The 72,089-nt window shown below is 44.1% G+C and overlaps 1 long non-coding RNA gene across 1 annotated transcript; it reads right to left on the reverse strand.

The window, feature by feature from the left end:
- Positions 1 to 22,535: 22,535 nt before the first annotated feature.
- On the reverse strand, positions 22,536 to 41,181 carry LOC118502312. The gene is made up of 3 exons (XR_004905022.1): positions 41,171 to 41,181; positions 22,968 to 22,971; positions 22,536 to 22,632 (listed from the first exon to the last, which is right to left on the reverse strand). It is a non-coding gene; the product is annotated as an uncharacterized LOC118502312 (long non-coding RNA).
- Positions 41,182 to 72,089: the final 30,908 nt, after the last annotated feature.

The raw sequence follows: 72,089 nt of genomic DNA on the forward strand, positions 1-72,089 counted from the left end.
AATGGAGGTATGGACGGGCATAAGTCCCCACTTGGTCTTTTCAGAGGCAACTGTTCTCCATGCAGTTTAGTGCAGGTCGCGTGTTTCACTGAGTGACTGTGCGTGTGGATTGTTCTCCACCCCATTCTTTGACGTGGCTGCACAGCATTCCACTGATTTAATCAGTCCCTTATGGCTAGTCAGGTGGTTTCTAATCTTCTGCCATTACCACTGAACATTTTTGTACACATGTCCCTGCCAAAGTCTGTGAGTATACCCATCAGATGGATTTCTAGAAGCAGCACAGCAGGTCACAGGGTATATATATTTAAAAATTGGAGAGACATCAACAACTTTCATTCTAATGAGGTTGAGCTAACTCTCATGCCCACCAGCAGTAGTGTCTGAGAGAGAATGTTTCTCTACGTTCCTGCCAAAACTGCACATTATTAATCTCCTAGAGCTTTGGCAATTTTGTAGGTGAAAATGGTATCTTGCTAACAACTTTAGTTTGTGAGTGAGAGACATGTTTTTACATATTTATAAGCCATATGTATTTGTTTTTTGCGATATACTACCTCACTACCGATGTGTCCTTGACCCATTTTTAATTCTCTTATTTATTTGTAAATATTTGGTTTGTTTCAGCTATGCTGTGAAATTTATGTGTACATAGTTGTTTGTTGTGTTCCCTTATTGTTCTCTCAATGTCTGCATGTTCATTTGTGGCTGCTCTATTTTTTGTCAATGTTCCTACAGATTTGTCAATTTAACTGACTTTTTCAAAGAATCAGCTGTTTGTTTCATTGGTTTTCTCTGTTGTTTTTCTGTTTTGAATTCATTGATTTGTATGTATTCCTTCCTCCTACTTGATTTGGGTTTATTTTACTCTTCCTTTTCTTGATTCAGGGTGGAGGCTTAGATTATTCATTTGAGATGCCCACTCCCACTTAGTGGTATAACTTGCCCACTCAGCCCTTCTTAAACTGTGTCCCACAAAATTTGATGTATTGTATTTTTTTCTTCACTCGGGTAAATATATATTTTTATTTCCCTTGAGCTTCTTCTTTAACCATCAGTTACTTAAAAGTGTGTTGTTTAGCTTCCTAGGGTTTAGAGATTTGCCTGTTCCTATGTTATTGATTTCTAGTTTGATTTCATTGTAGTCAGAGAACACACTGTATGAGATCTCAATTCTTTTAAATTTGTTGAGGTCTGTTCACTGACTCAGGATGTAAGCTATCTTGGTGTATGTTCTGGAGGCACTTGAAAGGCATGTTGTTGTTTGGAGGTGGAGTGTTTTATAAACGTTGATTAAATCTTACTGGTTGATGTCCTCTATTGTTCCTGATTTTTCTGTGTAATTGTTCCATCAGTTGTTGAAAGAACAGTGTTCAGGTCTCCAAATACTTGTACTTGTCTATTTCTTCTTTCAGTTTAGCAGTTTTTGCTTCACATATTTTGCAGCTCTAATGTTTGGTGCTTACCTATTTGTGATTGACCTTTTTACCATTAAATAGTATTTATCTCTCTCATAATTTTCTTTGCTCTGAAGTCTCTTTATGTGATATTATATAGTCACTCTTGCTTTACATTGATTACTGTTTGCATAACATACCTTTTTCCATCTTTTCACTTTCAACCTGCCTAAATTATTATGTTTGAAGTGAGTTTCTTGTAGATAGCATAGAGTTAAGTTATGTGTTAAAATCTGCTTTGCCAATCTCTGTCTTGTAATTGGTGTGCCTAGACTATCTACAGTTAATATAATTAATATATTAGGGCTTAAGTCTGTCCCTTGTTTTTTGTTCTTTCTGTCTTTCATTTATCTGTTCTTTACCTTTCTTCCCATGGATTATCTGAACACTTTTTAAAATTCCAGTTTTATTTATCTAGGCTGTTTTGAGTATATCTATCTCTTTGTATAGTTCTATTGTAGTTCTCTAGGTATTACATTATATATATTTCTTATTGCAGGAAATTATGTTAATATTTTTGCTAGTGTTGAGCAATCCTTGTATTGCTAAAATAAACCCTAATTGTACATGCTGAAGTTTTCTTTTAATACAACATGAAATTTAATTTGCTAACATTTTATTTAGAATCACTGCATCTGTATTCATATGTGAATTTATTTGTAGACTCTTGAAGTGCGTGTGAGCAGGCATTCATGGTATGTTGTGTGCTGTCATTTTCAGGATTTTGCTCACCTTCTTGAATGACCTGAGAGACTTTCCATTTTTCCTTACATCGCAGAGCAGTTTAAATGACACGTGATGCCTTCGTTCCTTGACATTCCCTAGAAAGCCTTGGGTGCCTGTTTTGATGGTGGTTTCTTGATAATCTGATCAGTTTCTTCTTGGCTTGCTGATCTCAGATTCTTCACTCACCCTGAGTCAAGTTTGAAATTTTTATTTCCTAAGAAAATCATTATTTCAAATTTATTGACAACATGGTATCTGGTATTTTCTATTAATCTTAAATCTCCCTTATATCTCTATTCACTTTTACAAAATATTGAGTATTTGTGTTTTCTCTTTTTCATTCTCTGCAGGCTTGCCGAATGTTTTACCATTTGGTCAGAATTCTAAAATAACCAGCCTTTAGTGTGTTCAGTTCCATAGAATTTTTTCTTTCTAAGTCATTTTTTATTTTGGTTTAAACTGCAAAGATTAAATCCTTCATTCTACTTTTTACAATCCTATATAGCTTATCAGCTGATTGAATTGAAAGCTGTTTTATTTCCATTTTTTCTTGTTTTGTAATAAATGTGTGTTGGTGATCAGTGCTCCTTGGAGTCAAGTGCGGGTGCCCATGCCCTGGGTCTCACACACAGTGACCTTCCTACCTCTGCATTTAGATGGTCTGTAATACTGATTTTTGTTTACCTTTGAATGGTGCTGTTGGAACTTTTTGTGATTAGTTTTTAATATTTTTTGTTAAATGTTTTTTGTTTGATTTATTATATTGCAATCAGAGAATATACTGTTATTGTACTATTTTTTAGAATTTACTAAATTTTTCTTTGTAATCTAGGCCTGGCCTGTGTTTGTAAGTATACAATGCTTTGTAGGTTGTGAAGTCTTACACTTATCTTTGGAATCATATTTGTTCATTGTAATTATAATTGAGTTCTCTGTCTTTTTTAGCATGCTTGACGAAATAATTTATGAGGTATACATTACTGTACTCCACTACGCTGGACGTTTTGCATTCTTGTTTCACTAAAGGCTTTTTTTTCTTTATATAGTTTGACTTTTTAGTTTATGAGGTTGTAACTATTAATCTTTTATTGGGGGTATTTTTTGTTTTCCAGTGCAGCCATGAATTTATTCTAATACTTCTCTTCTGTCATTTGAGTGAAATGGGACAGGGAGGAGGAAAGGTACATGTGTATATATAACTGGTCACCTTGAGCCTGAATCAGATGGTTTTTAAAAAGTACAATAAATCCAAATCACAGCCTCGTCTTTGAAGTTTAAGTTTCTTCATGAGAAGGCTGATGCTGCCGCTTGGGGTTCAGAGAGCTTTCCGTCTGTGATCACCCATTGAAAGAGTGTTTTGGGTGCTCTCTGTGGGAGAGAGTGGAAGATCCATGTCACAAAATGTGCCATCACAACCCAAGACTAGAAAGATGTCCCCAAGGTTGGTTTTTTGAATTATGTATCTTCTTCTGCATCTACCCCCACCCCTACAATCCATCCTCTGTGCTGATGCAAGTGGGCTCTTCCTAAAAGACCAGATTGTGCGGCTCTCCTGCTCAAGAGTCTGTATGGCTCCCTGATACCTGGAGAAAAATGCTCCAAGTCCTTGGAGGAGCCTTCAAGGTGCCTGCTCTTAGAGAGTCATTCTTAGTTTCATCTCTCACTATTGCTCGTCCTTGTCCCCTTGAACTTTTGGTTCCTCTTCCTCAGACATTCTGTTCTTTGAAGGTGTTTTGCCTGCCCTGCCTCCCCTCTGCCCTCCTCCACTTCCCAGGGCTGCCTCTTCTCTTCCCCATCCCTGCCTGGCTTATATCCTACTCATCCTTCAAGGCTGGATGCCATGCTAAGTTCTCTCTGAAACCTTCCAGGACTAACCACGAGGGATTAGTCATCCACTTCTCTAGAGACCCTTGCTGTAACTATTCCCTTGGCCACTGTCCGACTTCTGCTGGGGATAGGAGTGCATGTGACTGTCTCTCCCATTGGCCTATGAATTACTTCTGCAAGCAGGGCTGTGCTGGATTCATCTCTATGTTCCGAGGGTCTCAAACACCAGTCTACCCCATAGAAAAGGCCAGAAAATATGTGCCTAAATCAAATCAGGTCCCAGGACAGGGAAGGGAAGGAGCATCCAGTACAGGCCAAAAACAGGGGCACTGGGGAGTATTAGCTAATTGCACACCAGAATTTCTAGTTCTGAGCTAGAGCTAAGAGCTGCTAGCTCTTTTGTACTTCGAAGAAATGGTCTTGAAGTAGAAAACAGACTGACAAGCTTTGCTTCCCTCCTGCCTAGGTCCAGCAAAAATTTACTGCCCCAGTGGTGAGTAAAGGGTCCCAGCCTCTAATTCGTCCTGTGAGACCCACAGATACATGGGAAGGGCAGGGGAGGGGGACACTGGCAGCCTGCAATCAGTGAACTAGTGGGGTTTCCTCTCCAGCCAGGCAGGACAGCAATGCTGCTTGGAGATCATGGCGAGGCCATGGTGCCAGCAGAGCTGCCCCAGAGGGCTGGGCCTGGGACGCACTCTAGCTCTTCCTGAGAACAGCCAGGCAGCCTTCGGCAGGGCTGTTTTTCCGTAAGGAGCCCAGCAGTTCTTTTCAATTGTATTTCTTTTCTACTTCAGGCAGCACATTTGCTTCTAACTTCAAATAGCTGTGTTATAATCTAGTTGCATCAGGCTGTTTTATATTTAAGGCTGATACATTTCATCTCATTTGGAGGACAGTCTGCTAGCAAATGGGGAAATACCTGGTTACAAAGGAGAGAACTTAGGGCACTTGGATGCCACAAAAGGATATTTTCCTAGAGACTTCCACCAACACATGGCTCCACCAGTTCCTAACCATGTGGTCTCAGTAACTTCATCTGAAGCTGATTTTCTCTTCTTTAACCTGAGGATGGTAATAGTGTTGACTTCATGACTTATAGTGAAGATTAACCTCAATAATGCAAGCAAAGCACTAAGTGTCGTGCCTGACACATAGCAAGCGCTCGGTAAATATTAGCAGTGAGTGCTAATATTTTGCACCGTGCCGAGCAGCGTCACTGTGGTTGTGCGGTGGGACCTGGGGGCCGGGACCAGTGCAGAAAGCAGCCACTTGAAATTCAGCAGCCTTGTTTGTTGATGTAGTGTTAAATTAAGGCCCATTAATTCATTGTGAAAACAAGCTTTCAAAAGGGCCTGGAATTTGCAGCTTCTTCTCCTAAATTAATGCTGCATGGCACCACTTTATTTCAAGAATAATAAATGCTAACTCAAAGTTGGAGAAACCTCGTGCTGCTGTGTTCATGGGTGGCCAAGTCAGGGTGGGGGCTGCTGTCACCAGCTCCCTGGCTGGAAGCTGCTGAGTGTTTTCCCGGTAGGGGACTCAGCCTGAGGCCACGTCCCCTGCAACACTGCGGATGTGAAGTGTGTACAAACGCATTAGTGGTGGTGGAGACAAGGCTGCAGGCATGGTGCCTGACCCAGCTGGTTCTGCACCACCTCAAGGAACACACACACAGCAGTCCTGTGAAGATGCACAGGGGGTGGGGCTCCGAGACTCCCAGGCAGGGGCGGAGCTGCCCTTGACCAGCCAGAGTCAGGGATCCCTCTAGGGTGGGGGTCGGGCTTGAGTCTGAGCAGAGCAGGTCTGTCTCCATCTCCTTAGCCCCACACATTATCACAGAATCACATGACCCAGGCGAGGAAATGCCAAAATGGACTCAAACTAAGTGCGCAGCAGGGAGGACAATCTGATCTATTTGTTGACTTATGGGAATCCTTTCACCATTGACAAGAGATGCCAACAGATCTCCAAGTTCAAGAAAGGTGCCTATTGTGATTCCTAAAAAGATAACTTCAAGTCCCAGACTGTTATAGCCGAAAATGACTTCAGAAATCCTTTTGCTCAATTGCCCAAGTTAAAAAGTGTATAATTTTTAAAAATCCTTACCAAAGTTACACATAATTTAAAGAGCCCATTGCCTGTATGAACCTTATTGCTAGAAACAGTCCTCGTCTCTTTTCTTCCATCCCCAGAGGCAACCGTTTTCCGCCCTTCAGTCCAGTATTTTGGTATTTATCTCATCTTTCAATAGAGAGCTTGTAGCTGAGTCTTGATTTTTCTGCTTTGGGCACCACCTACTGGTTTCTCAGCATGGATGATAAGAATTTAGACCTGTCACCTTCCCCACTGCAGCCCCCTTCTCTTTCTCCCCAAGAGATGGTGTGACTTGGGGGAAATCTGCATCGTGTTCCCTTTGTGACCTCCGTTGGTACCTGCACTGCAGATTTATGAAAAGTCCTGTGCTTACTTCTCCTTTCTCACCCAACCTTTCATCTTCCACACTGTTAATAATTATCTTGAGTTTTTCATTCCATTGGTTTTCTATGGACTTTTCAGCAACCCAATGGCAAACTCTCTGCTCATTGTCTAAATCTCTCTCAGGGTGTTCAGGCACATCCGGTATTCTCAGCTATGTGTTCTCTCGGTCGGCCCGCTGCGAAGTTGATGTCCTGGGGATTCCCTCCACCTCTCTCCTGTGTCCTCTGTCTCAGGTTCCTCTTTCTCTGTTTTACTCCCCTCATTGTCTGGAGCACACCTCTTGTGTCTTCATGAGAAACAGTGCCTGGCAGGTAGATTTTTTTGACATCTTGCATGTCTAAAAATATCTCTATCTAATTTGTATACATAATTGATAGCATGGCTGGATAGAGACTTACAAGTTGGTAATAATTTTCCCTCAGGATATTAATGGCCTTGCTTCATTGTTCTCTAGTGTTTCTGCCAAGTTTTAAGCCATTCTGCTTCTTGGTCCTGCATAGGACACCCAGAGCCTCATGGAGACTTCCTTTGTTCCCAGTGTTCTGATGCATTGGGGGCATGTGATTTTGCATGGGGTTCTTTATGTTCACTGTGCTGGGCCCCTGGTGGCCCCTTTCAGCTTGAGCTGTCAGTTTCAAGAACTTTCATTTCAATGTTTTTCTTTCATGATTTCCTCTTCTAGTTTTCTCAGTTTTGTCATTTGGAAACTCCAATTGTTTGTGTGTTGGACCTTCTGGACTGTCCCTCTAATATCTTACATATTTTTTCTCCTTTTAACCCATCTCTCTCAACTTTATTTTTGTCTACCTATTGATTTTATAATTTCTGTATAATTTTGGTTTTCAAGAGCTCTTTGATAATTTTGTTTTTCCATTCCTGTTTGGACAACAATCCTCTCCTCCCTGCTGTGATTGATAGGTCTTTCCTTTTCATAAAATGTTTTCTTTTTCCTGCATGTTTCTGCTTCCTCCAAGTTGCTCCCCCCACCCCACATTTAAATTTTTGTCTTTCACTTTTTGTTTTCCTCAGGTGTCTGACAAGGTTTGGTTGTGCTCACATTTAGAAGCTGACTAGAAGCTGTGCTTATGGGGGTAGTTGGTTGCTTGTGGCTTCTCTGCAGGTGGTCTTTGGAAATCCCCCCCCACCCCGTATCTTTAGGTTTTTCCTAATGGGATCATCAGATGGCCTAGAGAAGTTGTTCCCATGTCCCAGTTGGCATCCTGAGAGCTGATGGAGGGAAGAAGGCTGGAGGTGGGTTGAGCATTGAGTGTATGAACTTTTCTGATCCCTCTGCTCTCAGCTGCTCCTGGTGTTCTGCAGTCCCTGAGTTTTTTGTTCCCCTGAGAACAGACCTTCCAGAGGCTAAGGCTTCAGCCCTCTATGGGAGTGAAGAAAGGGTCTTGGAATCTAGCTACTACTCAAATAGGCTTTCGGCCAGTGGCATTGGTTTGGTGATGCTTTAACCTCCATTTCCAGTAGCAGTGGCAGGTGGTCTGAGATGGGAACCAGGCGCATCTCAGTTTACCTTACTTTTGATTGAGAATTTAGATCTCCTAGTTACAATTCCTCCAACTGCTTCTCCAACTAGCTTCTGCCAGCTTCTGAAATTTTGTTGCAATTACAATTTTTCACTTAAAAAAATCACCTTGTGTGCCACTCCTTAAAAGAAATAATTTTATTGTTGTGTTAGTGGGCTGTGATAGAGATCAGAACAAAGCATATGTGTGTTTAAATCCACCATTTTTAATTGCAAGTCTTTTTTAAAGTCAAAATAATATGCATTCACCACAAAAAACTAGAAAACATAATTAAGAAAAAAAGAAGAAACTATAATCAGAGTAACAATGCTCTTATCCCAGGAAAATCATTATTAATATTATGGTGGTAGATCTTTCCATTATTTCATATATATAAAGTATATATAAACACATATTATATACTATATATGTATACAATAATTGGGAACAATTAACATATTATTTTAATCTATTTCCTCACTTAACACTATACTGTGAACATCTATCCAAGTCAGTAAATATATTTTAAATATTACTTTAATGGTTCATATTATTTCATATACTATTTCATAATGTAGTATATTTTTATCCACTTCTCTATTATCGGACATTTGGGTTTTATCTACCAATTTTTTTAGTATCACAATCAAAACTCTGATGAACAATCCCATTCCCAAAGTGTTCTGTAACACTAGATTGTTTCCCTAGGATAAATCCCTCAGGCTGTCACACTGGAAGCTCACAGCAGGCCCTCGAATGGCATGGTTTTCTTCGATGTGGTTTCAGTACAGCATTGATGAGATGCCATAGGAATTTAACTCTTGTTTATGTCAATTAGCTTATGGTAAAATTTTTTTCATTTTCCTTTGTTTTATTAAAAGTTACAGAACCTATATGATGACATTGAGAGAGGACTTACTGTACTTACATTATAATTATCTTAATTCTCATTACCCAGATATCCCTCTGAAAGATGACATGCATTTCATCATCAGTATAGCAGAGGCTGATTTCTTTGCTTTGGCTGATATGGGTATTAGATTTTAAGACACTTCCCATTGGGCTGAAATGGTGTATTACTGGTGTTTTGATTTGTGTTTTTTGGATTACTGCTGAGAATGAGTGTCTCTTCCTATCATTGGTGTTATCTATTTCTTCTTTTCTGAATAGACTTCCCATTGGGTTTAAGATTATAGTAATACTGTGATGTGCAGAAATGTAACTTTCTTAATTTTTTATAACTGAGCTTAACTTGTTCCTGAGCTCTCCCATTTCCATTCAGCAGAAACAAATCAACTTTTGATTTAAAGTAGCTTACTGCTCAGTCACTTCCAGGCGAAGACATTTTGCTTCCCACTTCCCCTCCCATTCCTTTGTGAGAAGGGTGGCTGTTCTCTTTACTGGACTTAGGCACCTTGGTCTTTGAGTGACAGCTTCTGCACCTGCTCCTGGCATTTCCTGCAGTCCAGACCCCACCCCAGCTGGCACAGAAGCTACAGGAGCCCATGAGGTCTGCGTGCAATAATAGTCTTCAGATTCCAGACCTGGACCAGGTCTCTGAGCCACACAGGGGGTGAGAACAACTGCGGAGGAGGGCTCTCTCTGCACCACTTCTATTCCATTGCCATTGTCCCCTCACTCCTCCAGGTGGTTGCCAAGCTTCCAGGTGGGAAACATACAAAAGACCCCGCCATAGCTAAGGGTGGGGTGTCCCTCACTTGATCGCCTTTCGATTGCTTTCATCTCCTAAGGGAATTTATTTTCCTCTGGAGAGGAAAAACTGCTCACATCTCCTGTCCAGCATACTTCTAATTCTGCGATCTTGGCCTTTCAGGCTTTGGGGGTTTGTTTTTTTTTGTTTTTTGTTTTTTGTTTTTTTGTGGCACTTTAAAAACTGTTTCTCCTGCAAATAAAAACACTCTGACTATTATTACATTGAGTCTTTAAAAGCTTGTTTTGAAAGTTAAATCTGGGCACAAACTTTTTTCTAAACCAGTGGTTCTCACCCTTGGAAGCTCATCAGGATCACCTGGGGAGCTTTTAAAACTCCTGACATAGGATTTTTAAGAATCTTTAAGGATTTAAAAATCCTAACAGCTCCCAAGAATTCAGACCTCCCAAAGGATGTCCCAGGCATCTGTATATTTTTAAAGCCCCCCAAGTGGTTCTAATGTGTAACCAGGGCAGAGAACTACTGTCCCAGGTGGTAACTGCCCTCCCCCTCCCTGAGCAATGGACTTACCCTCCTCGTCCTTGAAGGAAAAAGGGCACCGAGTGCCTAGAAGACAAAGCTGGGCTTTGCCACTGGATATGAGGGGCTGTCAACACCTGGGTCTCACACCTATATCTCAGGGGACCTTGGAGAAAAAGGAGCCTCTTGGCTGGGTCAGAGTTTTCCTCTGCTGGTTTGGCAAGCCTAAGATTGAAGCTCTGCAGATGAGCCCCGAAGAGAGCAGGGGACGATGCAGGGGACGGTGACTTTGCCTCACAGGCAGGAGGCAGAGCGGGTCCTCGGTAACTTGGCTCAGCCAGTGCCTTAGAGAAAGGGTTTCCTCAGCTGTTGGAGCCTGGCAAGGACCAATATGTTACAACATGTTTTACAGCTTCCTGGAGTCTCTGATAAATCTCTCGAGATCCCTTTATTTGTCTTCCTTACCAACACCCACCCACCGCCAAGGTTATGAAGCCAGCTGTTTCCTTCTGATTACAGATGTGCTGAGGCAGGGAGCTCGTCTCCATCAAAATGTGACCTCAGAGGAGGGATGCTTCTGGTGGGACCCAGGACTCCTCTCACAGGACGAGGTTATTGGGGCGGGGCAGGCAGTGACTGGGACCTCTCCTTGGCCAGATTTTTCTGCATAAAAGCTCAGAACCCAAGGGAGCAGGATCCCCCTAAACAGGCACCCGAATAGAAATTACTTTTTCTTTTTTTCAGTTTTTTGTATGCAAGGCATTTTAAAGGAGGCATTGGGCATGTCCCCTGCCTCAGGACACTGACGAGGTAGCACAGGAGAAAACATGTAGTGATAGTAGCCACCATTATTTCCAGCACCTGCTGCATGCCAAGCACTGGTGACAGAGATAAGGATAGTATTAATGTAGCCCCCCACTTGTTGAGCTCCTAATGTGGGCCAGCCCTTTAGAATAGTCTCTGTATCCCTCACAGGAATCAAATACATTATGTCTCGCTCCTGGAAGGATGGTCCTGGACCAGTAGCATCACCTGAGACCTTGTTAGAGACACAGAATATCAGCACCCTCCCCCCGGACCCGCTGAATCTGAATCTGTGTTCTAATCAGATCCCCATGGGGATCCTAGGAGATTGTTATCCCTGTTTTACAGACAAAGAAACAGAAGCTAAGCAGGAACTGAGTAACTTGCAAGAGACCACAAAATAACCAGAAGTAAGGGGGGATATGAACTTACAACTCAGTTCCCAAACCTGCTTGTTTTCCACTCGGCAGTACTGCTTCACAGGGCTCAGTGATGTTGGGAAAGGCTAGACTGCAGCACGGCCAGAGACCTGATTGCTGGAGAAAGAGTGGTCCCTAGATTTCAGGTGGGTGGACAACCAGGAAGGCTTCCTGGAAGAAGAAACATTTGAATCAGTCTTAGAAGGGTGAACAAGACTTGCAGGGAAGGGAGCAAGTGTACCTGAAGTGGAGGAAGCAGTATAAGCACAGACCAGGAGGTGGAAGAATGAGTATCATTCTCCAGAACCTTCCACTGGTGGCTACTGTTAAACTAATTAAACAAATGTTCATTAGACTGAGGAGTTCCCAAAGCCTTGGCAGCGTAGGTAAGCAAACCAGAACATGAACCTGTAATGCTTCAAGGTTAAGAAATGGAAGCCTAAGGACAAGCAATCACAAATAACCGTCCAAGCTTTCCCAAACGAGGCAACTGCTTAAGCGATACCCAGTCAAATAATGTCCCTGCCTTGCTCCACGTCTTCTCTGTACGAGTTTTTCCCCTAGCGCCTGTCAGTGGAGTGTTCCTAACCATTCCTGGTTTAGTGCTGCCTAATTTGAATAGATTTTTGCTCAAATAAACTCTTAAAGTTTAGATATCTTTTAACACTGTGGTCTTCTACATTCAGAAGCAACAAAGGATCTGAGGCAGGAAGGTGGCAATTCAGGAAATTTTACCCTTGACCTGTGGCTGCCAGAGGAAGTGTCCACATAGCTTCCATTGAAGCTGCAGGATGCTGAGATGGACCCGCCTGGGGAGGTTGCAGGCCCTCAGCCCCTGCTTTTCTGAGTCTGGTGACCTCTCCCCTCCCTTGATTTCCCTCTGTACCACACCCCTTCAACTGTCCATGCTCAGAGAAGGGCTCACATAGCCCCTGACCCTTGGACAAAGAAACCTCGCCCTGGGCGATAACCAGTGTTCCAACTGAAAGCCATGTTGTTGCCTTGTCTCCAGTACCTGTTCTGACTTTGGCAGTCAGTCAGCTCCCCAGGTCTCAGATACTAGCAGTGCTGGTGCCTGTCAAAGACCAAACCAAATATGTAAGGAGACTGATTTTTACCTATGCCATAGGCGGAGCTCCCCAGTGTGAAGACCAGACGGTGTCTGTCACCACCAGTATGTTAGACTTTGGCAGAGAGGAGTAGCCAAGCTATGGGCCGGGATGTTGCAGTTGGGATTGTTTTTGTAGTCGGGGGAGTCTCAGCCAGGTAGCTGAACAGGAAGCGCTTATCTCCGTGTCTAACAAGTTTCAGGAAGACAAACATTTCAGCTAAGTATTTGTGAGAAAAAGAACGACAATTCAGAGGGTCTGTTTGTGACCTTATCATAAGTAAACAAGGGAGTCGTCCACAAGCCTCACCCACATCACAGGGGAAAGGGTGGGCACTTGCAGTGGGTGCTTTGTGTTCCTGAACACGGGGTTGGGGGGTGGGGTTCTTACCCACACCGTTTCCCAGAGCACAAGGCTCAGGTACGTTTCAGTGTCAACATGCCACAATTTCTGTAAACAAGTGGCTTAAGGGGAACAACCTGATTTCAAGGGGTGAGGGCCAATGTATTCCCTTGACGTTGCAATTCCTTAGAAAGCGCATCGTTTTTACTTGGATGGAATATTAAAGATAAGTAAAAATAACAGTTTTCTAAGGATGCTCTATTTATATTCTATATAAGGTTACAAAAGCATGAATTTTCCACATCAAAAATTATTATCACAATCAACACATGGTATTATGTCAATAATTGGCTTGTACGTCAATAGTGGAGCTGAGAATGTGGAGAGTGGAGGGTGCAGTTAAGGCCTCCACGGCCGCCCTTTGGTGTCATCATGTGTTACTTAGTGGCTGAGCTTTCCTGCTGGGTGGGGCAGCATGGGGCAGCGCAAGGTTTCTCAGACCTTGGTCTATGGAGTATGTTGTAAACCTCCTGGCATGTTTGCAGATTCTTGGTCCCCCAAGAGCTGTTGAGCCAGAATCTGAGCATGAGGTGGAGCTTAGAGGGTCTGTGTATTTCACCAGCTCTCTAGTCCTTATTCCAGTGGGGGTGGGGAAGGTTTCCCTGTGAAGGAGATGAAGAAAGTGACACCTGAAGACTGAGTTAGGGAAAGAATGAGAGAAAGAGCATTTCAGAGATGGGGAACAGAATGTGCAAGGGCCCTGAGGTAGGAAGGAGCCTGGGACACTTGCAGATCAGACAGGAGTCTTTGTGCCTGGAAAGCATTGGTGAGAACGAGAGTACACAGGATTTAGCTACAGGGAGAGTCCTGGCTGGGTCAAGTGTGCCCGAGGGCTGTCCTGAGCACTTTGGACTTTATCCTAAGACAGGTGGGAAGTCATTACAGGTATAGTTGGGGCTGGGTGGGTGGCAGAGGGATGTGATAAGATCACTGGCCCATAGTGCTCACTGAGTCCAAAACCAAACTCGGAATCTCACACAGGAGGGAAGATCAGGCTGGCCCTGAACCTGACCTCCCCCTGTGTTCCCCAGTGCAGTGAGTGCTATTGCCATTTACTCAAACACCTAAACAGGAAGCCTGGCTGCCACTCTTCTGTCTTGTCTCAGACATGTCCTGAGTCCTCCCACTTCTCTCCATCCTCCTCTCCCTGCCATGCCTGTGACTGGGCAGACCTTTCTCTCACCCGGACATCAACCACCTGGACTTCCTGCCTCCTGCCCCACCCCTCTCCAGCCCATTCTCCCACCAAATAGCTAGACTTTCCCCAAATGATCATTGCCTACCGCCCTCAGAAACTCTTAGCACTGCGTGGCTCGAGATCGGGTCCTTACAACCCTGCTCAGGCCCCTGGTCTAACCTCTCTCAACTGCCCCGCCCCCTTGACTCTGCTGCCTGCTCTCACCAAGCCCGGCAGCTCTCACCTCCAGGCCTCTCCACTCAGCCTGGACTCACTCTTGACTTTCTTCTGACTATCTCCATCACTTCTTCTCATCCCAGCCCAAAGTCACCATCTTGGGAAGCATCCCTTAACCTCCCCAGCTGGGCTAGGAGTTCCTGCAGCCCCTATCTGCCGATTGAGTTCAGTGGTGCTCACCACATCTTATTGCAAATATCTGCTCTCCATCTCCCCATGAGACCTAGACCCTCCCAAATGGCAGGGGTGGGGTCTTTTTTCTTGTGTTCCCAACACCCAGCAGAGCAACTGACACAGGAAGTGCAGGGTGAGTAACTATTGCATAGGCAAGGGTGGGTTTCTCTGCTTCCCTAGAACTTCCCAGAACGGAGAGCTGCTGGGAACATCAACATGGTGGTTCCATCCCGGCGGCTGATACTTTTTGGAAATTCTCTTCCTGGCTCCTCACTGCCCACAACCCCCTCCCAGCCTCTTCACCATCTACCCTTTGACTGTAATGCTTGTGAGACCATCAGGATAATTAAGAGAGAAGTTTTATGTTGTTTATGGGGCTTTGATGAAAGATTTTAATTAACCTACCTTGCTTTAAGCCTTTTAAAGTTCATTCCCCAGGGCTGACCATTTGAAAATGGAATTAATGCTTCCAGGCAGAGTGGGGGAAGGGGGTACTTGATAGGAAGGCCTAGTGATTGCCTCATTAACTCTTCCCAAGAAGGATAGATTTCAGCTCAACACAAAGGGCTTGTCTCAACCTGAGCTGTTCACCAATGGAACAAGGTATTTGGAATGGTGGCGAGCAGGCTTGTGGCTGGAGGTGGGCTGGCAGATGTTACAAAAGCCTTAGGTGGGACCTTAAAGCCATCACTGACCAGACAAAGTCACCTTTAGGGACCTACCATTCAATCTCCCCTCCCTATGCCGTGTTGGAACAGTACAGGGCAGCCTCAGCCTGACTCACAGAGACATGAGCTTGGAGCTCTCATTTGAGGCCAATCCTGCAATCCTGATAAGAAGGCATGGATGATAGGCTGCAAACCCACAGAGCCAAAACCCCCGCAAAACCACCCTTGCAAGCAGCCTCCACTGAGCAGGCACAAAGCAAATGTTCACAGGTGCAGGTACCAGCTCAGGGTCTTAACACGACCAGTGGACACCTGTGCAGCCTTCTTTTTGAAGATTCAAACTACTTGTCCCTCAAGAGGCAGTTGTGCTGCAGGTGGGGTCCTCAGCAGGTACACACAAGGCACCCCTCCAAACAGCACTTCAGGAGCACAGGCCCCGGCTGTTCTCAGGTGCCAGCTCCTCCCAGACACCAGCATTTCCTTGAATGCAGATGAGGAACTTGGAGGCCATGTCTTAAACTTGGAGGGGAAAGAGCATGCAGTTGGGAATGACTGAGATGGGCAGGAGCCTGGGGTGGGAGGTGGGTAGAGGGTTATCATTAGCTAAGATCTGCGGACCTTACTGCTTTCCAGGCACTGTGCTAAGCGCTGCACAGGCATTGTATCACCTCATGTAGGTTGGAGCAGTACTAGTCATTCCTCACCCTACAGATGAGGAAACCAAGGCCCCTGGAAATATGGCTTCCTGGGGCCCGAGTGACAAAGGCCATGAGATTTCTGGTTCTTTCTGGTCTGGACTCCCCATGTTTGTCCTCAATATCCAGCAATTTCCCACCTGCATGAATTTGCTCACTTCTTCCCCTGTTATTTTTCCAGGTCTGGCTGAAATATAGGTGCCCCCCAACTCTACCCCCCCTTTCCCGCCCCCATCTCTCACGGTGGGGCCCTGGTTGGACTTTTTCCTGGGCTTTTTTCTAAGATGGTCAATCACATTGTTATTTTGCCAGTTATTTCCTTCTTTCTGGTATTATAAACCCTGGTTTTAACCACCATCCCCCCACCCGCTAGACAGAGACTATTTCAAGGTGGGAGCGTGTTTGATGGATCTTGTCCAGGCTGTGAGTGCCCAGCAGTGAGCACCCCACCTAATGGGTGGGGGCTGGATAAAGGGAGTGAGGGAGAGTGCTCGTCTCCACCCATTGGGTTCTGGGAAGACAGAGACATGACAGTCTTAACCAACGTGACTGTCCGGAGTCTCCTCCATGTGCCTGAAAGGTGGGCAGGGGGCGGGGGAGCTTCTCATAGTAAGCCCGTCTGAGTCGCTTTAGATTTTTAAGAATGTGTATATATTAACTTGACTTTAAAATATATATGTTTAATTGTCCTGACTGGTGTGGCTCAGTGGATTGAGTGCCAGCCTGCGAACTGAGAGGTCACCTGGTTCAGCCCCCAGTCACATGCCTGGGCTGTAGGCTAGGTCCCTAGTTGTGGGTGTACGAGAGGCAACCAACTGATGTTATCTCTGACACACTGGTGTTTCTGTCCCCCTCTCTTTCTCCTCTCCTTCCTCTCTCTCTAAAAGTTAATAAATCTTTATATACTTTATATATATAACATATGAACAATGACATTTCCTTCCCTCTTCAGAAACCCCTCTTCAGAGGGCAGAAAGCCAGATTCCAACTGTCTGCTCATGAACTTTGTAGGGGTGACCTAAGCTACCCATCTGGGTGGCCTAGGTTTTGAGACAAACCCCTGTGTACCCCAATTATGTCCAAATGCCTTCCATTGCTCAGAGGGGGGGAAAAGCAACATTTCCTCAGGGAGCCATTTCTGGGTGAGATGTGTGATGGGTATAAAATGCCACATCAGACAAGAAGGTCCCTACAGGCCCATACTTGGGGAGTGAGAGGATGGCCGGGGGCCTCGTGTGTATTCCTTCCCGGTCCTGCCACTGGTGAGGCGTGTCAAGAGAGCAGGGTGCTCCAGGTGGGGAGACAGCAGCCATCAGAGATGTGTGAGGAAAGGCACTCAGGCATCTATCTCAAGACTGAGTTTTCTCACACCTCTGAGAAATTCAGATAAAGAAAAGGCATGGCTTTTCCTTTACAAAGGTGGGACACTATAAGAGAAAACAACTGCCAGAGTTATTTGGGATAGTACTTCTTATAATGTGCATTTTAGTAAGTCACATTGTAGGGACCAATATTACAGGCTGTTTGCTATGGCCTAGAGCATCATGAGTAAGAGGGTGTGTTCAGGAATCAGACTGTCTGGGCTCAGGCCTGGCTCTGCCTTTCTGTAACTATGTGGCCCCGGTCAGGTTTCTGAGCCTCTCTGGGCCTCAGTGTCCTCATCTGTGAAATGGGAACAACGATAATACCAACTTCGAAGGCTGTTGTGGGGAATTAAATGAGTTCACACACATAGTTTTATATTACCAAGTGCCTGGCACACAGTACATGCTCCATAAATGTGAGCTGCTGCCATTGTTATTGCTATAACTGTCACGGAGGGTCTGTTGTCCTGTCTGTGACTGGGAAAGCCAGCCAAGAATGTACACAGTCAGATCCTAAGGCACCACTGTTCCCTATCACCTAAGCAGGATGGAGCCAACTTCTGCAGCACATCTCCAGTTCCAAGGCCTCGTGAGGGCTGCACCTGCCACAGCCTGGAGGTCTTAGTGTGGAAGGGACCAGGATTGCATGCAGATGCCCAGGCTGTGAGGAATGTGGCTTTGGTGAGCTCCTGGAAGGAAAACCTTGGGGTATCCAAAACAGAGAGTCTCAGAGTTCAGTCTGCATCAGAACTGCCTGGGAGGACCCCGTGAAATGCAGCTTCCCAGGTTCAGTGGATTATTGGGTGGGGCTGCTGCATTTGCATGTTAACCGAACATCCCAAAGTTTCCTTAGATGGAGCTCACCTGGGAGATAGGGCACGTGTAGGTTTTAAGAGGTATGTACCTAAGCTCCCTCACAGCACTGACAGCCTCCTTGGCTGAGGGAACTTCAGAGGTGCCAGGTTTCTCATTGGGGTCCCCAGTACCTTGCTCTGATCGCAGCTAATCCCCAACAAGGAACATAAACTGAGTTTTTATTCTGGTCACAGAATGAGTCACAGGCTCAGCCCTGGTCCTTGCCGTATACTTATCTTTAATCCTTACGACCTATTGACCTTGGCCCATGACCTCAGCCTAAATCCCAACTGCAGTCACTGATTAAGCCCTGACCTCAAACACAGATGAACCCTTGCCTTTGACCCTTCTTCAAGCATAGCCCCAGACAGAAACCCAGCTCAGTCAGCTGACTCTCACGTCAAGGGGCATGAGCCAGGGAATGTGATGGCCCTGTGCAGAGACCATGTCTCCCGCCACCGGAGACCTGGATGAAAGTCATATCTCCCCTTGGTGGCTCCTGGATGGGGGCAGGGAGGGGGCTCAGGAACTTAGGGACTGTGTGTAGCTTTCTGGCCCTGCTCTGGCTTCACATGCAAGGCTGATAAACCATGCATCGTGCTTCTCTCCTTCCCCAGGTGCCTCTCCAGATCATTGCCTCTCTGATTAATCCTTGAGAACAAAGCGCTGGCACTTCTGTGGAGAAAGAGTGGAAGATCCCAAATGCCCTTCCCAGCACTGCCCGTGCACTTGTCCTGACTGTTTGCTCTGGCCAAGTGTCTGAGGCACCAGGAGCCGATGGCCAGACCCTGGCCAGAGAGTAGCTGGCATTCTGCCTCCGGGATACTGGGCATGCTGGTTCTTGGGAGACAGTTTTACACTAGAGATAGCTTACGTGAGTGACATCTGACACCCTGACTTCAGAATTACTGATGTATTGGGTTAAAATCTGTCAGTAGGTAAAAGTGGTTCTCCTTTCCAAAGACCAGGTAAAGGTAGAATTTATCATCTCTCTCCATGTGCACTATGAGAAAGTCTTTACCTGAATCATTTCATTTAATCTTTAAATACCAGGAGTGTCTTTGTGCCCCTGAGTACCACTACTGACAGGAGAGGCCACACACTCCACTGAGTTCAGGACCAGGAAAGCAAATTCCTCGATGAACTTGCAGTTGTCCACTTCTGGCCTCTGATGCACATGAAATTCATGTAATTTCCCTTGTTTCCTTGGCTGCAAGGAAGTTCCAGAATATCTTTCAATTGCTGTAGCTCTCCTCAGCTGGAGGTTTCTCAACATACCTTTCCTCTACCCACCTGACTTTATTTATTGGTTTCCAATTAGTTATTAAAAATCTTGTTTTATGGTATTTGAGTCTGTACTACAAGTATGTATATGAACAAAATGGTATTTTCGATATTAGTCTAAAGCCAGTATGTAAATGTGTTTGGGTTTCTCTTCCATTTGGGAGGAATAAACGCCTAACAGAATGCCCCTTCTTCAGGTGATAACTACAAATTCTAAATAAAATATAAAAGCACTGAGGGCTCTGGGGAGCAACCAAAAGCAGGCAGATTTTGTAGGGTATTTGAAATTTGAAGAAACCGAAGCCATGATAGAGCATAGCACAGCGAAAACTTTGAGAGAAAACCTCCAGAAGAGAGGAGGGAATACTGGAAAGGAGACAATCAGAGAGGGGTGACCCAAATTCTATGGATGAAATCCGCCCAAGTCGCAGAACCAGAACCACGCATACATGCTTCAGACTCAAAGCAACTTGCAGCTGAGGACAAAAGCTGGAAGGGAATTAGATCTGCTGTCCACTGCAGATGAGCTTTTTGCAGTTTGAGTCAAAGCAAGTTGAATGCCTGTTGAATAAAAACATGAACTCCAGGGTCTCCACAACATAACCCACAAACTTTAGGTGTGATGCAAAGTGTTTTGGACTACAAAGAACAGGGAAAATGGGACTAGTTCTCAAGGGAAAAGACAATCAGTGGAGGCTAAATTGCAGATCACCTAGATATTGGAATTATTAAACACAGGAGCAACTATTACAATAATGGGAAACACACTTAAAGTGAATGGAAAAAAGAAACTATCAACAGAGATATGGAAGCTATAAAAAAGAACCAAATGCAAATTCTAGAACCAGAAAAATAAACATCTAAAATAAAAAATGTACTGTGTAGACTTAATAGTCAGTAGAGGTAACAGGAGAGGCAGTGAACTTGAAGATAGACCAATGCAAATGACTAAATCTGAAGAATAGAGAGAACAAAGATTGGACAAACTCCCAGAGCTTCAGGGACTGATGGGGGGCAGTGTCATAATCTCTAACAAATGAATAATTGGAGTCCCAGAAGTGGAAATGGGAGAAAATGGAACAAAGACTACTTAAAGAAATAGTGGCCCAAACCTTCCAAAATTTGGTGCAAAGGCGTAGATTTACAGATTCATTTATTTCAGTAAATTCAATGCAGAATGCATTAAGAAAAAACCATGCCTAGACATATAAGAATTTAATGATTAAAAGCAATGTGTTAACCAGAAGGGTTCTTATTGCAAAGAAGTGTATTTTTTATTCAATGAATATTTATTGGGCACTGTTTGAGTGCTGTGAACATAACCTCCCCAGTGCTGGGAGCTAAGGGAGGTACTGAGTTGGTTTAAGATTGAATTTTGTTCAGTAAAACTAAATTTATATGAGGAATACAGAAGAATAACACTAGAGTCCAGGACATAGAAATAACTCAAGAGCACCAGACAGCCTTGAACTGAGCATTTCTGAAAAAGATCAAAGAACTTCAGGGAAACCAACTGAAGTCCCATGGGGGGAAAGACTTTGAAATACCAAGAACTCAGAAGATAAGGACCAGAGAATGGGAGAATGATCTAGTGTTACTCACACGTAATTTTTTCCCCTTAAAAAGGCTTGAGGTTATTTGGTGGGAAACATGGCCCCTGGACGGGGAGGCCTCCTGGAAACTGTAACACTTAGATGAAAACTAAGAGCTGGTTTCCAGACCTGAGTGTTACCTGATTAGATGGATGTCCAGTTCTGCAGAGCCCGGGAAATGCTGGCACACGTGTGTGTGCACATGTGTATGCAGAGGCAGCATGCTGACGTGTATGTGAACAGCCATCTTAGCCAGTCCATCATCTGCTTGCCATGTTTTGAGCACTGAGGATGCGCACACACTGACAACACTATGACAGACACGATAAACCTGGCCCCCAGCCCACTTTACAGTCTGGTGGGGAGATAAGGAAGACACACAAGGAAACACATCTCTGTTTGTGAGAGCATTCTAGTTGGGCTCTACAGCAAGGGTTCAGGCACTGGTAGATCAGAGGTGACCTCAAGAAGCAAACTTAGCAGGCAGGGACACTGAGACAGGAGAGGGAAAAAGCCAAAAATGTGTGTGTTTCTGAAAGGGTGTCTCTGTAGGGACCTGGAGCTCAGTCCAATGGGGACACTAAGAAACAGTGATAGAGATAGGACCTAGGGACTCATCCGTTCCCACCCATCTCCCATTGGCTGGGGGCTGTCTCCAGGGCCACTAACTTCTCCAGGCCCCTGGGTTGGATCATGCCTGATGGCAATGGGCATGTTCTCTGGGGTGGAGAAGCTCTTAGGTGGAGTAGCAGAGACCCAGACACTGTGAGGACTTTGGATATTCTTCTAAGTGAGAGGGAAGTTGCAGGAGCTCTTAAGCAGAGGAGTGAAATGAGCAAACCCCTGGAGAAGGGGAGGGAGAATGGAAGCCAAGGGCACATCTTCACTGAGACAGGAATGAGTGTCCTGCTGTGGGCACCTGGCAGGTTTGGCTCCAGGAAGAGGAGAAAGTTTCTGTTGATGGTTTTCTTTTATTCCTCCAAGAAGAATGAGGTGCCCTCATGGACCATAATGGGGGTAGGAGGGGAGAAAATGTAGCAAACAATTTTCTGCAGGGCCCTCCTCCCCCCTCCCTCTCCTGTTTGGATTTCCCCTGGGGGTGAATTTCAAGTGCAACCAGTATGTTTATTTAGAGTGATTTTCTCTGGCAACATTTAGCTGCCCTGATGCTGGTGGGTAGACGTGAAATACCAACTGGGTTCAACCAGGCTGGGGTTTTGTTACGAGGGCGCAGCCCAGACAGGGGGTCAAAGCTGCTAGGGTTCCTACAAGGGAAACACAGTCTGAGGGTGGTGGAGTCAGAGCGGTGGTGGAGGCCCAGGGCAGTGTGGCATCTGTGTTACAGGGTGAACTTGGCCTTGGTGATGGCCCTCTTCTTTTTTGGGTTAACAATGCACAACTGAAAATTATTTTATTTCCATGCCATCCTCTTTTCATCTTACTTCCTTCCATCCATTAGAAGAGCAGTGAAAACACGTGAACCAGCCCAGAATACCTTTCTGAATGCTGGAGACTTTTTTTAGTGTCCAATAAAAAAGTATAATTCAATTTTATCAGTATGAAATATTTTAAAATAATTTATTATTTGTGAACCAAGTGTATGATTCTCAAATATGAAAGGGCTTTAACATAATCATACAATCATTAGGAAAACTTCAGGGGCCCATCACATCAAAATGTTTTCAGAACTTCCAGATGAGTTGCTCAATATCCACCAATTGAGAAGATACCTAAAAAGAAGCTATACTTTGGGGACATTGATTTATATAATTATATGTTTCATGGGTATTATGTTAACATGCTCTCTCTTTTATAAGATTTAAACAGTGCAGAGCAAACCACAGTGAACTGAAACTTCCAGGCACAAGTCAAGGCTGCTGCTTATCTGTGAAGGACCAAGTGCAGCCCTCAAAGGGAGTGAGCCAGTCCAAACGCCCTGGGATGCGGCTTTGGGATGGGACGCAGACCTCTTTCCCACCTCAGGCCACCTGCCTTGGTGTAGGTGCTGTTTGACCTCACGGGGCTATTAAAGAAATCATATTCCTCTCAGTCACAGGTTAGGTAGGCTCCAGAAAAGAGCAGGGTCATGTGGCATAGATAATTTGGAGCCATCACCAGATATGACTCATTACTCACAAGTATCAAGTCATATGTCTGACAAGTAGAGGATAACACATCGATCTGGGGCTATTAATTGGATGTTCCAAGCAACAGGGCTTCAACCCTGACAAGGGGCCCAGTGACCCCGGGGTGGCAGCTCTCCGTGGCCCCTGGCCCTCCCATTCCTCAGCCTCTCAGAAACTGTCTCTGGCGTGCCTTCGAGATGCTGAACACACAGTTTGCTTCAATCTCGGTTTGGGGCAAAATTTCTTTCATACGTGGAAGTCACCCTCCCTTTGCTCATTACTCATGCCCTCTTCCCTGCAGATGACCAGTGTCAACAGCTTGCTGTCCATTCTCCTAATGTCCTTGTCCTTCGTGTGTGTGTGTGTGTGTGTGTGTATAAAGATAAGGGGTATCACACTATATAAATCATTTTTCATTTGATTGTACTTGATGATGTGTCTTAGGCCCTTCTGAGTCAGGACATGGAAGCCTACCACATTATTTTAATTATGTGGAGAAGTCCATTGTTCCATAATTTATCCAGGTTTTCTCTGACTGAGGTACATGGACGAACTCCCCAGCCCCCTGCAGTTTGCTGTTACAAACCAGGCTACAGCTGTCACAGCATGCGTGTGTTTGTGCACATATCGCCCGTATTTCTTTAGGACTGAGTTTCCAGATGTAAAATTGTGGGGATGAAGGGAATGCACATTCCGGTGTGGGTGGCTGATACCTGGTGGCTTCCAAATGACCTCTCAAGTTCACGGTGATTCCAGCAGGTATCTGAAAGCACTTGTTTCCCCTCATTCAGCTAATATGTTTTTGTTATCAATCTTCTTGACTTTTGGCAATATAATGAGTGCAAAATCATATCTCATTATTGTTCTAGTTTCCATTTCCCTGGTGACTAGTGGAAGCTGTGCATTTTCTTACACGATTATTGGCATTTGTATTTCTCTTCTGCGAATTGCCTATTCATATAATTTGTCCCATTTTTATTGTGTTGTATGTCTTTTTATTGATTTGTATAAGATCTTGATATATACTGGCTATTAATTCTTTGTGTGTAAAATGTGTTCATATAATGTTTTCTAATTTGCTGCTTGTAATTTAGCTTTGTAATTGTGTCATTTGTCAACAAAGCATTTTAAAATTTTATGAGATTAAATGTGTTAATCTTTTATTATGTGGCTTCTGGGTTTTGTGCCTTGTTTTAGGCAAAATTTTCAACACCAAATTATAAGAATTATGTTATAGTTTTATTCCAGCTCTCTTATAGTTTCTTTCTTTTTTTCACATTTAGCTTTTTAACCTAACTGAAATTTATTTTTTGTATAGTACAAGTTATGCATCTAACTTAATTTTTCATATAAATATATAGTTTCCTTTAAACTATTTCTTGAATAGTCCTTTCTGTTCTAGGGATTTAAAATGTTTTCTTTATAGAAAATAATATTTTATCACTTATAATAAATGTATGTATTAAATATTTCAAGTAGAACATTTTGTGAGCAGTTCCTACTTCCTATATTATTACTTTCCATCATAGATAATATTGCCATATATACACAAAACTATTTTGCTCCTGTAATGTATTTGTTCATCTGTTTTAGTCAGTTTGTGATGCTAGAACAGAATACCAAAGACTGGATAGCTTAAAAATAGAAGTCTACTGCTCACAGTTCTGGAGCTGGGAAGTCAGAGGCCAGGATGCCATGTGGCTGGGTTCCAGCGAGTGCCCTCTTTCTGGTTCACAGATTGTCTTCTTGCTGTGTCCTCACATGGAGGAGAACAGAGAGAAAGGAAGCAAAGGAAGCAATTTCTCTCCCGAGTCTTCTGAAAATGGCACTAATCCCACCACAAGGGCACCACCTTCCTGGCCTAGTCACTGCCCAAAGGCCCCATTTCCAAGGACTGTAACACTGGGAATTACTGTTTCAACATACGAATATTGAGGAGGGGAAGAACACAAATTTTAGACCATAGCACTATTCCTGTTTATACCACATCATTTCAGTAAACATAGCTTTAATATTTTTCTCACCTGTTTGTACAGATCTCCCCTCATTTTATTTTTCAGAATTTTCTTAGATATATTCACATATACATTATTTCACCTTTATTCTTCTGTTGGTTGGAAGACACATGCTGCCCTATTAATCATTAATGATCCCTTTAGATAACAACATGCTCCATTGACTTATCAAAGGCTAATATTGATTGGTATTTTTTTTCTTTCTGTCCCATGCAAGACCTTAGAACAGTTTCACCCATTTACCGCTGTCCTGACTCATGCACTGCTGTGCACATTAATTCTACACACATTTCACACCTCCCTGGACAACCACGTTAGTGTTCTACACAATCAATGGTTCTTTACATTTACCTACATATTTACCTTTTTACTGGTCTTCATTCTTCTTTTTGTCTCTGCTCTTGCATCTGGGATCATTTTTCCTTTAGTATTTCCTTTAGCACATATTGGTCAGTGGTGAAGTCTTGGTTTTTTGCTATTCCGAAAGTGTCTTTCTTTCAACTTTGTTCTTGAAAGGCATTTTCCCTGGGTTTAGAATTCTAGATTGGTAGTTATTTCCTTTTGGTACACTGTAAATATCATTCCTGTGTCTTTGTCTTCCATAATTGCTGTTGAGAAGTCAGCTGCAGATCTGTTGTTTCTTAGAAGTAATCTGTTTTTGCTCTCACCCTTATTAAGTTTTTTCTTTCTCTCATTGGTTTTCTGCAGTTTCACTATATGTCTGGATCCGTATTTATTTTGCCAAAGAGTCATTGGGTCTTAAATCCATGGATTGATTTTTTCATTAGTTTTGGAGATTTTAAAGCCATTTTATTTATTTAAATATTACTTCTGACTCACTGTCTCTCTACTCTCCTTCTGGGACTCCATTTAAACATGGTTAGAGTAAACATGTGGTTAGAGTAATTTTTATCTTTCTGTGCTTCGTTCTAGATATTTTCTTCTGATATACATTTTAGTTCCACAATTCTCTCTTCAGCTGTGTCTTGAGCTCTAAATTTCAATCATTATATTTTTCAGCCTAGAATTTATAGGTGGTTCTTCTTCAAATCTGCTCTGACATGTTATATATTGTCAGTTTCTTTTCATTTGGTTCTGCCAGGTGCCAGCAATCTTGAATCACCTGAACCCAATTTTAGAGTTTGAAATATTCCAGAACACCTAGTGACTTGAAACTGAGAGGCAGTCTGTGTGAGGGTTGGTTTATTTCTGGTTCAGTCTTACTCTTGAAATGGAGCTCTCATCCTTTAGTGTGAGTGGTTCTTTAGGGTCCCTGCCCGAGACCTGGCCTCCAACTTTTCCCCTTGTTTTGTGAAGCTTTCAGACATACTCCTTGGCTCACAAACCACTTCATTTATATTTGTAATTGAGGTGACCTCCAATACTGGGCTCATCTCTCTGGATTTTTGTCTTCTTTCAGGTCTTGGTGTGATCATTTCTCACTATCTCATTAACCTTTTGATGCATTTAGAAAGCTGCTGTTAAACATTAGGTTCAGATTGTTTCATCTTTGAAGTACGTAGGAAATGTGGGTTTGAATCAAAACGGTTTGCTATTGTTGGAAGTACAAGGTCTAAATTTTCTCTTTTATTTACATTTTGGAAGCAGTTTGTCAAATCCTAACAAACAGCCATTGGGATTTTGAATGGGATTCCTTTGTATTTACATATTCACTGGAGAATAATTAACTTTACAAGAGTAAGTGTTTTCATTCAGGAATGTAGTATGTATGTTAAATTTTCTCTTGTGCCTTAGAAAAGTTTTATACCTTTGTTAATAGATAAGCTCCCCATTTATTCATAAATTAATTTCTAAATATTTCATGGATTTTATTGTTAATGAGAATACAATGCCCTATTCCATGGCGTGACAATCTTTGTCTGTAACAAGCTACATAGTAAATACTTTAGATTTTGTAGTGAAATAGTCTCTGTTTAAATAATCAACTCTGTCTTTGTAGAGTGAAAGCAGCCACAGATAATATATAAACAAATTGGCATAGCTGCTTTACAATAAAGCTTTATTTATAAAAATGGGTGTGGGTGAATTTGGTCCATGTGCCAACTCCTGCTCTATTCCATCACATTTAAAATAGTTTATTGTTAAAGTTATTGATTTAAATTTTTCATCTTATAGTTATCAAACTCAAATTCTTTAATTAGTTCTAATGCTTTCTCATTTGATTTTCTGGATTTTCTAGAGAGCCAATTATACAGTCTGCAAATGCTGACAAGTCCCCTTCTGCCTTCCCAATAATTACACTCGTCATTTAATTTTCTTGTCTCATTACACTGGCTAGAGCGTCCAGTATAATGTTGTGTAATTATGGTGAGAGCAATCATCTTTGTATCTTAAATTTATTTTTTGAAGAAAATATTTCAGATGTCTTCATCATTAATTGTAATGTTTTCTCTAGGTTACCAACACATGGACTCTGTGAGATTAGGAAAGTTTTCTTCCATTTTGAGCTTACTGAGGGCTTTAAAATATTGAATAAATGAAATAGGTGACATGATCAAAAGGTATAGACCCTCAGCTACAAAATTAGTAAGTCATGGGATGTAATCTACAGCGTGGTGACTGTAATTAACACTACTGTATTATGTATTGGAATGTTGCTAAGAAAGTAGATCTTTTTAAAAAGATTTTATTTATTTATTTTTTAGAGTGGGGAAGGGAGGGAGAGAGAGGAAAAGAAATGTCAATGTGCAAGAGAAACATTGACCAGTTGCCTCTTGCACACCCTCAACCTGGGATCTGGCCCACAATTCAGGCATGTGCCCTGATGGGGGATCAAACTGGTGACCTTCTGATTTGCTGGAGGATGCCCAACCCACTGAGCCACACCAGTCAGGGCAAGAGAGTAAAATTTAAAAACTCTCATCACAAGAAAAAAAATGTAATTGTGGTGATGGATGTTAACTAGACTTATTGTGGTGATTATTTCATAATATATTCATATATTGAATCATTATGTTGCATACCTGAAACTAACACAATGTTTATGTCAATTGTATATCTCAAACAACAACATCAACAAAAGAATGTAACATTTGACCAAATCTTTTTCACCTTCAATTGAGATAATCTTACATCTTTATTCATTTACTTAATTGAAGTGGTGATTTATAATCACAGATTTCCTAATATTAAATTTTTCTATTTCAATATATTCCTGGGAAAAACAGTTTTCTTAATGATAATGCATTAGTCTTTTAATACACTGATGTATTTGATATGTTAATATATTCTTTAAAAATTTGCATTTAAGTACTTAAATGAAATTGACTTGTAGAGTTGTGGGGGTGTTATATTTTTTCAGTTTGGGTATCATGGTTATGCTGGGGTGATTTCTGTAGCTCTGGTATATTTGATAGAGTTAGGTATTTTTCTTTGTTCAAGGTTTTGGTATAACTAGCTCCCAAATCCAATGGAGTGGTACCTTTCTTGGGAGGTAATTGTTGACTATTAGTTCAATCTCTTCCATGATTAGTTCATTCAGAATTTCTCTGCTTGAGTACATTTAAGTAATTTTCTTAGGAAATTATTTATTTTATCTAGATTTTAAAATGTACTGAATGAAGTGATTAGTGTTCTCTTATAGTTTTAAAGTCTTTCCCATATCTATAACTAGGTGTAATGTCTCATTTTGAATATAATTTATTTTGCCTTTTCTCTTATTACAAGGTACAACTGCAGATTTGTACATTTTACTGATATTTTAAAGACAATTTTGATTTTACTGATCAAGTCTACTCTTGTTCTATTTTGGTTTTGCTTTCATATTTCATACTATTACTTACTATGTCCAGAAAGAAAATATTTAAGTATATTACATTTGAGATTTATATTCTGATGGCCAAAATTTTAATTCAAGCTCTTTAATTAATTTTAAAGACATACTTCATTCCTTTCAAAAGCTTGATTGGGAAGCCGTTTAACTCTTAGCTCATCAGTTTGTAAAGTTTGATTCCTGTCTTCCATGGTGTCAGTTTTCCGTATACACTTAGTGAATTACTGCTGTTTCCTCATATCCAGAAATACTTACCTATATTGCTTCACCTGGTCTGCCTGTGGTGCTTATGAAGAAGGGGTGGGAGGTACACAGTAAGGAGAGGTTGGCAGGTAGTGTGTTTTCCTGGGTGGAGAGGTTCCCAATTTCTTGGTGCTCAGTATCACCCAGGGACCTCACTGTTTTCCCTGGACACAGCTTCACCCTCTCCGATTCATTTCCGTCTGTGTTGGGAGAGAGGAGGGGCTGACCAGTCTAGCTACCCTGAGTGTTGCTCCCCAAATGACCCCTCTCTGAGTGAGCTGGTTCTACTCTCTCTTCTAAGTGGCCTTTGAGTTTGAAGTTCCCAGAAACAGCTTTTTCCTTCAAAATGGTCTTTTTCTTCAGCAGTTTTCCTCAGGTTTAGTTGTTTTTTTTTTTTTCAGATCAAATCCTATTTATTTTCTTTTAAATTTCCTCACCATTTCGGAAATACTAGTATCGCTTTTTATTGTTTTCCTGGGCTATTATAGATTTTTAAACATTGTTTAATTTATTTTGTAGAACCATGTATAGCCACTTTCATGACTTCAAATGCAATTGTACTTTTAAATAAATTCATGTTTTATTAACCTCAAGCACCCATCACATACATTTGAAAAATAGTTGTATCTCTATATGAGTTATATGAGATATAGTTTATTTATCACAATATGAGTTTTTCTATGCACAGAGAATATTTAGTACCACTGTGAATTCAAGGCTCCCCAACGGTCTGTTGTCCACGAGTTGAAAGTAATGCGGTAGACAGATAGGACAGATGGCGTGGCCACAGATTAGAATACTAAGATGGGTAAATATGGAAATGAATATAACCCATTTGTTACTGCAATGTTCCCTTCTGAGATTTATCAATTTAAAAATTAACTTTTGGATATTAATGTCAATTATATAAATTTCTGTGTGGGAGATGTTAAGAGCGATGATGTATATTGTTTAAAATAAGGAAAAATATGTTTGCTACATTTGCGTTTGCTGGTGTTAAGCCTGTTTGTATAACAAAGATTAAATAGGATACCTCTGCTGGAGTCTGTAAGATCATCTCTGGGTTTGATGTGCTAGGAACACTCACAGGTTCAGCAAATAGTTATATTCACAGCTGTAGTTTATTATAGCAAAAGTATACAAAGAAAAGTCAGCAAAGAAAGAGTCACAGGACTGGAGGAAAGGTACAAGCTTCCAAAAGTCATCTCCCAGTGGAATCACACAGGATGCCTTTAATTCCTCCAGCAATGACTGTGACAAAGTGTGGAATGTCTACACGGAAGCTCATTAGAGATTCAGTGCCAAGGTTTTTGTTGGAAGAAACTCTGCCTAGCATGTACCAAAGTTCCAGCCTCCCAGAAGGAAACAGGTGATCATCATAAACCATATTGTTTGTGCAAACTATTTAGGCACAGAGAGCCACTCATCTTTTAGGGCAAGTACTCTGTCAGTGTGAGGAACTGTCTCCCATTCAAATCCCTATATACTGGCCAAGGGCCCACCTCGCAGGCCTTTCCAAGGACAGCAGTCTCAACCCTGTTGTGTGATTGATCTCTTTTCTGCACAATGTTTAACTTTTGTTTTCAAATAGAAGTGATGAAACAAATAGCATATTACTGACTAAATCTGCAAGAAGATTTTCAACCCTTCTTTTTCCTACTCATAAGACAAAGAGATATCAGTTAATAGCATAGGAGATTCCTGGGATGTGGTTTGACAAACATTTATTAAGCATCTGCTATGTGCCAGGCACTCTGCTAAGGGCTGGAACTGCAAAGACCATGGGATTCACCCAAGACCATAGCTCTTTGGTGAGATGCACCAGGGCCAACCCTGCTGCCAGGCCCTGAAACTGCCTGTGAACCCGAGAATCATTATTCCAGGGAGAACTGCATTTTCAGTTAAGCCTTTTATTGACCTTGACAATCTGAAGCTCAGAACCACGTGATCTCAAGAAAGATGCATGGGCTTTTGGAAATTGCCCAGTTTGAGCTGCTTGGGTAAGATTCATCGCCAGGAGTGGCAGGCTTATTTCCCCTGACGATTTTTCATGTTTCATTTGGTTTTATTTCACTGTTTGGGAAAGATTTTCCCCTGACATTTTTTGTTTATTTTTATTTGCTGAGGTGTTGGTGGAAATACTAAGTGGCATGAGGGGAATGCACACAGGGGCTTTGAGGAAACCGAGGTCCTGGAAGAGCCCTTTTGTCCCGGCTTGTCTCCAACATCAGCATCGGAACCCACGCAGTTGCTGCCCTGAGGTAATAAACCTCCTCCCCACCAGTAAACTAGGGTCTGGCACTCCATGACCATCGAGAAACAAATCTGAGCTCTCCTGGGTCCTGGCTTCCTTATTAAGGGAACTGGACTTTGGAGGGCCCTGGGTGGGAGAGGGGTCAGGCCTGGGAGTTCCCAGTGCTGTCCCCGAAGCCTGAAGCTGCCCAGCAAATGATACCAGCAGAAAAGGTCAAGTTGCCACTGAAGAGCAGAAGAAAGTCCCCAGAGCCAGGGCCAGGAAAGTTAAATAAAGAAGAAGCACAGTGCTCTGCTGGGTTTGCCCAACACACTTGGTGAGAAGAAAAACAGGAAGCGCTTTCAGAGCTCAGCCTGTGTTCTGCTCCCAGAAATTCTGTGTTGATGCATATGAGGAGTGTGGGGAGCTCTTTGGTGATCCTGGGTGAGGTGGGAGGACTCAGCATCCCTTGATGTCCTTTCCTGGGACAGGCTGGGAGATTTTGTGCTAAGTGAGTGTTTCTGTTGTGTCTGCTTAATGCTGCTGTGGGAAAAGTCCAGGCTTGGCCATCCCGGGGACAGTGGCAGGGCATGTGGGCCCAACATCAAAAAGGGAGACAGCCCGTTTGGAGGTGCTCGCTGTAGTTTTTATATGTCATAGGTGTCGCTTGTGCATTTTGGTTTATTTCTGAGCTGCTTCAATCCAGTTAGTGGCCAAGGGAAATAATGCCCCCAGGGATTTTTAATGAACTTTCTGTTTGAGGAAGTCTTGGATGTAAGAGGCAGCCTGGTGGGTTGAGAGAAGGGGCGGTGCACAGAGGGAAAAGGCCTCTGATGTTGCTGCTGGCCTCTCTTGTGGATGGGACTACCTCCAACTTGTCAGGATCTTGGAGGACCAACAATTATTTTTACATATTCTAAGAGTGATCCAAAAATTACCAGAAAGCCCAGCAATAAAATAAGAGTTCTGTAATTAGAAGTGTTCTTAGAGTAAGTTGGTTCAACCTCCCCATCAAAGCTAGGAGTTTCTGCTCCATTATCCCCAAGAAGTAGACAATGAACCTCTGCTTGCATAGCCCAAGTGATAGGGAGCTCATTACCACCTAAAACAGCTCATTCCATTTCTGGACATCTCCACTAGTATTAAATGTTCCATCTACAGATGGGATTGGTTCCCTTTAGGGGCTACCAGTTTGATCCCATAGAGTCTGTAGAAGGTGTAATGCAATTATCTGGACCTCCTTGTCTCTAGGCTAAATGGCCCCGGAGCCAACAACTGCTCATTGAAACACATGGCTTTCAGTTTCCTCATCTTGGAGGGTCCCTGCAGAACTCTATTCTTCAGTCATGACTGGACTCAAATAGAATAAGCAGTCTGGAGTTTCTCCTGGATTCTGAAATGCCTTTAGAAAGACTGTTCCCTCACAGGTATTTACTGGGGAGTGAGAGGGTATGTTTCGGCCACTTGGGTTCTATGCAGGAGCTTCTGGGCCAGATCACCTATCAAGAAAAGTAAGGGCTGGCTTTGAACCTTTGGGCCAGAACAAATACCCACTTTGCTATCATCTCTTTTCAGGGCCCTTCTTTTAGAGAATGTCCGAGCAAAAACAGCCCCAGAGATAATCTCCCTCAACCTTTTATTCCATGTTGTACATGGTGATCATCAAGTCCCTGAGAGGGGAACAGATTTGGCCATGTCATCCAGTGGAAGAAAAAACTGGAGCCCAGATCTGTGGTTCTTGAGTTCAGTGAGACTGCACTTTATCTAAAAGACAAATGCCAGTGATCCCTATGTGTCTTTGGTTTCTGTGGCCTTCAGAGAGCTTTGTCCCCTGGAAATCACCTGTTCTTCCCATTGTCTGTGGTTCCTCCTGCTGATCCTGTGTGTGTACCCTGAGCTCAGGGGGCACTGCCTCCAACCTTGAGCTTCCTTTCCACCCCTGTCTCTGCAACTCACCACATTCCTAATTCATGACCCCCAGGGCTGATTGTCACAAAGGTACTATGAAAAGAAAATCTGTTAATATTCAAGCAACTTTGCTAAACAAGCAACTCTTTCAGGGTGACTATTTATTGCTATTTATGATGACAGATTATCTTTCTGATTTCCTCCAGCACATATCTCCAGAGGAAATTAGATACAGTACTTTCCTTAAGCAGGGCCAGAAGAAAATGTTTCTATAAATACTTAACAACTTGTCAAGGGAGATTACAAATACTGGCATGTCCTTCACAATGTCATGTTGGTTATTGAAGCTGTTGTAAGGAATTGGGATGGTTTATTTTCTTCCTGCGCTAAGGTGGTGAGTGCTACATTTTCTGAGGTCAGAGAAGGTGCTTCTAAGGACAGAAGCTCCAGGACCAGCCCTGGCTGGTGTGGCTCAGTGAACTGAGCACTGGCCTGTGGATCAAAAAGTTGCTAGTTTAATTCCTGGCCAGGGCACATGCCTGGGTTGCAGGCCAGATCCCCAGTTGGGGGCACACAAGAGGCAACTTGCTCTCCCAGTCCATTATGGAGACCTCACTCTTCAGCAGAAGTGATTGCACTAAGCCCCACTGTCTTCCATGTGGCTTGGGAGAAATTTGACAATAGCAAGTACAATAAATGCAGTTAACAAAAGCTAACATATCTCCATCTCTTACAATGTGTTAAGAATTGTTCCAAGGGCTTCACATGGGCTCAGTCATTTAATCCTCATGACAACCTCATCAGGGAACTATGAGCACCATCCCTCTTTTACACAGGAGGAAACTAAGGCAGGAGAATGTGCTCAGGGCCACACAGGTGGAAGGGATAGAGCTGGATTTGGCCTCAGGCACTCAACTCCCCAGCTATGGTGTCCCCAAAGGAAGGCTGGGTCCAACTCCTTTCTGGTAATTTCTCTCCTCAGTACCTTTAAGAATTTTCTCTTTGTTCTGGGTTTTACCATCAAATATCTAGGTACAGAATTTTTTTTTATTTATCCCACTTAACATTTGGTAGAATTTTTAGATCTGAGAACTCTTAGTTGTGTGAAGTTCTCTGCTGTTAACCTCTTTAAGCACCAACATCTCTGTTATCTCTGTGTATCCCTCTGGAACTCCTATCAGACCTGTACAGAAGCTTTTGGAGTCACTTTTCATGTCTCTTGATTTTTCTTTCATGTTTTTAACTCTCTTATCTCATTTGGGCTGTGTTCTGTTTGATCTTTGTGTCTCAATTTTGCTCCTTAGCTATGTTCAGCATTCTGGTCAGTTTCTCCATTGAGTTTTAAAATTTCATTAACTCCCTACTTCATTTCTAAGATCTCTAATTGGCTCCTTTTCAAAGTCACTCCTTTTTATTTTATCATTTTATTTCTTGTGTTGCACTTGCAGTCCCCTTCCTGAGCTTTTTCAGTCCTGCTAGCATGCTTGTTATATATCTTGTCCTTCTGGAGGGTTCTGTTTGATCTCTTTTCCCTCAAATGGAAGTGATTTCATCTGCAAAAAAATTTTTAAAATCTTTTATTTATTTATTTTTAGAGAGGGAAGGGAGGGAGATAGAGAGAGATAGAGAGATAGAGAGAGAGAGAGAGAGAGAGAGAGAGAGAGAGAGAGAAAGAAACATCAATGTGCGGTTGCTGGGGGTTCTGGCCTGCAACCCAGGAATGTACCCTGGCTGGGAATCAAACCTGGGACACTTTGGTTCCCAGCCCGCGCTCAATCCACTGAGCTAGGCCAGCCAGGGCTCATCTGCAAAATTTGTTAGTCTTGTATGGTGGCAATTTTCCTCAGTGTTCTGTGCCTCCTGATTTTGAGTTCACCTGCTGGGTCCTGAGCAGGGCTGGCCTCTGCACCATCTCTAGGTTCTGTCCTCTTGGCAGCCATGGGCATGGGGGTCTTCAGGCAATCCTGAGTGGAGCGGAAGTGGGTGTCTGATCCTCAGCATCAGCTGGGAGGTGTGCTTCTGGCCCAGGGCAGGATGTATGGCTTTGGTCCCCAGTCATAGCTGCTATACGTGCATTCATATGTTTCTTTTAGGAGCCTTGCTTTAAAAACTAGGATAGCCCTGGCTGATGTGGCACAGTGGATTGAGCACCAGCCTGTGAGCCAAAGGGTCAGCAGTTCAATTCCCAGTCAGAGCACATGCCTGGGATGCAGGCCAGGTCTCTAGTATAGGGTACACTAGAGGCAACCACAAATTCATGTTTCTCTCCCTCTTTCCCTCCCTTCCCCTTTCTCTAAGAATAAATAAATATTTTTTTAAACTACTAGGATAGCTCTGTCTTACTTTTGAGCATGCATGTGTGTGGTTTCCTCAACACTAGGTGTTTGGAACAGAAAATAGGTGTTTTAGCATCATCTTAGTCTACCATCTTGAACCAGAAAGTCTCTCCCATAATTATTGTTTGTTAAAATGAAGTAATTGATATTTACAAAGAGTATATATAATATTGTCTTTAAAGCATAATAATAAATAATAAATATGCACCTGTGAATGGGGCCCCCTGAGGTAAGTATGAGAACATGATCGGTGCTGTTGAAGCCACTTTATGTTCCTTTCAGATGTGGATCTTTGTCTCCCTCACCCCCACCCTCAGGTGACTACTCAGGTACCGGGTACCTTCTCTTTACCTTTTCTTGCTTCTGTCTTCATTATTTTGCACCATTTTTTCAATACAGGGAAATGCCATAACATTGTGCTTTAGAATTGTACTATGAAGCTACAACAATAACGAAAACACATTAGCACATAAATGGACCAACAAATTGGTGGAACAGAGAATTCAGTCACAGACTCAAGTTGTTAGGAAATGCTCTAGACAATGACAGAAGTGTTCTGAATCCGGGCAAACATGATGACTGGTCCAATAACTTGGCATTGGGTAATTTGTTATGTATTTGGAACAAGATAAATTTTAGTTTCTTATTTCACACCTTACATAACAATGAGTTTCTAGTGGTTAAAAACATCTAAATTAAAAGAACTGTTTTACAATAGAACTAGAGAAAAATTTAGGAGAATAACTTCATAAACTTGGAGGTAGAGGTGCCTTTTAAGCAATACACAAAACCTCAAAGCAAAGGACACAAATAAAACTCAAAAACAAACATCAGAATAAAAGAAAATATTTGCAACGTATATGACAAATTAAGAAGTTAGTATTCCATGAAAAAACAAAAGTCACCTGTAATTCTGCTACTTAGGACCACTATTTACATTTTAGTATGCAGTGTTTCCATCTTTTCCCCCTTCCTGCGTGCTTTTTTTCTTATGCACATTGCTTCCATATCTAGATTGTGCTGTACAAGTTATTTTTTTAATTCTTGTTCTTAGTATAATGTAAATGTTTTCTCCTGTAAGTAAATATACGCAAATTAAAATTTCTTCTGCAAAACTTATGATGACTGTTTGTTATACGTTGTATAAAGGTGCTCATACCTGTTTAATAAATTATTAAATTAATTTTCTGAAGTTAGCATGCCCGTCACATGAGGGACTTCTGCAAATCAATGAGTAAAATGCAAACACACCCTGGGACCGAGGAAATGAAGAAGCCATCAACCCACAGAAGGTTGAAGAAGAAAACCTGCAACGGCCAATAAACATAAAACTTCAATCTATCCCACTAGTAATTAAAAACATGCAAATAAAATGCTTTTGAATATACCACTGAGGAAAATTAAAAAGATAGATAATTCCGAGGCTTGGCAAGGATGTCAGAAAACGGACAGGCTCATAACCTTGGTAAACTGATAGAGCATTTGCCAGGCAGCTTGGCAGCGTCTATCTACTTTTCTATAAGTGCTCGCCTGGGCTCTGACTCAGCATTCCCCCTGAAACCCCAGCCTGAGAGACACTCACTGCAGCGCTGCTGAGGAGAGAGGAGAGGGTGCTGAGGATAGTGTGTGTGGGAGGTGGTGGCAGACATTTCTAATTTTGATTAAGTACACTTAGACAAAGTACTTGGGTTATGAGTATCTTAAAATATTTGTACATTTTTATTCATCCTAATATAGTGCTAGCATAACAGTTTTAAGAACAGATGTGTTAATGGGAAATAATTCAGGGTTTGAAATGCTTATACGATATATACACTCAGTATATGCCCCCCCCCACACACAAAAACAATAGAAAAAATAAAACAAAACAAAAGCAAAACAAACAAAAAACCCTAAATCACAAACTGCACAATAGACAGACAGTGAACACCTAATTACCCTCAGAAAACCCCCGGATTCCATAGAATTACATCAAAGCTCTGAGGGACCTGGGTCTGCAGCCTTCTCTAGCTTCCCAGCTCACTACCTCTCCCCACACTGAACATTAAGGCAAAGAAACCCCCAGCATTTCCTGGATGTGAAATGCCCCTTGTTGACCGGGCTCGATGCACCTGCTTTCCCTGCCACCAAAGGGGCCCCTCTTTCCCAAGCTGTCTGTCCCACTGGGTCCCAGCTCGGGAGAGTAGATGCTGGCCTGATCCATCAATGGGTTCTTAGGGCCCAGCACATTCGTCACAGTAAATGTGTGTGAATGAACAAATCAATAAATGAATAAAAGCGTGATGCTAAGGCCCAGGGTTTCTGCCAGAGACAGACCTCAGGCCCCTGGGGGCAGAGGCAGGGTCAGGGATGGACCCTGCTCCTTGTTGACTCATGCTCTCTCCCCACACCAGGTGCCTGCCACTTCAGAGTTTTTGTGGGGAGGAAGAGGTAAGAATGCAGGAAGGAGAGGCCTTTAAGAGTGGAAAGCAGGCCCTGCAAATTCACCATGTCTCTCACCTGCTGCTGGATCCCACTCATGGCACGAAAGCTCTGCCTGCCAGCAGCCCTGTGCTGTGAACGGAGCACCCCGTCTCTAAAGAAGTCCGTCCTGGCAGAGGTCCTCTTAAATGCAGGACACAGGACACGATGAAGTCAGCAGGACGTCTTTGAGAGGGGAGAGAGTTAGGACAAGGCAAAACCCGGCCATTTATCAATGCACACAGGTGCATTGCTCAGCAGATTTGGGGCCACATGAATAAATCACTGCTTTATTTGAGAGCCTCTCCAGCTGCACGCAGAGCCACCTGAGTCACCTCTCTGTCCAGGACCTGGCCGCCTCAGGGCCCTTCCAAAGGGTCTGGCTATTTTTAGCTGTAATTAAAATCATAACACATAGTGTCATGGACCCCATTTTGGCTAACTGATGTGCAAACAGCTTTTTTAAAGTATTAAACTGACTATAACCCCTTTTTAATCTGGGGGTGTTTCAAGTGTTCAAGCAGAGAGCCACCCGAACGTTGATGCCACATGACAGGTAGTCAATGGGGATGGAAAACACCCGCCCTGGCTCTGTCGATCCCGCTGCTCTCGCTGCACTAAATTACAGAACTAATAGGCTCTTAGAAAGACTGACACCCAGTTACTGTGAGAAAGAAAAGTAAATGTGAAAACCCGCTTTTCTCACCACATTTAATTTTAATGGGGGGCTTTGAGACTCAATAAATGGCTTTCCTGTTTCTTCTCCTCTTTTCTTCGGAGAAGCACCTAGAATGACGTTTAAGAGGCTAAGAGGCTTCTTCCTCTTAATCCTCTCAAACTACTCAGAAGGTTATGTTTTCTTTAGAAAGCTTCTTAGGAGATCAAAGAGAATTCTAAATACCTGTATAGTTCAATGCATTTCCGGACGGTCTGTCTGTCCCATCTTTACCTCTTCCAAACAATCTAGGCCAGATTCACGCATTCATTCACTCTCAGTCACTTCCTTATTACTTGGCAAGCAGTCCTTCAATCTTGCCTTCTCTAGGCACTAAGGAGGTTGGCTGGTCTGATCTTGCTCAAGTTTAGTCTAAGGGAGAGAGTTAGTGTGAGTGTGTGGTTGTGTACCTGGGGTAAGAGTCCCAGAGATGGACCTAAAAGGAGCAGGAGCACCAGAGGAAGACAGTGCCCTCCTGCTTCCCTCCACCCGCACCACCCAGCCGCAGCCTGGTCAGCAGGTGCTCAGCACTCACCTGCGACAAAATAATGACCTGCTAAATGTGTCCTGACTTGGCTCAGCTTGTTAGCCTTTCAGATGAGTCCACCCAAAGTTATGTCTCCAACTCAAATTAGGCTGCTTTCTGCCCTAGATAACTCTCACGATTAATTGTGACAAAAAATTCTTTTTGAGGGAAAGAGGAGGAATATTTTTTTAAAAATCCTGATTTCCTCCCAGCCTCAGCTCTTCAGCAGTCAAGCATTTGTCATATTTTAGTCCTTTAACCACTAGTCATTTCTGACTAATACCCAGCAGGCAGACATGGGGTATGATTTCCAAGATGATAAATGCTTCCCTTCTTATCTTTTGATATCTGGAAGTAGAAAATTTCAAGGAAAAAGGGTTTTACACCAAGACAACCATAAATCTCATTGTGCTCACAACAGAAGGCTGACCAGAGGAGTTTATTAAATCCATAAAAGATTTGATGTATATCAAACTGTTACATAAAGTCAATACTTTGGAGAGAAGCAGACAATAAATACTCAACAAGAGGCAATATTTCCATCAGGGAGAAGGCAATCGCATAAAGATTAGGGGAGCAATTTCAATATTGCCCGTCTCTCTCTGCAGTAAGAAGGTATGTCTTGTTCTCCAGAATGATCTCTGGGGAAGGAGCGGGGGTGGGGCAGGCGGCCTTCCGGACTTGGCTAATCTCACCATCAAGCCCAAATTAGATGTTGTGGACTGAATGTTTGTGTCCCCTCCAGTGCATATGATGGCGTCCTAACCCCCAGTGTGACTGGATTTGGAAATAGGGCTCCTAAGGAAGTAATTAGGGGCAAATGAGGTCATGAGGTTGAGACCTGACTTGGCCTCAGGGGTTCTTTGCCACGTCACTGCCACAGGCCTCTCTGGAGATCCGGGTGGGGCCAGAGCAGAATCCTCAGGCACAGAGGCACTCATCACAGGCATCCCCTGGGTCCAACCAGAGCTCTCGGGGCTAAGGAATCTGATGAACCAGCTTTCCGGGTGAACTGGTATGTCCCTTGGTCAGGGGCCACCCTCTGGAGACACTGTCAGCCTGACTCACTGTCTGCGGCCCTGTGGCTTGCCTCGGCCACCCTGGATGCCACTTTGAGCAACCTCTACTGTTGATGAGGGGCCTGCTCTGACCAGCTCATCTCCTGCCCTTGACCCCAGGGGTACACTTCTTTTAGGCCTTGTCCTTCCTGCTGCCTAAAGGTGAAAAGGGTTCTCTCTTCTTTGGCATAAAATATTGTTTCCTAGAAGCCCACACAGAGCAGTTAGGAGACCAGGGAAGGCTGCTTGTGAGGGGGACAGGAACCCCAGCTGGCCCTAGGATGACAAGCAGGAGCAGCGGGTACAACAGCCCTGGGCTTCGCCCCAAGTGTCCTTGGGTTAGGCTGATCATGGTGTGCTTGTGCCCAGGGCAAAATCCATCACCCATATGTCTCTCTAATGGAGGGAGGAAGAGAAAGGGCCACTTAGCCCCTGAGTCAGGAGCAGAGTGGAATGGCAGGCCTACTATCGGAACACAACTAACCCAGGGGCTATGGAATCCTTAAAATCTAAGTCAGGGAGACCCTGTCCTGCCAATGAGACCTCACCCAACCCAGGGGCTTGACTCAGTCTTCTGTGATGCCCAGCTGTCCCCATCTTCCTCTTACTCTCCAGCTGGGTGAGGCCTGGCCACTTCCAGGCAGTCACAGGACCAGCCTCGGTCCCCTCGTGTTACAGGCACCTCAGAGAGGAGAGCCTCCTGTTCACAGTCACCCTCCCAGCAGCGGGGTTGGTTCTAAAAGTCTGGTGTGCTGGTCCCTTGGCCCCTCCTGCTCACTTGCAGGAAGGATTTGGTCCAACTTCTCTGTGAGCCTTTTTGGTGAGTCTGGCTGGGCTCTCCCCAAAGTATCCTTTTTCTCCCCAGAAACAGGAAGTGGCTAGCTATGGAGGGTAAGCCTGAGAGTAGCCTGGGCTGGGCCCAACTGTCCCACTGCCATCTCCTGACTCGCTCTCCATAGGCGTGACCTCCAGAGGGTGTCAGTTTGCACCCTCTCTCCTGAACCCCTAGTTGTAACCCTAACACTGGACTCTGTGAAAAGCATGGAGGAGGATGGAGAATGGCCAGCCCACACCAAGGGATGGAGGCTGAGCATGGCTGTCCCTGACCTGAAGCGTGAGTGTGTAGGACACGTCTCACATAATGTCCATTCAGAGAGGTGCTGTCCCTTTAGGTCCTGGACTGAGCCCTCCCATCTCTCTCTCTCTCTCACACACACACACACACACACACACCCCAGCAAAATCTTTGTATCAGTGCTGCCATGCTGTAGGCATCATTGAAAAATAGTGTTATTTTTTTTCAAATAGGCACAAGTAGGTACAAAATTCAAACAGGCTCAGAGCAGAGAGTGTCACTCCCACCCCTGGCTCCATTACCTGTGGTTCCCTGTGTCTACTTCCAAAGGGTTTCTGTGGCTTCACAACTGTGAGCCTCATTGGACAGTTTGACCTAAAAATGCTTGGTAATTTCATGAGGCTCTATCAAATACAAGCATGTTCTTATGTATTTGAATTGTAATAATCTGAATCACAGATTTTAATACCAAATGAAGGGACCAGTTGTTAGTCTTTCTGGTTAGCAGTCTGGTTAGGGAAAGCTGTTTGCCCTCAGATTGATTCCGTCTTACCTCTGGCCTTTTCTGTATCCCAGGGTGGAGTGGGGTAGGGGTTGACTGGCCTCTGCAAACAGTGTTTCCCAGGCTCCCTGGTCAACTGCTTTCCATTTCTGAGTTGGCCGTTGGCTACTTGTCACCAGTGATTAGTGGGAGACATGGTGGAATGAGGGGAGAAGCCAGGTTATCCTGTTCCTACCTTCACTCCTCACCTCTGAAGTACCGCTGCATCTCTTCGGTGGACCAGAGCCCACCAGGCAGCTCACGCTGTGGTTCCACCTCCCACATGGAGGCCCAAGTGCCAAGTTCCAGCTCCCGCTGGGGGTCATAGCTCCTGGGATGGGAGAAACCTCCCTTCCAGATCCCTGTGGCCCTGGGATAAGAGAGACATCCTGTGGTTGCCAGCTCCCTGAGGAAGAGGACATTTTTGCCCATGACCTTCAAATAAAATTCTTGAGCTTCAGCTGATTGGACCAACTTAGGTGACAGAATCTCTGAGGGGATGAGGGCACATGGGTTTGCCTGGGGGTGGCCACGTGGCTGTGCTGTGAAGGGAATGGGAGCTGGGGGTAGAGTCCTTGGAGACATGCAGGACATGCGGAGGGCTTGAGATACTGCCTGGTAATCTGGGTTAGTAACTGTGAGAAGGGAGAATTGCACTGGGAAGCCTCAAACAGCAAGCATCCAAAACAGTGACTTCACTGTGCACAAATGTGAGTGCTGGGCCAAACCCAGAGATGGACAAGAAGGAAACCGGATGAGGATGTCAGAGATAAAGTCCAACATCCTTATTTATAGGTGGAAGAACAAAGGGTGGGAAAGGGAGACTAAAGGGCCTTGATTGGCAGAGCTGGGATTAAATTTGTTCTCCTGAGGCTCACACAGCATTTTCCCACCAGGATGCACAGGTAAGAGAGAGGAAGGGGGTTGGGGGCTGGGAGAGGTTTCCCTGTTGGAAAGGCCAGGACAGTGGTTTGTGCTTGCTGTGAAATTTGCCTTGTGGGGTAAGAGTGCAGAGAGCAGAGGACAGGAGTGAAAAACAAACACTCCAATTAGAAAATAGGCTCAACACATGGAGAGACACTTCAATGAAGAAGATATACAGATGGCAAATAAACGCAGGAAAAGATGTTCACCACCATCAGCTATTAGAGATGTGCCAATTAAAACCACAATGAGATATTACTACACACCAATCAGAATGGCTAACATAAAAAATAATGATAATGCCAAATGCTGGTGAGTATGCTGAGGACCTGGATCATTCGCACACAGCTGGTGGGAATGTGAAATGGAATGTAGCTATAAACCAGCAGTCCCCGACCTTTTTGGCACCAGGGACTGATTTTGTGGAGGACAGTTTTTCCATGGACTTGGTCAGGGGGATAGCTTTATAGCCTGCCACCAGATGCAGCTTAATTGTCACTTGCCACTCACTGATAGGGTTCTGATATGAGTCTGCAAGCAATTGATTTATTGTTGTCTCCGTGCAGTCAAACCTCTCTGCTAATGATAATCTGTATTTGCAGCTGCTCCCCAATGCTGGCATCACCGCCTCAGCTCCACCTCAGATCATCAGGCATTTGATTCTCAGAAGGAGCACACAACCTAGATCCCTCACATGTGCAACTCACAGTAGGTTCGAGCTCCTGTGAGAATCTAATGCTGGTGCTGATCTGACAGCAGGCGGAGCTCAGGGGGTAATGCGCGCAATGGGGATCGGCTGTACACACAGATAAGGTTTTGCTCGCTCGCCCACCACTCACCTCCTGCTCTGCGGCCTGGTACCAGTTTGTGGCCCAGGGGGGTGGGGCCCCTGCTATCTTAGCATTTTCACAGGGAAGGCAGTTGTTCCTCCCCTGTGTTAATAGGAAAATGGCAGGTGGGTGCCCCATGCAGGGCTGGGGAGTGGAAAAAACACCAGTTTGGCAGTTTCTTCCGAAACTAACATGCATTGACCATACAGTCCAGCAAACTGCACTCCTGGGTGTTTATCCCAGGGAAATGCAAACTTATGTTCCCACAAAAATATCTGTGCATCAGTTTTTATGGCTGCTTTACTTGTTATAGCCAAAAACTGGAATGAGCCCAGATGACCTTCAACAGGTGAATGGTTAAGTGTCCTGGGACACTATTCATCAATGAGAGAGAATGAACACAATACATGCAACAATATGGGTGAATCTCCAGAGGTACAGGCCAAAGGAAAAAAAGCCATCCCCCAAAGGAAACTGTATGATTCCACGTCCATGACACTTTTAAAATGACAGAAGTATAGAAATGGAGAACAGGTTAGTGGCTGCCAGGGGTAGGATGGTGGTGGGAGGAAGGAGGTGGATGTAGCTTTAAAAAGGCAATGAGAGGGAAGATGCTGGTCAGTCTCTTGACTGGAGTGTTGTCTACATGGACCTACAAGGTGATAAAATTGTGTAGAACTGAATGCACACCAAGAATTGAGTACAAGTCCAACTGAGGGAATCTGACCAAGGTTGGTGGGTGTGTCAATGTCAGTCTCCTAGTGGCAATGTCACAGTATAATTTTGCAAAATGTCATCCTTGGGGGAAGCTGAGCGAAGTGGATAGGGTTCTCTGTATTATTTCTTACAACTACATGTGAATCTACAATTACCTCAATTACTTTTTTTTAAAAGAGCAGAGGTCATTTTCACCTTTTTGTTTGCCAGTGCATCTACCTCCAGGACTTTGAGACAGGAAATCAGCTCTCAGTCATGGCTCTCCAAAAGGCCTGAGTTAGCCTCCTCTGATAACTGTCCCTGCAGCTAGAAGCTGGAGGGCCCACTGACAAGGAGCCTCTGCCACCATAGGACACCTGTTGCTAGTAATAAACTCATCCTGAATGACCCCTGGGCTGCCCACAAGGCCAAAATAAATAGCAACTGGGTGCAGTTGAAGAACCCAAAGCCTTTCATGAAAGAAAATTGGGATAGAAAGTTGTTTTATTTTCCCAGAGTGCTTGGAAAAAAGACCCTGACATAATAACTCCCAGGTCCAGGATAAATGAACACAGGAAGTGCCTCAAGAATGCCTTCAATCTGATGGATTTCATTGATCGGCTCTTCCCCGAGTTTGCTCGGGAAATGCTCCGGCTCTCTCACCTCAGCCGGGCGACACAGGCACGATGGTTTTCATTACAGGAAGGCATTTCCTTGGAATAAAATATGAAGTGGGGTGCATTCTACTCTCACCTTGGGCAAGTGTGATGCTCGGGCTGTGGCTGCCATTTCATTATTTCTAAACAAATATCACCTTCAATCAAATATTGGTTTTCTCTAAAAACGGAGTGATCACAAGTACTTTTTGTCACCAGAGTAAAAGAACAGTGAGCAACCCAGGGATCACTGATTTCCTCCCCCAAAACAATCGTGTGGGGCGGGGGGAGTTACAAAGAGCAACGGGGGAAAGTCAGACTAAAAGAGCAATCACCCTTTTATCTTGACTCTTGATGTCTCTGTTCTCTTTCTCCAGACGGGGTCACAGCCCTGCTGAGTTTGTCCTTGCATCTGGAGGAAAACAGACATGCCAGGCTGGTGCAGGACCTAGTGGAGTCTGGGCTGTGAGGAAGAGCTGGTCAGGTGGTCTCGGTGTCGGCTCACTGGTGTCCGAGATCTAACAGCCTTAACCGACCTGCTGTGTGCCCCGAGCACACACTGGCCCCCTCTGAATCTTCATTGCCTCACTGGTTCGGATGCTCTATGACATTTACGACAGCTTGTGGGATTTTTCCATATGCAGCTTCCTTTGGTGACACCCACTAAGGATGAGAGGTGGCTTCAGCTATGGAACTTCGAGAAAGGCAACTGAAGTCACTGAGGCTTCTGACCTCCTCAGTTACCCACTTATTCTGTTTCTGCCATGTCTTGATTTTCTTCAACCTTCCTTCAATGTCTTTCTTGATTATCAGACAACTGCAGCTCTGACTCTGGTTTGAGTGCCCCTAGTGACAGGGTGCTCCCTACCTTGTAGGCTGCTCAGTCTGTCAGGGGGACGTTTTACTCCAGCAGAGACTTCTCTGAGCTGGAACAGAGAGAAGTTCTCCCGTGACTCTTCATGTTGCTCTCTGCTAATCACATGGAGTAAGGCTAATTTTTCTCACAAATGACAGTGCGCAAGTGCCGAGGGATGGTGATCGAGACCCCCCTGAGTCTGATCATCTCCAGGGTAAGGACCCCCAGGTCCCGAATCATTTATGGAATATAGTCATGAGAGTCTTGTCCATTCTGGTGCAGTTCTTATAAATAAGTTATAGAGCTAAAAATGCCCCTTCTTTTGTCTATAAGATCATAAATGTAACAATATTACTACAAAATTTTGTTTACTACAGGATAAGAAAAAACCCATCAAAGTTTCCATTTTAACCAATTATTATTCATATTTTGGTATATTCTTTTCTGTCAAATTTCTGCATTTGGATACTTTTCATCCCTCTCCCTGTCTGACATCTTGTCAGAGTTGCTTATAACCAGCATTTTGAGAGGATGTATACTCTTCCATGGAGTGATGTATTATAATGTATTTAACCAACCTCATACTGTTGGATGTTTAGATTGTTTCTATTTTTTATGCTATTAAAACCAGCGTCATGATGGACATTTTGGGGATGTGGCTTCTTTGGGGAAAATGCCAATGAGCTGCATCGAGTACGAAGGTTTGAATACTTGTGGCTTGCTCTGTGTGGCCTGTTGCTCTCCAGGAGAGTTGCCAGGTGCCCACACCAAGTACAGAGGGTGCAGGCCACACGTCCTCTTCCTCAGCAGCTAGTATTCGGGCTGAGCTCTGGCAAGAATATTCTCAGAGTGTTCTGGGCAGTGCTGGCCAGTGAAGAATGATCAGTTCCCTGACATTGGACTCTGAGTGTCTACTCTTGAAGACAGTGTCAGATACTGGGTCAGAGCTTGGGCTTGAGAATCTGATAAGTCTGGATTGAGCCCTGGCCCAGTCACTTGCCTGCTGTGTAACCTTAGGGGATTTTTGGAGACTTGTTTCCTCATCTGTAAAATGGGAACAATGCTTATCTTAATACCTCCTCTTATCATGATCACCAGTGACCTGTGTATTAGTTTCTTATGGTTGCTGGAAACAATGACCATAAATTTGTTGGCTTTAAACAGCAGAATTTATCCTCTCATGGTTCTAGAGGCCAGAAATCTGAATTCAGTTTCTTTGATCCAAAATCAAGGTGTTGGTAGGACTGCACTCCCTCCTGAGGCTCCCTTTTCTTTCTACTCACCCCTCAGGGATCCCATTCGGTGGTGAAGTTATGTTCTTACCCAGCCTCAGGACTGCAAACACCATCTGCATGTGGATGACTCCAGTTCAGTCTTTTCCTCTGGATGCCATGTGTCCCCTCATCTTCTCCACTGACAGAGGCTTAGAACGTGCCAGCCTGAGCTCCAGGTATTCTCTCCAGACCCTGCTCCTCCCACCACCCTCCACGTCTCAGAGAATGGCAGCCTGTCCTGAGCACCGACCTTCACTCCTTTCTTCCTTACCCCTACCCTGACCCATTAGTAAGTAGGGCGAGTCCTGTGGGTTCCATCTTCAACATAGGCCAGGCTCTGAGCGGGCCACCACACTGCCATCATCCCCAGGCTGAGCCACCAACATCTCTTTCCTGGAATATTGAATGCTCTCCAAACTTCTTCTGCCAAGCCTTCCTTCAGTATACTCCCCACATAGTCAGACTGAATCTTTGAGTTAAAATGAAAGAAAGAATAAAGCTGCTATAAACCTCCATTAGCAGGTTTTCACACAGATGTAAGTTTCCAACTACTTTGGGTAAATGCCAAGGAGCACAATTGCTGGATAGTATAGTAAGAGTATGTCTAGTTTTGTAAGAAACCAACAAACTGTGTCCCAGTGTGGTTGTACCATTTTGTGTTCCCATCAGCAGTGAAGGAGAGTTCTTGTTGCTCCACATCTTTGCCAGCATGTGGTGTTGCCAGTGTTTCAGATTTTGGCCAATTCTGGAAGGTGTGTAGTGGTATCTAATTGTTGTTTTAATTTACATTTCTATGATGACACATGATATGGAGCATCTTTTCCTATGCTTATTGGTCATCTGCATGTCTTCTTTGGTGAGGTACCTGTTGAGGTCTTTGCACCATTTTTCAATCAGATTGGTTGTTCTCTTACTTTTGAGTCTTAAGAGTTCTTTGTATGTTTGGGATAACAGTTCTTTATCAGTACAACAGTCCTCTGCAAATACAATATTTTCTCCTAGCCAGTAGCTTGTCTCAGTCTCTTGACATTGTCTTTTGCAGTTCATTATATTTTTTGTTGTTATAAAGTGAACCACCAAAAAATAAATAAATAAATAAAAGTAAGGCCATGATCTCAGCTACTGAGAGATAAAGGGAAAAGAGAACATGGGGGCAAAGTGTGTGACAATTTCTTGTTTTTTAGAGAAGAAGTAGGCAAATGAAGGCCCCTGGGCCAGATTCAACTTACCACCTGTTCTCTGTTTCTAACCACCTGTTTTTGTAAATAAATTTCTACTGGAAGACAGTCACGTACATTCATTTCCATACTGTCTATGACTGCTTTCATGCTCCCACTGCAGAAGCGAGGAGTTGTGACAGAGACCATATGGTCCGCAAAGCCTGAAATATTTACTACCTGCCCCTTTGGAAAAAAAAGTAGGTGACTCCTGTTTAACATCAAGACAGCAAGGCATGTAAGAAACAAGGATTAAATGTCATTCATAAAATTATAAAGACAACTTCTAGAAGATTAGGACAGACTTTGTGTCTGTTAACAATTTGAGTGAATTTCCCTTTCACAAGAAGGGACCCTCGTCCTCAAACAGGACAGTTTTTGTGGGAAATGATGGGCATCAATGAAACATTTACAGCAACAAAAAGTGAGGGTAAAGTACTATCAGATATACCTACTATTTAAATAAAATAAAAAGATAAATTGAGGCAGGAGACAGCATAGGAAGAACTCTGAGACTTCACTGCTGTTACTGGCCAGCGTCTGGCATCCTGGTTGCCAGGAAACGCCTTTCAGCACTTAGGTAGAACAAATAGCAAATCAAGGCAGAGGGGAGGAGGTGGACATGTCTCACCCACTAACTCAGCAGCCCTGAGCCTGGTCCGATAATATTGCCAGGTGTTCCAACAGCACAGGAAGCATCGTACTAACATGGGAAGAGGGCAGGCCTTGAAATTCTGTTTCCACTCTATGGGAAAGAAGGCCTGGAAACTGTGCTTTCATCCCAAGGCCTGAAAGACAGAAAAGGGCCCGTAATGCCCAAAGGAAGAGGCCCATCAGACAACTTTGTTTAATTGCCCACCTCTGCCCATCTGTTTTATAAGGGAATCCCTAATGCTTACAGAAAGAGCCCATAAATAACTGTGGGTAACTACCCCAACTTTAATTAACTGCCTCCTGTCACACATCTGCTTTACGACAAGATGAACAAATGGAGTCTGGAGCAAGTTTAGGATTCAGGCTAACAGATCCCCACCCATTCCTATGTTTGGGTAGTCATGTCCCCCCTGGGAAAGCTAGCACCACCTTTACCTGTCAATCAATATGTAACTTCTTCAACCCCATCCCACCAAGTATATTAAGTCCTCAGAGCAAAAGGCTGGTTTTCTTGGCTCTCTGGCCACCCTGCCTCAGGCTACCTGCGGGCTTGCAACCATGGCCTTCAGCTGCCCTTACTTTTGCTGCCCTGCTTTGCCCTGAACCTGTGCCTTACACACACACACACACACACACACACACACACACACACACATCTTAGCTAGGCCCATTCTCTTCCATGGGAATGGATCACCAATAAACCCTGATGGTAAGCTAATAGATTTGCTGATCTGTAGTTCTTTACATGCATCAGCAAGAAGAAACAGGTCTTTCCCATCAACAAAATTGTATATAAAAGACAGATTAAAAATAAGCGGTGTGAAAATTAAGAGTTAAAGGAAGGAACTCGTGGTTAAAATGACTATACATTATCTTCTCTTCATCCAGAGACCTATTAAAATTATAGCAAGAGATAAAGAAAATATAATCAACAAGGTCAAAGGGAGTGGGTGAGGGCACAACGGTGGAGGGGAGACTTCAGCAGGCGCCTCGAGGGTAGAAGAGCGGTGACCGGCCGTGCAGGGTGGAGAAAGCTGCAGCGGGCAGTTCAGGCTGAGGAGGAGGCAGGTGAAGGAGACTCCCATTCTTCCTCTAGAACCCAGAGACTCGGCCTCCTGAATCCCTAGGTAAACTGAGGGAGACCACAGACGGTAAGTAAGGATTAACTCAACAGCTGCACCGTGAATTCCCTTCTGCTCCTCCCTCCACACACCCCAGGCAGTCAGGCATCTCTGCTTCTCTGGGGAAACAAATCTGTGTTCTCTTGTGTTCTTATTGAAATGCCTCAGAGAAAAGGCCGCCTGCTCTCTCTCTCTCATTAAGGGACTGTTTGCCTAGCTCCCTACCAAACATCCTGAAGCAACACCCCTGTGTGGACAGGCCCTGCCCACATATTCAGAGCTTCTCGCAATTTTGAATGTCCTTATTCTAAAAAAAGAACAATTCCACAAAGCATAACCAAACACTTGAGGGAAGCCCCTGTATTCATTAACTGTTGCCAAGTAAGAAATTACCCCCCAAATTAGGACCTTAAAGAAACAATCATTTATATCTCACGGTTTTTATGGGTCAGTATTTGGGAGTGGCGGGACTGGGTGGTACTAACTCAAGATCTCTTCCGAAGTGTGGTCTGAAGGCAGGAGGACGTTCTTCCAAGGCTGCCGGCTCTCAGCGCTGCGGGCAGGAGGCCTCAGCTCCTGGCTGGCTGTTGGCGGGGGGCTTCAGTTCCTTACCCCCAGGACATCTCTACAGAACATCTGTTCTCAGGAACAGGGCAGCCTGGACTGATTGGTCCGAGAGAGACCAAGGAGGAAACTTCCCTTCTACTTTCTTCTATTATTAGAAACCAGTCAGAGTCCAGCCCACCCTCTAGGGAGGGAGACTGGGCTTCACTCCTTGAAGAAAGGAGTATCAAATAATTTGTGAACATACTTTAAAACTACCACAGCATCTAACTAAAAGAAGAGATAAAAATAAATAAATACCTAAAAATAATTTTAGAGAAAATGGAGGTAGCACAAGCAGCCAAAGAGAATGAAAAGCGTAACGAGTGTCTATTTGACAGAGTATCACGCTCACTAAAGAAATAACAAAATGAGCCCTGGCTGGCATAGCTCAGTGGATTGAGTACGGGCTGCAAACCGAAGTGCCGCAGGTTCGATTCCCAGCCAGGGTACATTCCTGGGTTGCAGGCCATGACCCCCAGCAACTGCACATTGATGTTTCTCTCTCTCTCTCTCTATCTCCTTCCCTTCCCTCTCTAAAAATAAATAAATAAAATCTTAAAAAAAATAACAAAATGGATGTTATGGAGAGCAGAAGTAAGAGAATCAGATATAGATTTGAGAGATTAAAGCATGATTATTGATTTGTTTTATTTTACTTGCTTTTTAGAAAAATTTACTTTATACTTTAAAATAGAGGTGAAATATACATAATATAAAATTAACCATTTTAAGGTATATAGTTCGGTGGCACTTAGTACATTTAAAACGTGCAACCACCACCTTGGTCTAGTTCTGCAGCATTTTCTTCACCCTCACAGGAGACCCTGTGCCCGGGAAGCAGCCACCGCATCTCCTCCTCAGCCCCTGGCAGCCACTGACCTGCTTCCCGTCTCTGTGGGTTTGCCTGTGCCGGACAGTTCGTATAAAAGAAATCCCAAAGTATATGGCCTTCTGTGTCTGGCTTCTTTCACTTAGTATCATGTTTTTTAATTGCTGATGTCTTTTTTCAAATTAGTAGAAGATTAAAGGCTAAATTAGAAAAAATCTCCAAGAAAGGAGAACACGAAGAACCAGTGAGAGAAATATGAGTGAATAGCAGTGTTAGGTGATCAATCCGTGTGATCCAGTATCAACTATAAATTCCAGAATGAACAGAGAAAGTGGGGCGTAGTTTATGAAAGGAGTAATATACAAGAAAATTGATCAGAAATGAGGGACAAAGGTATCTAAAGGCCCAGCATAATGAAGGGTAAAAGACAGACATGAACACACACACTGTGACCTTTCGAACCATGAGGGGCAGAGAAACGACATTAAAAGTTTCCAGAGGAGGAGGGGGAGCAGAGTACATCAAAGCAAGAATGTAGGGGAATCAGAATGTGTGATATTGTTCCTCACACACTATTCTTAGAATTGAATACTTCTGTAAATTATGCCTCCACCATTAAATTCTCGTTATCTGACTTCAATACAATAAAACTTAAAATCAAGACAATAGCAACCCTCACAAATCAACCACCTGGAAATTAAAGACAAACTCTTTCACAATAACTCTTGGGTCAAAAAATAAATTAAACTTGGAATGAAAGAATATCTGGAACATAAGAGTATATGAGAATGAAAATAGTAAATGTTGATGCCAAGAAATAAAACTTGGTGGAAAATTTTACTTTTAAAACACTTATAACACCAAACAAATATGACCAGTTTGTTGAATAAGAAGGACTCATTTAATTAGAACATTTTTTTTGACAGTTTCTTTAATCTGCTTTTTTAGCCCTGGCTTGTGAGGACTGAGTGCTGACCTGTGAACCAAGGGGTCCCTGGTTCAATTCCCAGTCAGGGCACATGCCTAGGGTGGGAGACAGGCTACCACCCATTGGTGTTTCTCTCCTTCTCTTTCTTCCTCCCCTTCTCTCTGTCTAAAAATAAATAAATAAAATCTTTTTTAAAAATCTGATTTTGGGGATTGGTCTTCTTTTCATACCCAGTGAATACTTGAGTACACCCATTACTTTCCTGATAACTCTCAGGTAGATAAAATTGTATATAATCACTTCAGAGCACATAGTCTTAAGTAATTAAAGTGTTTGATACCTTCAGTTGAACCTGAGGGAAAGGAGAAGGAAGAGGGTAGAGGACTAGCTGTATCTGAGGTAACTTCACACCCTTTCCACCTGAGGAGGTTGAAGTTGAATGTGGTTGAAGTGAACTCTATGCCTTATGAACACTTCCTACCTAACAGGCTCCTCTGCTGTTCCCCTCAGCACAGCTCTTGCTTTTCAGGCAGAGCTTCTTCGTCTGCCTCCCTGGCTCCCCTCAGCCTTACCTGATGAGAGTTTGTGACTTTCTAAGTGCAGCTGGCCATTCTGTTGCCACAGACTGCTTTAGCTGGCTCAGGGTGGGTCGGGCCCTAGTTCTCTGTGCCCCCAAACTTCCAAGGCCCCTCAAATCCCCCTCTAAGCCATCTACTAGCTGGGTCTAGAAGATGGTGTTGTCTGTGCCCTCCCTGCAGGGGGGTCTTCCTAGAAAGTGTAGCTCTCTCCAAAGAAATGCTCTTCCAAAGGGTGTTCTAAGTCTCGCCACCCAAACCCAATGCGTCCTGACTTGGTCACGCATCTAACCCGTGCCTGGCCCCAATGTGTAGATATTCTGCACGGCACTTCCTCTCCCATCCCACTTCACATCTGGTGAGTGGGCTGTCTAGTGCGCTCACCCTTGCCCTGCAGTGTGGGAGCATGTTACCCAAGGAAGAATTAAACCAAATGCATTAGGTATACAATTCAAAAAGTTAGGAAAGAACAACTAAATAAATCCAAGGAAATTAAGAAAAGAGGTATTAATTAATTAGAAAACAAAAATGGTAGAGGTGATAAATAAATGTTAAAGGTATTTTTTCTGGGAGAAACACAATAGAATGGATACATCTCAATTGCACTACATTAGAAACAAATAAAAGAAAATGCTACAAACCCAAAAGAAACAGGAAAAAAAGACTTTGCAGAAAATTCACTGGAAGTAATTTGAAACCATGTGTGAAATAAGATATTTCCCAGGAATTATAACTGACCAAAAATGACTCCGTAAGAAATGGAAAACCTAAAAAGACTAAAAACAATGGAAGAAACTGAAGAAGTTTAACAAAAAAACAAACTTCCCACCAAAGTGTCAGATCCAGATGGTCTCAGAGTAAACTCCAGGGCTGCTCCTTTTAATGTTTAAGTAACAGATGAATCTGACACTATTCAAACCCTTTCAGAACATAGAAAGATTGGACACTTCCAAATGTTTTTTATAAAATTAGCACAATACAGATATCAAAATTTGACAAAGTATGCAAAAAACAGAAAACTTTGGCACAATCTCACTTAGAACAGCACAACAAAAACCTTAAAATAATGGCAGAAATTCCACACCCTATTAAAAAACAAACAAACCACTTTCAAGTTGAGTTCTTCCTCCAATTCAAAGGGTTTTCAAAATTATGGAATCCATTAATATGATATATTAATGTATCAACAGGAAAAACACCAGAAAACAAACTAAAAAGGTAAAAAAAGACTTTTAACCAAATTTAATATTCACTTTTAATTAAAACTAAGTAACATAACCTAATGAGAGTAAATGTATGCTCCCCAACTTCGCCCGTCCCCCATTGCAGGTAGCCCAGGGTTTGAGTTGCACTGACCCCCCACCTCGCCCTAAGGGAGGCTCCTTAGCCCCAAGTTGGTCAGCAGAATTCCAGCCTCACAGGGAAGAGTTCAGAATGGACAATAATTCAGCAAGACATTTTCGTGACCACAATGATTGGTTCAAGTATGAATAGAGTCCTAGGATTGTCTAATCCAAATCTTCAAAGGTTGTAGGAAGAGAAGCAGTCTATTCTGGGCTATATGGTGAGCAAATGCCAAGTCTAGAACTAGACATTTTTTTTTCCCAAGAGGAAAGACAACCAGACAACAAAGCCAGAGGGTCACAGAGAAATAAAATCGACCAGACGGCACCTGAAGCTTGTACTATCACTGGGCTATTTTTATGCCAGCTAATAAATTCTCTTTCTTGCTTAAAAAATTTGAATGGGTTTTCTATGACTTGGAAATGAAAACACTCTGATTCCGACTGATATTTTCTTATATAATTTAAAAAGTTGAATTCAAATCAAATTAGTGGTGAAATAGTAGAAGCATTCTTACTAAACACAGGGCATACAAAATGAAAGCTATACTTGCCAAAGATGGTCTGGGGAAAATTCTGGATTTCTGGGAGTGTGAAGTCAAGGAGGGGTGGAATAGAGATGAGGTTGAAAGGGCCTGGAAAAGACAGACACCTTGAAGCAATTTGCCCAAAAGCATCCCCAGAGTCAGGGGATCCAGCTACTTTCCTTCAGACAAGTGGTTCTCAACTCACGATGATGATTTTTCCTCCCAGGCAATGTTTGAAGGCATATATCATTATCACATCTGGGAGGAGCTATTATTGGCATCTGGTGGGTGAGGGTCAGAGATGCTCCTGAACATCTTACAATGTACAGGGAACCCCAACACAAAATAAGAAATTGCCTAACTGAAGATGTCAGTAATGCAGAGGTTGAGAACCCCCACGTTTACTCTCTCAGTCTCACTAATTTATGCCCACAGTTCCTCCCAGGGCCTCGTGCTTGGCCTCCCAGTGTAGTTAACACTGTTCCCACAGCACAAGTCAATGAGATTAGACAAGAGACAAAAATACTCCAAAGGAGGAAGCCAAGTGTCATTCACAAATGATGTGACTACATAAGTGCTGAGTCTAAGTGAGCAGACCGGAGAAATGTTAGAAGTAATAAGAGAATTCAGTGAAGTAGTGGATTCTAACATAAATATTCAACACCCGGAGTTTTGCTCTATGCTAAAAACAGGCCACTGGAAAGCATTATGGAAAATATAGAAAAGTGTAAAACATGTGAGTAAAATTTAGTATCCCTGTGAAGGAGACTTCTATCCCCTATTGAGAGACTCACAGAGGTCTCCTTCAAATGAGAAGCCAGTCCTTGTGTTGGATAGTAATATTCAACATCAGAGACAGGATAATGAATGAATAAATGAAATTCTAATGACAGTTTAGAGGATTTTCAAAAAAACTTGATGCAATAAAACCAAAGTTTTTCTTGAAACAAACCTGTGGGAAAAAAAGCCCTGGAAAATTTATAAGAATAAAGACTATGAAAGTGGGGCCACCCTGACCAAGTTAAGGCAGTTTGATTCTAGAGAAGAGGAAGTAGGCAGGTGATGAAAATGATAGAGAATCCAGAAATAGACTCAAGTACACCTGAGAATTTGGTTTATGATAAAGGTGGAATTCTGTGAGACAATTTTCTTACCATCCAGAAAAAAGATAACCTTCTCAATCCTGTCTGTAATTTATGTTTCCAATAATAGATTCATTTTCAAAATATATAAATAACTAATATAAATCAATAGGAAAAATGAAAATTGAAAAAAATGGGCATAATACTTGAACCCCCGCTTGACAAAAACTGCCCAGATGGCCAGTAAACATTTGAATAAAAGCTTCACCTTATTAGTCAGGGAAATGCATATGAAAACCACAATGAGATGCTATTACCCACCCACCTGCAAGGCTAAAATTGAAGACTGACAATACAAGTGTAGGTGAAGACACAGAGCAACTGAAACTCTTATTCTCTGCTGGGAATGTGATCTTGTACAGCCACTGTGGAAGGCTACTTTCCAAACTGTTTGGAAAAGTAAATGTAAACATAGCCCACACACCATGACACAGAAACTCCACTCCTAGATGTGTACCTTAAATGTCCACTAACAGTGGAAAGAATCAGTTAATGTCGTGACATCCAGACAATGCAGTATCCAGTAATGGAAATCAATGAACTTGAACTACATGTACCCAACATAGTGTTGAGGAAAACAGTGCATCCTGAATGACTACATTTATAAAATGTTAAGACACTGGCAGGACTGACCCATGATGCAGGTCTCAGGTCACCTTCAGGAAAAAGGAAGTGTGGTTGAGAAGAGCACAAGGGTTGCCGGCAGTGTCCTGTTCCCTGACGAGTCTCTGTTCCATTAGTGGAAGTCCATCACATCTGTGGGGACGTGGGGGAAGAAAAAGTTTCCTCCCACCCTGTTAGAATCTCTGGGAGGGTCTGAAAATTACACTGGCAAAGACAGACTACCAGCAGGAAAGCATATAAGTTTATCTAGTATCGATTTTACAGGACACCGGAGACTTCATGAGGAAATGAAGACCCGAAGAAAGAGGCCTGAGTATTATATGCCAGGTGAGATGCAGAGGGCGCAGCAGGGGAAGAACTGGATAGGTTTAAAGTAGGAGGCTCGTGGAGGGGGGGCACTGAGCAAGGCCTGTTTGTGCCAACTCTTCTCAGTGACCTTGGGCAAGGATGAGGGTGTGCCTTCCCTCTGGGTGTCGGCAAGGCTCTCCCAGGAGGACCTTACAGCCTGTTTCGGGGAGGAAGGATAAGGGTCCTTCAGCTGAAAACATTCAATATGCCAAAGTGACATATTTTGGGGTGGCATGTCCTAAACCCCAGCAAGTATGCTGTTCATCAAAAGGTTAAAAAAGAGATACAGACATGTGAAGCCTATGGTGTGACAGCTACGGAGGCCCCTGCTCCCTGTTGAAGGCTGTTTCAGCAGAGTGTGTAAAGCAGAGCTCAAATGGCTTCTATGAGAATTAAGTGAGACCATGAGTATGGAAGTGTTTTGTAACCTGGAGCATTGTTCTGATTTTTACCTTTACTGTGTGTTCCAGCTGCTGAGGAGGGCACACGAAGAACAATTACACCCAGTGCCGTCTGGGCTTGCATTTCCTCTTGTTCAGTGATTTTTATGGAGAATTCTCTCTTAATCATTTAAATCTGCCCTAGCTTTGGGCTCTCCACCACCTCCCCGTCCCACTCCCACGATTAATCCTTCCCTGAAACAATGGACGACGGATGGCCTCCGTGGTCCTCCGGCTGATTAAAGCTATTTCCTCTTTGTCGAGAGTGCACTCATGTGGAAACGGTGCTTCTGAACAACAGCCTTGCAATCAAACTTCATGCCCTGAAATTGCTGCCTGTGATGTCTAAACATCCCTTTTCTTCCTGGAAGCTGTCCATGGACCCCCACAGACGCCCCTCTCTGGGTGGGGAAGAGCAGCTGTCCCCCTGGCCTCCTCTGGGGAGAGACGGCTGAGTGCTGTGGATATGGCCATGTCTGCCCTGCATGCTGACAGTGGCGCTGATATGCAACCATCACAAGAACTCCTATACTAGGTACATCATCGCCCTGGGGCCTCACTACAACCCGGCTGAGGGCGTAGGTAACACAATCCCCATTTTGAGACATGGACACTGAGATTTAGAGGCAAGAATTGAGTAAACCAAAGATAGTATTTGAACCTGAGCTTGGTTGACTCTAGAGCCCTTGCTGGTTCATTTATTCAACAAATATTTACGAAGTACCTACCGTATGCGAGGCACTTGGCTATGTCAAAGAAAAAGCTTCTGCTCTCATCAGCTTACATTCTCCTGGAGTAGATGAACAACTGAAAAAGCTAATAAGTCCTCAGTCTATCAGTCATGCAGTATGCTAGAATGACAGGTACTTTGAAGGAAAAAAGAGCATTGATCAGCCTAAGGGGGATCTGAGTGCCTAGAGGTTGGGGAGGGTGCTCTTGGCTTACAAGTGAAGCATGATGGTCAGCAGAGACTTCCTGGAGAAGTGACATTGAAGCAAATTCTTAAAGAAGGTGAAGGAATCAGCCATGTGGTTACCGGGGGAAGAGTGAGCGAGACTAATGGAGAGCCGCCAGACACAGGCCCTACTGTGGGAGAGGTGTGCCATGTTTGGGAAACAGCAAGGAGGCTAGTGGCTGGTGAAGTTTGAGGGAGGGGACAGTAGAAGAAGGTCAGTTTGGTGTGTAACAGAGGGCCAGGTTCCACAGGAACTTGTGAACCACCACAGACTTTGGCTTTGCCCCTGAATACAATGGTGTCCTAGGAGGGTCAAGGCAGGGGAACATCGCTGCCTACCTGTGTTTTGAGTGTGGGGTTCAGTGACTGTGTTGCTCCCAAGCCTGGCTGGGACACAGGCATCATCGGGGTGCTTGTGAGTTGTGCAGGTGCTGGGCTGACCACACAGTTCCCACATCTTTGGTGATTATGGCCAATGTCCTGGACATCCCTCTTGTCCTCAGCCTGTTCTCATCTCATCCTGTTTTTGTCCAGCTGCCAGTCTTAGCTTTGGGACCTAACTTTGGTTCCAGCCTCTCTTCCTGAGTTCTTGCATTTGGCCCCTCTGGTAGCCCCATGCACTACCATTTGACCCACTGACATTGGACCAACAAGGAAGGAACTTTTTCCCCCGCCCTGTACTCCAGGAGGACTTGAGCAGCCCAGCCAGCACAGAAGCAGGTGTTTAGGTTCGAGAATCCAGACCTCGAAGGCCTGGGATTCAGTCAGCCTTGCCCTAGCAACAGTGGTTAGGATACTGAGTTTGGACAGCAGGACTTGATTAAAATGGGAAGAAATCTGGCACCTGACGTTCCCTGGCAGGGAGAAAGGCACAAAGTCAGCCTGGATGTTCAGAACAGCTTGGGGTTAATGTGGGGAGTGGGGCAGAAGTAGGGTCATGGTGGCTCCATGAAGTGGCCTGAAGGGTCCTCAGTGGCCCGGAATCATCAGGAGTTGCAAGGTGGGAAAAGTTCAGCACCAGAGCCCGGGGATTTGGACTCCTGTCCACAGGCCAGGTCTGCCATCTCTTTCAGATGAGCTGACTTTTTCTCACTGTAATTGGGAATATTAATAAACAGCTACAAAATTTGTATTTCTGCGAAAAGAGATAGATTGGAATGAGGGGGAGAGAGGAGGGTTATTGTCCCTCCTGACTTCCAGCATGTGGGATGTGGCCCCAGGACTTCTGGTTCTTAACATGTTTACTTCTGGCCTCCCACTGGTCCCATCACAAGAAATGAGCTTCATAGAATTGTCCACATTCTCATCTAGGCCGCTTGGGGCCAGAGCAGGTCTTAGAAGGCCAATGGAAAGACACAGAATTCTGTCTGCACACAGGATCAGGGCTCATTTGTGCCCAAGGTCAACATCAATCCAAGGTCAGGATTGGGAATAGGGTTGGAGCTCTGTCTAGGAAGGGCCAAGGCTGGCTCCTGGTCTGTGGCCAGGTCAGGGCTCTATTGAGACTGGGATATGACTTGTCAGCTTCCAGGGGACACTTATTTCCTTTGTGCAGTTCAGAGGTTCATGGATTTGGCCAGTCCCCTGCCTCTTTTGATCTCTGGGTTAGCCTCTGAGCAAACCAAACCCATGGAGACTGGACAGCAGGTGACCCAGCTTGCCAGACCCTGGACCAGCCTAGGAGGAAACTGGTCTCCAGCCTGAAATACACCTGCCTCCAGTCCTTTCCAGTACTGCATGGCTTTGCTTGCTCTTCTAGCACATTCATAGGTGAGCTCCCCAGATTTTGAGAACAGTTGAGTGAAAATAAGGGTTATATCCCTATTTTATGGGCAAGGAAAATTGAGGCTCAGTTCCTCTCTATATCCAGGCACTCTTTATGGTTTTGAGGTTGTTTATATCCCTTTACTTCGGGATTCTGCCCCATTTCATCAGAACTCCCCAGACAGAAAAGCAAACCTAGCATCAGGAGACATTTCTTCTTTGACCTGAGAGCTCCCAGGCAGGAGGCCTGATGCAGAGGCAGCTGATCTTGTCTCTCCATTTAGTCTGGGCCAGCCTGGTACCCCTTTCCCCAAAGGGATTCTGTATTGGGAAAATCAAGGGCAGAGCAGCTTTGCTGCTTGTGCAGGGAGACCTCGAGCAGCTCTTGCTGGGGAAGGCTGGGGCAGGGGCTGGGGAGCAGGCTTTGCTGATTTCTAGAGGGACAGGAACAATTTTTGGTCAAATAGCAAATCAAATTGTTACACTGTGAGACAGCAGTGGGACATGGGTGGGATAGGGGTGGGGCAGCGGTGGACAGCATGGTCACAGGGCTGGCTACTACAGCAGACCCAGGAAGAGTGGCTATAGAGGAGTGTGGAGGAAGGGCAGTAAATGGTAAGCCCTGGGTCCACAGCCCTTCTCTCTGAAGAATGAAGAAAGGAGAGCCATCTGCTTGCCCTTTCCTCTCCCTTTTAGTTTCCCTGCCCCATCTTGCTCCAGGGGTTGGGCCAAAGGGCTGCATGTGAGAAAGCAATTACACCCCTTTGTAGCCTAAGTCAGAGCATGGGAGCTATGAGCACCTGGAGGACTTTTCACTACTATCTCTACCCACAACACAGCCTCCTTCCATCCCCAAGTGTCTGGGCCCCTCTCCTTTCTAAAACCCATGGCCCCTTCCTTCACCTAAAGCCCCCAACGTGGCTTCGTTGAACTCACTTCCCTTGCTGGAGGGCAGCTGGGGCTTCCACGTGTGTACAGAACAGAGACCCACTGGTACTCCCTTTCCAACAACAAGCAGCTCCTGTCAGGGCCTGACAAATGAGCATGGTCACCTTGGGTGACAGTGATGGATGGGGATCCCTGCACACGGCCCTGCACACGCTGCCTGTCTGTGTGTCCCGCCCCTTGGGATCCGGCTAATCAGATGGCCGTTTATGGAGCCATTACTCAGTCATTTAGTTGTGCTGGGAGGGAGAGTGTGAGTTTCATCTAGAAGACAATTAGGTCCCCTTCTTGGTGCCTGCTAGAAGGGGCCACACAAATCCTGTCAGGAGGTAATGATGATGACCATACACAGGCTCCAATCAGATTGGAGGCCCACCTGCTCCTTCCCAAGACAGGGCCCCACTGGGGTAAGAAATGAAACCAGACCTCACATGTGGTCCACGTGGGCTTTCTGTGTCCTGACCACAAAGAAGCAGAGCCTCGGTGCTGCCTTGGTCACCTGCTGCCTTTGTTCTAAACTGGAGCTCTGAGTCTGGCCCAGCACGTGGTGTGCAGGCAATTCCCCGGAAAGAGATTCTTCTACGTCTGTGCAGTAATGTATTCCCAGTCCCGAGGCCTGTTATTGTACAATAAAACAAGAAAGCTGGGAATCAATACAGAAATGTTACAAAAAATGCTCTGAATCATTTTCATAACCAGCAAATGTGGTTTTCAGCTGAGAAACATTTTCTTTTCTGTTCTGAAATGGAGGGAGCAATTTTCAGGCCTGGGCACTGGGACTGAAGCTCTTTGCAGCTTATGGGTAAATATCACCCAGAGGACCAGCCACAACAAACTGGGCCGTGATGAGCTACACTTGGCTATGACAATAATGGTATATGTTATTACCCACTTGCAAGCATCCGTCTTGTGCCATCTCTGTGCTGGGCACTTTTATGTTGGATAGGTTATATGCTTGAACAAATCCTTAGGTTCCTCTGCTCCAGACCCCTCGACATGAAGGAATGCCCTGTATACCAGTCCCAGTAGGTAAGTCGGGAAGCTTCCCTTAAACATGTGCAGTGAGAGCAACTCACCAACTCCAAAAGCCCATGGCATTTCTTTCACAGCTGTAACTATTAAAAAATGCTTCTGACTCCTCGTCCTGGTGTTGGAGTGAGCATGTGCCAGAGACTTCCTGCTTCACTTAAACATACACTCACATACAAGTGTACATGCCATGTAGGTACCAGTAGAATTTGTCTTGTTTTTGATAGGCCCAGTCATATTAAAAAACAAAATAATAATTTCTACAGACTAGAAATGAAAGGAGGTACCGGTGTGCAGGGGCTGGAGCTGAAGCTGGATACAACCTGTGGCCCAGGAATTCACTCGTAAAGAAGCAGGAGACTGGGACCTAGGGACATGGAAAAATCCACTGAGTAGGAAGTTCACCTAAGCCCAGATGTTAGACTTAGCCGGCAGAGTTTTTAAAACAGCACATAAGTGTGTTCAAAAGACTGAAGGGAAACACAGCCTTAATGGGTCAACAGACATGGAGTCCCAGCAGAGATTCTCTCTCAGAGAATTCCTATCTCAGTGAGAATAGAAACTGAAAAGGACCAAAAAAATGCTAGAATTGAAAATTATAAGAATTGAAATAAAAAAATTTACTCAACATGCTGAATAGACAACTAGAAGTGACAGAACACACAAATATGTGAATTTGAAGATACATCACTAGAACAGATCCAATTTGGGGAGAACAGACAGGGTAAAGACTGAAGAAAAATAAACAGAGCCTCAGAAATGCATGGGACAATATCAAATAATCTAACATATATGTAATAGAAGTTCCAGAAGGAGACTATAATGAAAATAGGTCAGAAATAATGTTTGAAGAAATAAATAGTTGAAAATGTCTCATATTTGATTCTCAAAAAGAGGAAAACATCGACTTACAGTTCCAAAAAGCTCAGAGAACCCCAATAAAAATAAATTACACCTACCCATATCATAGTCAAATAGCTAAAAACTAAATACAGGGTGGGGAAAAGTAGGTATACAGTTGTGTGTATGTGAAACACAAAGTTTATTCTTGTATTATTATTTATTAGTTATTATATTGTTTTCCACATGAAGAACTATAAACCTACTTTTGCCCCACCCACTCCGTACAGAGTAAAACTTGAAAGCAGCTGGAGAGAAAAAGACACATCCATACCGGGTAACAACAGTAAGAATGACCTGACTTCTCAGAAACAATGGGGACAAAATACAAAGGAATAATATCTTTGAAGTGATTAAGGATAAATAAAAACATGTCAGGCCCTGGCTGGCATAGCTCAGTGGGTTGAGCACGGGCTGCGAACCAAAGTATCGCAGGTTCGATTCCCAGCCAGGGCACATGCCTGGGTTGCAGGCCACGGCCCTCAGCAACCGCACATTGATGTTTCTCTATCGCTCTCTTTCTCCCTCCCTTCCTTCTCTAAAAAATAAATAAATAAATCTTTAAAAAAATAAATAAAAACATGTCAACCCAGGCAGTTTTATTGTCTACATTCAGCCAAAACACTCTTTAAAAATGAGGGTAAAATAGAAACATTTTTAGACAAATAAACACTGAGAAAATGTATTGCCAGTAGACCTTCACAACAAGAAATGCTAAACAGTGTTTTCTAGGCTGAAAAGAAATGGTAACTGATGAAAATTTGCATTCACAGAGCAGAAAGAGCACAACTGATTATCTTTCATATTTTGAAAAAAGACAACTGACTGTTTGAAACAAAACAATACCATTATAAGCTATGGTTGAAAACATATGTAAAAAGTAAAAGATATCACAACAAAAGCTGAAAGAACGGAAGGTGTTAGTATAATTATACAAGGATGCTGCTGTAAGGCTATTACTCGGTGAAGTGGGAAATAAGAGGGGGAAGTGTGAGGATCTTGTGGGAGGTGGGAAGTGGGTCAGAACTAAGGATGCCTATTGTTAGCCCAAGAGGACTGCCCAAGCAAATACTCAAAGAGTTACAGCTAAAAAGACAATGAAGAAAACAAAATTGAGTATCGAGATTTGATTAACCTTAAAGAAAAAGGTAGTTAAGGAGAAGCTGAGGAACAAAAGAAAAAGGAAGACAAATGGTGGGCTTCAGTCCAGCCATTAAATGTAAGTGGACTAAAGAGCAAGCTCACAGGACGTAAGATCAAACCAGAAGAAAAGCCATTGTGTTTCTATATGCTGGCACAAACAATTGGAAAATGAAATTAAAAAAATACCATTTTAATAGAGTCAAGAAAGGTAAGACACTCAGGAATAAATTTAACAAAAGATATCAAGACCTAAATAATGCTGAGTTTAAAGATGAGCTAATAAATAGAGAGATACAGCATGCTTGTGGCTAAGAAAACTCAGTGTTACTAAGGTGTTTACCCTCTGGAAATCGATCTGTAGATTCAATGCAACCTCGAGGACCATCCCAGCCCCGTTGGCCTTTCTTCTTCTTTTTTCATTTTGGTAGAAATTGAAAAGCTGATTTAAAAATCCATGTGGAAATGTAAAGGCTCTAGAACAGTAGACCAATTTTTAAAAAGAACAAAGTTGAAGGACTTATGTCCCCTGACTTTTGGGTCTATGGGCTGCAGGCATCAGCGCAGTGCGGCACTGGCATGAAGACAGACATGAAGACTGGCAGGATGGACAGAGAGCTCGGAACGGATCCATGAGTCTATGGTCAGCTGATCTTCAGCAAGGGCTCCGAGGTAAACCAAGGAAGGCAAAGTCTTTCCAACAAATTATTCTGGAAGTAATCGATATTCATGTGGAAAGAATGAATCCCAATATTCTACCCCACACCATACACAAAAATTAATTTAAAACAAATTATAGCCCTGAATATAAAACTAAATTTACAAAACTCTAGAAGAAAACATAGAGGAAAATTGTCCTGATGTTAGGGTGAGCACAGAACTGTTGTGTAGGACACAGAAAGTGTAAAACACCAAAGAAAAATGTCAATAAACTGAACTTTATTAAAAGTAAAACCCACTCTTATTCTAACTATATCATTAATAAATGTGGCAAAGAGTTTATATTCAGAGTACATAAAGAATAACTATAACTCACTCAATAAGAAAAATAATAGTTTTTTTAATGGGCAAATTACCCAAATAGACTGCATATCCAAATTAGTCTCCATCTTCTGTCACACCCCAGGGCATCAGAGTGCAGGTGCATGAAAAAGCACTGGCCTGGGCGTCAGCAGACCCAGGCTTCATCTCCAGCTCAGCTTCTGACTCGGTACGTGACTCTGGGAAGCTGCTTTCACATTGTGCCCAAATGTCACACCTTTAAAAATCAGGTTATCGTTGTTATTGCCTTATAAGCATTTTATGAGGCCCAACTTAAATAGGCCATCTGAGGGAACTCCAGGAAGGACCAGCAATTTTTAGATGGGAGGTATGTTGGTCTCATTTTTGATTTCTTGGAGAGTGTAGATGGTTGTTACAATATACACCTGATCTGAATTGTCAGATATAATCCCCTGGTTGTCTGAACAGTATGCCAAACACAGTCACGTACACACACAGGCACAAACATAGAACATGAAACCTATGGGCATTACAGTCACCCAGTCATCCATGTAAACACATACAGGCACACACAGAGACATGTATGCACATGCATGCATGCACATATTCACATGGGCATGCATAGACCCCTCACTCTCCCACAGCCTACTTTCAAACAGGCACAGAGACACACATATATATATGCTCAGTGTCACACACTCGGGAACACACAGAGGTACGTAGAGGTGGAGGCGCATGCTCACTCACACATCAGGTGGTAAAAAGGCTTTATGCTGAGAAGAAGCTTGGAGCCTGAGGCAGAAGGAGGGCAGGTCTGCACTGCCAGGGGCGTGGCAGAGCTCCTGGAAGGATGGCGGAGAGAAGGCTGTAGGCAGCAGCAGGTGGTGCTCATCTTCAGACAGTGGGGTCCCAGGGATTTTCAGGGTGGGCAGTCTTGGCGGTGGGTTCCAGGGCAGGAACAGAAGGCCTTGTGCAGTTCTGTTCACAGAGCCCTGTCCCCCCACCCCTGCCACTCCCAGAAAGGAAGGGTGGCAGGAGATGGCTGGAGCCTGGGGCTAGGTGGCCAGGGGCTCTGCCTCACTGGCTACTACTGGAGTAAAAACTCAGTTCTGGGATCTGTATGAGAATTTTCCATTGGATACACCTGAGTGCAGAGTGGTTGAAGGTGATTTTCAATCAATTCCCCTTTAAATGACCAATGGCCCACAGATCAATGAGAAACTTCTAATTCCATGCTGGGACAGCCAAAGCGGCCAACACTGGACAGGGGTCAGGAACCAGCAGGTGGTGGGGTGAGATGAGTAGCTTCTCAGAGTCAGAAGGTCCAATTCAGACCCTTGTCAGAAGGGGAAACTGAGGCCCAAAGCTGGCGAGAAAATGCTCCTTGCTCACAGCTGCTCTGTTCATCCCAGAGGATTTCAGAGGAATGCCAAGGACATTCTCCTTGTCACCTGCTGTGGAATCAAACTCCGGAGCCCTCCGGACAGGAGTACCCTATGGGTTAGACCAGATGTTCCCTAAGGGGCTCTGAAGCTGCTTCTTGGCTTGGGCCCACTAGCATTCAGTTCAGAGGTGGGGCAGGAAGCAAAATCAGGATGGTGGGAAGATAAAGCTCCTCACTGGGCTGAGAGAAAGGGATAAGGAAGAGGAGGAGGAAGAGGGGGATACAGGTGTGCTCCTAGCTGTTTGCCTGTGGGCGAAGCTGAGAATTACACTCACAGTAATAAGGCCATTAATGGAGAGGCAGTCACTGCACATCCAAATTCCACTTAGCCCTCAGATTGCCCTACCAGGCTGACTGTATTTCCCCATTTTACACATGAGGACACCGGGGGGGGGGGGGGAGTCAGACAACTAGGTCAAGTTTACCTGGTTAGTGAGAGACAGAGCCACGGTTTTGAATTAAAATGTATGTAAGACTCTAAATAGAGCAAGACTCCGAATGGAGCAAAGAACATTCTATCTGCAAACAGCTGGCAATCTGTCAGGGGGAAGACACTTGAGAAGCAACTCTACCTTGATCCCGTCAGCCCAGCATGGGCAAGGTGTGTGTAACAAGGGGCACCTCCACTTACAAACACTACCTGGAGTGTGAGAGAGATGGGGGACCAAGGAGCCTCACAGGTCCAGGAGGGGCCTGGCTTTGAGCAAGGCAGACAGAGCTGCTTGGGACAAGTCCATTATACAAGTAGGTCAGAAGGTCGTGGGGCATAGAGCAGGTAGCAGGGTGAGCTGCTTCAGTTCAGCACTACATAGGAGGAACCCCTGAGGACTTACTCTGCAGGTTCTTTAGGTACCTCATCTTGAACCCTCTCTCCTGAATCTTACACATTCATCTCATAGGGAGCTGTTTTCATCCCCATTGTACAGAGGGGGAAATTGGAGGTTAGGTTAAATTCACTTGTCTTTAGTCAACCAGCATCTGGATTCTCCTGATTCCAGTACTGTGTGTCTGCCTGCCACTCGCAGCCTTTGTTCAAGGCCTGGCCCCCTTCCATGTACACTGGGATTTGGAATTCTCACCGCTAGGTCAGAGGGGAGGGTCCCCCAGAGGGGAGGAGTGCTGCTGGGCTGCAGGTCCCAGAAGGGTAACACCTTGCCAAGAGGATAAGGAGCATGGGGCGTGGCCCGGCTCAAGCTCAGTCTGGCTTTGTGACCTTGGGAATGCCATTGCTCAAGACCACGTCCCGCCTGTACAGTGAGGGGTCAGGCATCTCTTGGGTATCTCTTACCCTGGACCAGGGGTTGGCAAACTTTTTCTATAAAGGACCAAATAGCAACATTTTTGGCTTTGCAGGCCACATGGTCCCTGTAGCAATTACTCAACTCTGCCTTTGTTGTAGAAAAGCAGCTGGAGCCTAGATGTAAACAAAGGGTGTGTTTGTGTCCCAATAAAACTTTATTTGCAAAAGCAGGGGGCAAGTTGGATTTTGCCCTGGGCCACAATTTGTAGTTCTTTGCCCTGGTCCACCTCAGGTTTCTGGGTGCTAGAGAGACAGAGACATGTCATAGTCTAGCAGGGAAAGCAGGCGTGAAAACCCCACATTACAGTGTGGTGTGAAAGGTAGATATGGTTCGGAGGAATGCACAGGTACAGCAGTACTTCTAAGGGGGTCTGCGGGACTTTGACAGTTAGGTTGAGTGTCAGTGACCCCTGAGCACAGTTTTGGCAGGTAGGGGGAAAGGCATTCCAGGAATGTGGCATGGCTTGTGCAAACGCCTGGAGGCAGGACAGTGCATGGTGTCTAGGCAAAGGCTGTAGGATTGGATAGCAGAGCAGGAGGCAGGAAGGAGATTAAGGCAGATCTTAATTGCTGCACTAAGGAGCATGGACTTTTCAGCAAATATCTCTCAGTCATACTAAGCCCCCTTATCTATAGTTTCACTTTCTACAGTTTCAGATACCCACAGTCAACTGTGCCCTGAAAATATTAAATGGAAAGTTCCATAAATAAACAATTCATAAGGCTTCAGTTGTGTGCAGTTTTCAGTAGCTTGATGAATTATCGCAACGTCCCTCTCCATCCTGCCTGGGACATGAATCATCCTTTTGTCCATCGTGTCCACGCTGTATACACTACCCACCCGTGGGTCACTTAGTAGCTGTCTCCATTATCAGATGGATCGGTGTGGTATCCCCAGTGCTTGTGTTTGGGTCATCTATATTTTACTTAATAATGGCCCCAAAGTGCAAAAGTAGTGATGCTGGCAATTCTGATATGCCAAAGAGAAGCTGTAAAGTGCTTTCTCTTGGTTCACAAGCCAGCACAGTGCTCAGTCCCCTGAGCTACATGAGCCAGGGCTAAAGTGCTTTCTTTAAGTGAAAAGGTTCTCAACTCAGTAAGGAAGGGAAAAAATCCTATGCTGTGGTTACTAAGATTTATAGCAAGAACAAATCTTCTATCCACAAAACTGCCTAATTTATAAATTAAACTTTACCATGGGTATGCATGTACAGAAAAACAATAGTATATACAGGGTTCGGTACTGTGGTACTTGCACAGCTCCAGGCATCCATCCACCAGGAGTCTTGGAAGTTATCCCCCTTGGATAAGAGAGGGTAATGTATTTAACTCCTCTTCTATGACTAACACTTTTTCTTGGAAAGTCTACCCCATTAATGTTAATCTCAGTAAGGGGGTATTGGATATGCAACTTCTAATTATATGGAAATACTGGTTGTTTCCTCTCTGTGGGTGCTGAGGCTCCCTGGGGGCACTGATGGCAGCCCAGGGCAGGCCGAGGGGCTGAGCTGAGCACGGCTGATTTGCACAGCAATGAAGCCCTGGGCTCTGATTTCACACTCTGCCTCAGGCCAGAGCAATTCCGCCTGTGTCATCATTATGCTCATCAAGGGATGCTTTGTCTTCCCCTGATCGGCCTAATTGCTCTCCTCATTTGGACAGCCCTGGAGTCATTTAGTAATGAAAATCGCCGTGTGCTAATATGGCATCAGGAGCTCACCTGCTCATTGGCACCCGGAGCAGCAGGGAGAGAAGAGGCTCTGCTTGTCATTACAGGTGCAGAGCCTCACCGAGCTGTTCATGTGCAATTACCGTCCAACCGCCTGGAAATTACAGTCCGGTTACAGTGGCTGCTAACGAGGACTAATTGCACCACCGCAGAGCTGCTCTGGACACTTAAAACAAATGGCTGCCGTGGGAACCTGGTTGTGGGTAGGGAAAATCCCATTTGTTCTTGGAACCCAGGAAAGGCTGCTCAACTTAGGGAAGGGGTTACCTGGCGGCTCCTGGGCATTAAAGACTGGTTTTCCAATCAGTGTAAATAGAAACTAGAGTTTCATGAAGACATCCATTTATCCATCCACCCATCACACATTCATCTGTTCTTTTATCCAGTCATCATCCACCTGTTTGTCATCCATCCATCCTTCCATCCATCCATTCAGCCATTTATCTGTCCAACTATTCACCTACCCATCATGCATTCTTCTATCTTTCTATCCACCCAAAAAACTTCTACCAAGCTCTTGCTGAATACAAGGTTCACACTCGAGGCTGTGAGTTAGGTGCAAGTCTGGAGTGATCCTGCACACAAGAAAACACAAGAGGTACTCAAATATTTTTGATAAAAGGAATGAACTTTATCTCAATGGAGGTAAGACAATCATAGAGACTCAGCGGGAGGGCTGAGAAAAGGGTGTAGTTGTGAGGAGAGAGAAGATATAAAGAGTCATTCATTATAGTCATATACGCATGTGAGTGAAATGCACAGGAAAGTAAGCCAGATGGGATAGGATATGCACAGCTCTGTTTGCCTGTGACAAGTCACTTCATCTCTTGGAGCCTCAGTTTAGTTCCTACCTCATGGGTGTTGGGAACCACCCTGCCTGGTATCAGAAGCTGTAATCCCCGTCAAGGCTAAGGCTGAAGGAACGACCTTGGACCTAAGCCAGCAAGGAGACAAAAGCTTATCTCCCTGGCAGGAGCACCACCTCTGCTCCTTTTACTTCACCCTGCCTGGCCCCCAATGCTTGGTCGGTTAGCCAATGAAGGGTAAGACTCCCTGAGGGGGGAATGATCTAAGACAGGCACGATCACGTGGGAGGCCCCCAAGGAAAGACTTTGGGAGCTACAGCAAAAGGGAGTGATGGACTCTCGCCCCTCGGCTTTGACATAGCCTGAGTCCTCATTGTCTGCGAGAAAATCTCCTAATCTCTTGGCTGCCTTACTTCCCTTGCTCCACCTAAGCTTGAAACAATGACAGAGGGTGGTGCAGCCCTGTGTTGGAAAGGGCAGGTTCCCCGGGTAATCAGGCTTAAGAAAGAATATGTAAAATCCTGTGAAACCTGCTTTGTTTAGAATGCTCTCAATGAAATGATAAGGGTCCAAGGAAGAAGTAAGTTTGTTCCTCAAAGTTTTACGGCTCTTTAGCTACCTGACCCTGACTCAGAATAGGCCCTCAGAGTTCCTTGTTATCTATTGTTTGATCCTTACTTCCTGGTAATGATTAATGAGCTTTACCTGAATTCCTGTGTAAACAACCCAATAAAAGCCTGCTCGGGCGGGAGAACGAGGTGCTCCCCCCTAGGGAGGGTGGCCGAGGTGCTCCCCACTACAGAGAGTGGCCATTCCGTCCCTATTTCCCCACAGGACCTGGTTGTCTCTGTGTATGTTTTTCTCGTGTTTCGATGAGCCATCCACAGCGTTCCGCGGTCACTGCCAGTTGGTGGTCGTGACAATGGGGTTATTATATGGGTTACATAAAACACTGCATGTAAAGTTCATAGAACAATGTCTGGTACAAAGGAAGCACCTGTTAAAAGTCAGGACTTACCATAATTATGAGCTTGACCCCCCAACCAGGGGTCTGATCCCAACTATGGCTTCTCCCATATTTCCAGCCTACACTACCCTGCTTAGAAAGAGAAAAAGACCACTCTAGGAATTGGAACCTGATGTTGGATACATATAAGACAGGGGAGCTTTTGAGGTTTGGGAGAATGTTAATTCTGTCCCTTGTGACCAGCACCCAGGGACTGGGGGGACAGTGATGACAGGGCTAGGGCCCCATCAGTCCAGAGAGAGCTGGTACATTTGAGACTTACTGTGGGGAAAGTGGGGCCCCACTGGAGGATTTTAAGCAAGGGATTTGCATTTTTAAATTATTACTCTGGCATGGGGAATTTTTTGTTTTTAATCAATTATTACTCTGTGGGGTATTGATTGGAACCAATGAGTCACAGTGAATTGGGGGTGGGATCTGGATGAGAAGTGGTCCAGTGCTCTTTCCCAG

This window comes from Phyllostomus discolor, chromosome 8, assembly GCF_004126475.2.
Source record: "Phyllostomus discolor isolate MPI-MPIP mPhyDis1 chromosome 8, mPhyDis1.pri.v3, whole genome shotgun sequence".
NCBI classification, from domain to species: Eukaryota; Metazoa; Chordata; class Mammalia; order Chiroptera; family Phyllostomidae; genus Phyllostomus; species Phyllostomus discolor.